The sequence below is a fragment of the Pinus tabuliformis genome, chromosome 5_1 (assembly GCF_031772625.1).
Source record: "Pinus tabuliformis cultivar Carrire ecotype Pingquan chromosome 5_1, CPIR1, whole genome shotgun sequence".
In the NCBI taxonomy this organism is placed as follows: domain Eukaryota; kingdom Viridiplantae; phylum Streptophyta; class Pinopsida; order Pinales; family Pinaceae; genus Pinus; species Pinus tabuliformis.
The window spans coordinates 26,102,126-26,174,214 of NC_142305.1; the positions used below are offsets into that span (position 1 = coordinate 26,102,126).

A 72,089-nucleotide genomic window follows, 5' to 3' on the forward strand; every position below is an offset into this window, starting at 1 on the left:
TAGTGATCCAATTCTTTTACCTTTTTGCCATTACTTAAAGCTGCATATACATATTTAAAGTCTATATCTTGAGCATATTGTTCAATGTAGCTCTCATGAATTACTAAGTTATGCTTAAGTATAGTAGATGCATTTATGATTGGTCAGGACAACATATCTGGAGCTTTATTGTGTATGCCCTTTTTATATCTGGTGACTTAATGAAACTGTTGTAGGAAACCAATCCACCTATAGTTTCTTGACTGCTGCAATTTATTTTGTGAGTGCAACTACTGAAGTAGTTGATGATCAGTATGTATATTTGTTTCTTTTCCCATTAAGTAATGTTTCCACTTCTTCACACTCTGGACTAATGCATACAATTCTTTATCATATGTAGGATAAGTAACTACTGCAGAATTAAAGTCTCAGAATGGTAGCATATGGGTTTACAATGTTGCATCAACACTGCTACCATGGCATAGTCACTAGCATCTGTTTCGATCTCAAATGGTTGTTGAAGATTTGGCAATGCTAGTACTAGTGCTATACTAATTTTTTCTTTCAAGGTGTCGAAGGCTTTTTGTTGTTTGCCTCCCCACTGAAACACCTTATTCAATCTTGTTAAAGCATGTAAGGGAGCTACAATTAAGGAAAAGTTAGAAATAAACTTTCTCCAATATTGTGCTACTCCTAAGAAGCTTCTAACTTCTGTAGCAGACTTGGGTTTAGGCCAGTTTACAATGAATACAACCTTAGAGGGATCTATCTTCAATTCACCACCCCCTACAATATGACCCAAATAATTCAAAGATGTTTTGCCAAATACACATTTTGATAATTTAACATAGAGATATTTTTTTTTCAAAACATCTATACTTTACATGCTTCAAATGTTATTCCCATGTTTTACTGAAAACAAGAATGTGATCTAGATATACAATTACAAAGTCATCAATAAAAGGCCTGAGTACATCATTCATAACTCGCATGAAAGTGGTAGGAGCATTAGTTAAGCCAAAAGGAATAACTAGCCATTCATACAACCCTTGCTTTGTTTTGAAAGCAGTCTTCCATGCATCCCGCTCTGCTACTCTGACCTGATGGTAACCACTACGCAAGTCCAACTTGGAAAAGTAGACAGCTTCTTTCAACTGATCCAATAGATCATGAATGCAAAGAATGGGATAATGATTCTTGATCCATATTTTATTCAGTGCTCAATAATCAATGCACATCCTCCACGAACCATCTTTCTTCCTCACCAACATGATTGGAGATCCACATGGTGATGTGCTTGGTCTTATGAGCCCTTTCTTGAGCAGCTCATGTACCTGCTTCTTGATTTCTGCATTCTCTAAAGCGAATAACCTGTACATTTCGATGTTAGGTAATGGAGCATCTTGCTGCAAATGAATATCATGTACAATTTCCATTTTGGGTGGCAGGCCTTTAGGTTCTTGAAATAGGATATCATATTCTGAAACAACTTTTTCTAAATCAGCTTTTTGTTTAGCATCATAGCCCTCAAATACATTGGTTTTATCAGGTTTCTTTTCCTTTACAACCATTAGTAAAAATTTCTTGCATGAATTTACAATCCTTTTCATCTACCCTGAGTTTATGAGAGTATAATTATTTTTGAGTTTGTGAGCTCTTACAATATATTCTATTCCATCTTTGGTTAGTTGATACTTATTTTCAGCTCTATACAAAATGGCTTTTCTATCATATACGTAAGGACTTCCTAAAACAATTCCACATATATCCAAGGGAATTACATTTAACTCAACCTCATCTGCAAATGTTGAACCAATGGCAAACCTAAGTTTACATTATCTAGTCACTTGTAGCTTTGCTTTATCACATACCTAACCTAATGGATATGGCTTCTTGTGAGGTGTGGTTAGTAATCCCAGCTTCTTTACAATTGCTTCAAAAATTAATTTTACTTGTGAGCCACTATCAAACAAATTATCAATCTTTTGATGCTTGGAAATAACTCTAATATGAAAAAGCTCATGTCTTTTCCTCTCATTTTCTTCACTATCAATAGTTTGGGCAGAATTACTAGTAGATGCTTCAGAATTTTTACCTTGTATACCTATAGTTCTGATTGTTGTTTCATTGCCTGAGTTTGACCCCAAATCCTTCTGTACAGCAGTAGCAACCTTCTTCTTCTTACCATCGAACTTCTTGGTTTTCAGCTCCAGATGCAAAGACCAGCAATGTTCATCATCATGTCCATCCTTCTTGTAGTGAGTGCATGAAGGTTTGGCCTTCTATACAACATTTTCCTTCCTCTCTTTCCATTTATTCTTCCTCTTTTCCTTGTTTTTTCTTGCAGTGGGGTTTGATGATCCCCCAATCTCTGGGTTCACATTCTTGCCTCTAGCATCTAGATGGGTAGCCTAAACAGATACCTCATCTATGCTAGTAGGGTTAAACATGAGAATGGTGAGCCTCATGATAAAATTGAGTACAGTACAAACATGATGTCCTTGTTGGGTTTGTACAATTACGGGCATAGTTCCCTGACCCTCTGCAATTGTAACAAATTAGTTTTCGTGACCCCTTCCTAGTCCCATTCCACCTCGACCTCGTCTGCGCCCCTGAAATCCAACGTGTTCTATTCCTGTATTTGGGTCGAGGGCTCGCATTTTAGTTTGCACCCTATAGGTATGAGTCTGATCCATCATTAGTTCGTAGCTTCTGCAGGTGTGTTCATCATGGCCTATTGACCCAGAGAAATTAAAAAACAATTGTTGGGACGTCTGCATATACTTCTGAAATAGATGACAATTATCCATAGTGTGTTTTCCTCCTATTGGACAGATCATGCACCATAGAGCAGGCGTCGTACTTAGTCCTACTTGTTCCTCAGGTCTTAACGGCATCGACCCGCCTCCCACCAAGTAATTCGCGAAGACTGGACAGTGGTCCTTGTCATGCCCCTGGTATTTGCATTTTATGCACCATACCTCCTTTCGTGCCTCTAGCCGAGGTGTTTTGTCCTATTTCAAACTCTACATCTCCAGAAAAAAATTTTGTAGTTGTACGTGGATTTGTTGGACTCCCAGACCTAGGTCTTGTATAGGGGTCTCATGCAATCTCATTTCCATCTCCAAAGATTCGGCCTGGGTGGAAAGTTTTTGCTGTGACAACGTTGTCCTTAAGTGTGGTGTTAGTGATGCTACAAACCATGCATGGTGTTGTACATCCATTAAATTCATGTTGGCTTCATGAATAATACCCTTTAGTCTTGGTCTAGATCCCAGGGGGTCTCGCCCAAGAGCATTGCGATCTCCTAAAACCTGATAATTGATTGTGTCTCCAACTTTGGTCTGTTAAATTCCCTATTCACCGCGGTATGGATTTCTATGATTCCTGCATTTGGATGGTCATTAGAATGCTTGATGTACCATGTTAACATGCGATCTTGCAATGCGCTTACCAGTGTAGCCTTCTTGATATTGTCATCCACTACTCCTTGTGCTTCCCATATCGCCCTTACCACAAACCAAAATTGGTCCGGCTCTTCATTCCCTACTCCTCTGAATACTAGTAGTTTAATTGCACTTTCCATATTGTATTGTGGTGGTGGTGGAGGTGGGGTGGGTGGAGATGGTAGTGTGGAGGGTGAGACGGGTGGCAGTGTAGGTGGAGGTAATAAGCGCGCAATCCGCTGCCTTATTAGACTGACTGCACTTCTCGAAGAGACTTTCATGAGCTCTTCCTTGATTTCTCGCGAGGATGAAATTAAGGGACTGGTTTCTAATTCTTCACTACTTCTGCTTCTGTAGATCTTCCCACTTTGCGTAGTCCCAAACATTAATTTATTCGCATAACTTATTTTCACACAATATCATCTTAATCTAAGTGTTCAAAGATTTAATATACTTACCTCGCAGTCCGTTGAGGAAGCATCGCTCCGCCTCACTATAGCTGACGGTCATATCTACTGCGAACTCAGTGATAAATCCTCCTATAATTCAGTCGATACAATGGTCCACAACATGCACGATCTTATCTCCTGACGCTTCTAGTCTGCGCACTAATTCCGGAATCCACACGATTGGTTTTTCGAGCCTACACCTTCCGTGACTGTCTGCTAGCTTCACAATCCACTCATATAGCTCAGAAGGAAAGGATGCAAAGAAAATTTGTGGATTTCCATATACAAGTAGTGCTCCAACCACTATTCCTTAGATACTCGCAGATTTCTGTTTTCCTGCGCCATGAACTCGTGAATCTTCTTGTCCAACCACCCTTTAATTTCTTTCTTTGTTGGATTCCAGTGGCACGACATCAGACATCCCTTATGCAGATCCCGGTCCCGACAACAGAACCATTTGTTGGCTTGTATGGGCCTGACCCAGGTTCAGAGATGATTTAGCCAAACAAATCCCAATACTATTGGCCCTTTCGGCAATAGTCCGCAGAGCGCGGATTGAGGTCTCACCCAAAGTAGTATGGGAGGGCGCTAGAACTAGGTTTCCACACCCTAGAGATGTTTGATGGTTTTTGGGTGGTCCACGGTTTGACCCTACACACGTCGCTACGTGCACCTATCAGTACCATGCAACCTACAATGCTGCCTTCATGTAGCTCTGTTCGAGGTGCGATTTGTGTTATTACCCAAGTTCCTTACTATTAACCTGATATTATTTTATTACTAACTTATCTGTATGAGCCCAATTATCCTTAACAGTGTTTTGTATTCATATAAGTGTGCGTGATAATCAAAATAGTATAAATGCATAAAAAATCATACAGAAACAGATACATAGTGTTTAGAATCAAACTTCTCTTTATTATTCTTCTTCTTGGGTTACAAACTCAACTTCGCCTTGCGCACTAAGCTGCAGGGGTTTGTACACTGAGCTATAGACTCTACTAGGCCTCTGCGCACTCAGTTATAGAGCCTCTTCCTACTACTATGACCCAATACACTTGGAATTCTTCTCTATCCGCTACTAGATCATTACATTAATCCATCTCTTATTAATTATTCCCTTTACAGCTTAGAGCCTCGCTCTATTTATACCATCCGATGGTCCGCGGACCATGGATAGGCCGACATGATGTTACATTACATTACAGCACTTAGGGCAGACAACCCTATGACTCAATATACATTTCGCGCTCCACGCCCACAATTGGTAGAGTCTCTACAACATATTTGACCAAAACTTGGGCTTTGAGCCCCAAAACATGCTGTGGGGGGGTTCCATGCCCAACATGTCCTTCGCACTCTTCTCCTCCTGTCTTTTGCTATTCAGCCAATTTCATGGCGTCGCGAGCTGCTTGGGCCTTAGCCTCTGCTTCCTCTTTCTTGCGCTTCTCAGCCAGCTGCGCCATTCAGAGTTTTGTTTCTTCCTTCTTACGTTGCGTGGCAGGCTTGTCCATTTCCACCACGGAGCCTGTTGCAGCGCGCCACTCCGACGGCCAAGACTCGAGGAATGCAAAGATAACGTTATCAGTCACCAGGTATGGTAAGTTATGCCATGTCTTTGTAGGGCCCTTCCACACCCTGATAAAGACATGGTGGAAATCAGCTTTGAACTCTGTAAAGCTCTGCAAACTAGCATATACTATGGACGACAATTGCGGCTTGTGATTGATCCCCATCCGGATATTCATCTCCATCAAGATCCAAATGATCTTGCTTTCTTTTATGCGTTGTGCATCCTTGGTCGCCCACAGCAAAGCATACTGCTCTGCCTCTGGAAGGTCCGATGCGACCGAAGGGAATTGGCTATCTTTTGGCAGCTCCCATGCCACTAGTACGATCGATAGTAGGAGCCATGCATAGTGAAACGTCTTGCCCTACTCCTGTACGTCATGACAGTTCACAAGGAACTCACCACATAGATAATTCACCCATTTGAACTGGACTCCTTTAGCATGTTGGGACGCTAGTACAATCATAGGCGTGGGCACCTCATCCACGTGGCACTTCCGCATCACCTTCCCTGCTAAAATTTGTGTTGCTACCTTGACTGCAAGGTTGTTAATGCTGGAGATGGCATATCCCCACTTCTTCTTCTCCAACTTGAATTTTGTCTTCATAGCTTATGTGAGGACCAACTCACAACCTTTAGTTCTGATTTATTGGCTGGATCCTCTCCTGAGTAAGGCAGCCATGTGATCTGATGGATCAAGTGGTCTATGATGGGAATGGGCTCCTCCAACCACAAACACCCATCATGCACCAAGCAGAGCAGCTGCCTGATAATGAAGATGGTCACTAGGGCATGGTGGTAATGTGGCACCTAGAGCAAGTTGATCAACCCGGTTTTCTCTACCCCCTTAAGCCATGTCTACGGACCTAATTCAATCGTTCCAACAATCACGTCAATCTATCAGCGCATGAGCTACTCAGTTATGTTATAGACATTTTTGTGCCTTGCATCACTGAGCATGAAATGTCAATAATCAAGGGATCCAAAGTCCCTAAACATGTTGTTTCTACCCCTAGAGGAACAAGGCCAAGTAACCACAGCAATTCACAAAAGTTCTCCACCTGAAAACACTAAAAAACAAGGCAATTCTGGATCATGTCAACTGCTCCACTGAGCATCTGCGCTGAATGTCAATTGCTCCACTGTCTACCTGCGTTGAATGTCAACTGCAAAGAAGGCTACCTGCGCTGAGCGAGTTTGGACAAGTGGCAGAGTCATTTCTCAAGGTGTCAATGCCCAGGAAGCTTCCAAAATGACACTTGGATGAGGGAATTCGACTGGTGATGAGTAAGAGGTTCCAAATCTCCAAGTGGAAGCAAGAACCTCCAAGTGGACTCAAGAACTGAAGTGGGAGAGGACACTAGTCAGCTTCATACCAGCCTCAAGCTGACTCATCCTCTCTCCAAAACTCCTATATATAGATCTCTCTCCATGAGGTCAAGGGAGGCTGGAATTTGGTATTTGTAAAGAATTGCTGTTGGTTTTTGGCTAGAAATATTGGGTGTGTTATGCTTTGAAAGGAGCTGAAGAAGGAATTCTATTCTGCTGGGAAGGAGATGTTGGGTTGGAGCCCTATGGGTTGTATCTCTTCCTGAACCCTGTTACTTTCAATAAAGCTATCTTGATTCTTTCCTATATGCTGGTGTACTTTGTATGGTTGCATTAGTATATTTGATTTACTCCTAATCCTGAATCATTTATGAATATGTATATTTGCCTTTGCATTGTGTTCTTCTCTTGTTGCAAGTAGCTGTTCTCTTGTCACAGGTAGTTGTTCTCTTGTGATCTCGTGGGATTCATCTCTTGACCAAGCGAGGAGGCAAGTAGCTGTGGACACACAAAGAGGAGAGGATCTAGTTCGAGGAACAACCGGAAGATAACGGTAAGTCTGCTGATCTCCTCTCTTTCATATTTCATAAAGGAAGAAATCATGATAGCTGTATTCGTTTGTTGCTAAGGCGCTGTCACACCTTAGGTGGATAGGATCGTCCTAAATAGGCATTTTTCCCCACAACAAATTGGCGACTCCACTGGGGAAGAACTTGTTTATTCATTTCATTTCTGTTTCCGTCATTTGTTTACTTCATAGACTTGACAGCAACTCTTGAACTGCATCTTTCCCGGATGCAAAGTAAAAGTTGCTGCTTTGATCCAATATGTTGGACTTGTCTATGATTTAAACTAGATCCACAGATGATTTGATTGATCCTTGTGACAGTCTTTAGTACCCTATCAAAGCATCCCTCTGTTTATACCTTGCTTGTGTTTCTGATTTGGCCTGAAACAGTTGATTTTTGAGCATTTTGTGACCCAGAAACCAAGGGAAACGAGAGTTTCTCTCTTCAGTGTAGGCACTGTGAAGGCAGTCTGCATTTCAACGCAGTTCCTGAAGGGGCTACCTGCGCTGAATGTCAAACTGATAGTGTTGGACCTGCGCTGAACCAGTGTGGCCTTGTGCAGCTGGGGTTCTTTGTCCTTTTTTGCCCTGTTTTAATCTCTGTTTTTGCAGCCTTTAACCAAGTATAGGTGCTGGTCTGATAACCCTTTTCTTTGCTTGAATTCCGCCCCAATTTTTGTACAAAAAGATTGTGAATGTTTTTATGTGTTTGTGGCATCATTTACAGTCTTCCTTTGCATGAGTAAAGTAGTCTTTCTGTAGCCTTTGATTCAGATCTGATTGAAAGTGATCTTAGAAGAGAGTTCTTTGGCTGTCTGTTCAGATTGATTATACTGTTACTTTTGCTTATTGGTTTGAATTTGTTCTTTTCAAAGTATCAAAACGAGTCTTTATTTCGAGAATCACAGAGTGATTGTAATCTCTTCTACCCTTGTTGATTTCGAAGAAAGTGAACTTGTTTATTTTGATCATTGTAAAAGCAGATTCAAAGTTGTGCAAAAAGCTTTCTTTGTAGGCATTTATACTAAGAAAGTGAAAACAAACACCTGCATTGTGCATTTTGCATTTGATAAGTTTGCATGTTGGATTTAGGGAAAGTGCATTAGAGTGTGCTGATTGCTCTTTGAGAAAAGATAGTCGCTCTCTTTTCCCTTAGTAGCTAGGATTTTCAAAGTTGAAAGATTGTAAAGCTTGCTTATCATCTTAGACTGCATTTAGGAATTTGTATCATACATCTCGTGGTGAACCTTGAAAGGCAAACTTTAAAAAGATCAACCTAAAATAAACTGAATGAACCTAACAACGCTTTGTAACATAACGCACAACATAGAGGTCTAGGCTAGAGACCTGTTCTGGCGTCGTTAAACATAGTGACTGTCGATCTCGAAGAAGGTGGGTGATTCCTCCTGAGAGTCGGTGGCGCTAATACGGATTGTGCTCCCATGTACCGTCGCGTATATATTGGGAGACCCCTATAGGCATATATCTTTTATCCTTAGGAAGCCGTGTCAGCTGCCCTACTGATTGCAATGCAGTGAACACAACATTCATGAAGATCGACCACCCGTACCGTAAAAAGTATTCTGTGGTTTTACGAAAGGTTTGGCACACCCTCTGCCTAGATCTCCAGAGCAATTTCTTTTGGCCTTTTTCAGACTCTATAACAGAAAAATTCCATCCGAGCATTTGTCACTTCGGGCTCGTTAAAACATCGAAGGAGACTAGAGCCATCTTTAGCTTTTTCTCGACTCTTTAAAACTGAAAAAGCAAGTTGTGTCTAAAAGCATCGTTAACAATTTATTTTAAACGGAACAATCACCCTTTAATCCTGCGTTGATCTTTAGGTTGAAAAGATGGAGCACACCAACCAAGGAGTTCCCTTGGGTGGAAATCCTAGTCCCTTCTCCTCTTGGGGAGATGTTGGTGCACCCCACATGGCCACATTGTCGCTTCCAGGATTGACAATTGGCCTACCAATTTGGCTCTTTTCGACCAATGTCGTTCAGAATACCACCACTCCTGAACAGTCGAGTCAACAGTTAGATCAGACAAGAGTTGCTTCCCAGCCTTCCACTTCATCTTCCTCCCCTCCTTCCTCTTCGCTTGACGGAACTGGTCGATCAAAAAATCGGGTTCCTAAGGAGAAGAAGGAGAAGAAGAAGAAAGAAAAGAAGAAGAAGGAGCCTAAGGCGACTGGGGGAAAACAAATGTCATCTAACAAAAATCCACACACCGCACTTGTAAGGCCTAAATCGCCATGCATCATATGCAGGGGAGACCACTTCCATAGAGATTGTCCCTGTATCCCACGGACACTAAGAGACTGGTCCCCCCGTTTGCACAATTCGGGAGCATCGACCTCTGATAACCATGTCGACTGCTCAACGTCAACTAGTGGGAGTGAAGCTCCAGGACAGAATGGGAGAGTTAAATTTCCCTGCAGACAGTGTGAAGGCGATCACACCATCCACCGTTGTCCCTTCTTAGATGAGGCAAAAAGAGTTCTGGAAGATCGCCCGATTTTACGAGCGAATCTTCCTCCTGGATATCAAAGACTCCTGCCAAGTCCCTCACTAGTTGAGAATTCGGCCGAGCCACTTGGATGGTCAGCCGAAGCATCTGTCATTGAAGAAGAACTGTCTGGATCCATGCCTGACGAAAGTCAAAAGGTTGATACGGCAGTTGACCCGGTTTTGCCTTCAGAGGCTCCATCTTCGAATGACACCATCACAGAGGAGAATACAGACGACACCGTCCAGGTTCTCTTCATCAGCACTGACTCTGATGATCGAGGGGGCAATGACAACATTCCTTTGTCGCAGGAAGGAAGTTCATCAGAGTGCTATCCGGCCGTATATTCGGTCCCACCACCTGTTAGGATATTCCGACACATAGGATATAGTTAAGTTCAACTTGGTCTAGTATAGAGTTAGGTTAGAGTTAGGTAAAGTGTGTTTCTTTACCGTTGTACATTTTGTAACTTACAATCCGACGGTCACGATATGTAGTGATCCGACGGTTCACTCTCACCTCGGTATTACCGACACTTGATCCGTGGCTTGACACCCGATTGGTCCATGAGTTCTATTTAAAGCGCATGGAGGGTCATTGTTCGGGTAATCCGTGCATGAGAGAAGCTTATGTAAATTTTCATTCTTTGATTAATAAATTGTCTGTACCCACGTTGGGACAGGCCGTGGACTGTTTCCCTCCTTGCACTCTGAGGGTTTTAACCACGTCAAAAATACTGGTGTATTGATTTGAGATCTGGTTGTGAGCGGTGTCCTCTTGGTATTCTTTCTGAGGAACTTACCCTGTAAATTCCTACATGGTATCGGAGCTATTTGAGGGCCGCGTCCGTTGGTGATCCAAATCTGAAGCCGGTAGAACTGCATGCGGCTGTCGTTTCCTAGATCTGCTGTTTCTGACTGCTTTCGGGCCGAGAGGACTGCTCTGTTGCGTTCGGAGCATCTGTTTCAGTGAGGAACCCCTTTCGTTTCACGCGAAAAGGTTTCCGGTAGCCCTAGCTGCGTCATTTTTCAGATCGGGAGGTATACAGTGTTTTTTTGCAGTTTACTGTCATTTTCTCTCTGCTTATTTCGGTTTCGGTTTATTTAGCCTTTTTTTTTCCGGATCTATACCTTTCATTTCTGCGTATGCTCTTTGCCCTGCGACTCTGTGCGATCTGGGCAAATCAGAAACAGAAAGAAAGGATTTTTCTCATGCGTATGCTCTTTTCCCTGCACCTTAGTGTGATCTCGGAAAATCAGAAACATTGAGAAAAATATTTAGTTTTTCGGCTAAAAGCTAACTTTGAGATTTTTTTTAAAATTTCTAGTTTTTTGGCTAAAGCTAACTTCGAGCCGTAAGGTTCGTTTTTCTTTGGATATTCGTGTTGGGTTTTGTGTTTTGTGTTTTGTAGGGGAAAAGAGTCTTCCCAAGGCAAGCACGCAAATCGAGGCCCCCCCCCCCCCTCTCTCTCTCTCTCTCTCTCTCTCTCTCTCTCTCAAATATTTTGTATAGATCAATTGGTTCAAAGACCTTTTAAGAGAGTAGAGGTCTTGGGTTCAAGTCTCCATTTTGTGGGGGCGGATTTTTTCATTCCCGCACATTCGCGCACTTTGCCGGCAACGTCAACAATTTTTTTTCAAAAAGCCATAACTTCTTCATCCGGAAGCCTTTTTCAGAGCCGTTTTTTTTAAAACCGCCTATTTTTTCGAGATCTATCCATTGGACCACTTACTTTCAGCATCTTCAGCTTCAGTTGTTTTTCAAAAAATGGAAAGTCCATGCCAAGTCATTCTTGACAGCACTAACTACTTCCAATGGGTAGCCTACATGGGAGATTTACTTAGAAGTAAAGGTCTCTTCAGAATAGCCACAGACCAAGAGAAGAAACCCAAAGATGAAGACAAGGCCGAAAAATGGGAAAATCGACAAGATCAAGCACGTGGTTTGATAGGAATGTCTGTTTCTCCTGATCTTAGATTCCACATTGCAGAAATTGAAACTCCTCATGAAGCATTAGAAAAACTTGCTAAAGTTTTTGGGATTAAAAATGAAATTAGAGCCCATCAACTTGAGAATGAGTTGCTTACTTTGGATCCTAATAATTTTTCTTGCATTGAAGATTTCTTGTCCAAATTCAAGACCCTTAGATATCTCTTGGAAGGTGTTAAAGTTAAGAAAGAAGATGGTAACCTTATTTATTCCATCCTTACTAAGTTGGGACCAGCCTACTCTGTATTTGTTTCCACTTTCCATTCTACCAGGGAAGCTTTCATTTGTCAAGGCAAAGACTACAAGCCCCCTTCCTTTGACTCCTTTTGTGATTCCTTAATAAGAGAACAAGAAAAACTCTTACACCTTGGTCTTCTTAATCTTGGAAACTCTTCCTCGAAAGCGTTAGCCGCCCAGCAGCAACCAAATTCAAAGAATCCTAAGAAGTCTTATCCTCAAAGGAATGGTCCTAAACCAACTCAGCCTCAAGATGAAAGATCATTTCAGCAATATGACAAGACCAATAAAAACAAATGGAAGAAGACTGACAGACATTGTAACTTTTGTAATCGAGATGGCCACTTAGAATCTAAATGCTTTAAGAAGATGGAAGCCTTGGAAGCCGCAATGAAGAAACATAACATCCATCTGGAGCCTACTTCAACTTCAACTTCCGGAACGGCATTTTCTGCATGTCATCGTCAATCATCTCAGTCTGGTTATGCATTAAATGTATCTTCTTCTTCTTCTCATTCTCATGAGTGGCTCATTGATTCTGGAGCCTCTTGTCACATGGCCAAAAACCAAGCCATGTTTTCTTCTTTAAATGATTGTAACACCAAAAATATATATGTTGGTGATGATAGATCTCTTAATGTTGTAGGGACTGGAACTGTTCATCTAGACAATGGTCAGTTCAATGATGTATTATGTGTTCCAAACTTATCCTGCAACCTTCTATCTGTCTATCAGATAACTCATTCAGGTGAAGGTAAAATTGTTGAATTTTCACCTCATGATGTTGTAATCAAGGATCTAAAAGATCCTAAACAGATTCTAGCTACTGGTCTTGCTGATGATTCCAAAAGGTTGTATAAGTTTCACAACTTTGGGTCATCCCATCTTCCCTCAGTATTTGTTGCTCATAATGATGAAGTGAGCAAACTTTGGCATGAGCGGTATGGTCACTTAAACTATCGCTCCCTTCAGCATCTATGTAAAGAAAACATGGTGACAGGTCTTCCTATGGTATCTTGCAAAGATGGTGTTTGTTCCGGATGTGTACTCGGAAAACATCATCGGGACAGTTTTGACAAACGTGCCTCTTGGCACGCCTCAGCCCCTTTACAGCTTGTGCACAGTGATTTATGTGGTCCTCTTCCTGTTGCTTCATTCTCTGGCTGCAAGTACTTCTTAACTTTCATTGATGATTTCTCCAGACGCACTTGGGTATACTTCTTAAAACTCAAGAGCGAAGTATTTACCACCTTTTTGGCCTTCAAAGCATTCGTTGAAAAACAATCTGGACATCAAATTCTTAAGCTAAGAACTGATAATGGTGGAGAATATGTTAAAAATGCATTCATCAACTTTTGCACCGAAAATGGAATTCAAATGCAACATACTGTTCCATACACTCCACAACAAAATGGTGTAGCTGAAAGGAAAAATCGCACCTTAAAGGAAATGGCTAATTGTATGCTGCAATCTAAAGGACTCAGTCTTAGTTTTTGGGCCGAAGCAATTAATTGTGCAAATTATATAATCAATCGCACTCCTACTAAGGTTCTAGAGAATATCACTCCAGAAGAAGCCTGGAGTTCCATTAAACCAGATGTAAGTCACTTTCGTGTGTTTGGAAGTGAAGCATGGGCCCATATTCCAGATGAAAAGCATAAAGCCTTAGAACCTAAGAGTGAGAAATGTACTTTTGTTGGATATTCTGAAGATGTAAAAGGCTATAGACTTATTCCATTTAAGTCCAAAAATGTTATCATTAGAAGAGATGTAAAATTTGATGAAAATAAATCGGCCTGCGAGCCTAGTCCGGCGGATGTGCCACCTCTTCCTATCTCTTCTATCTTTGAAAACATTTCTTCTTCTGATGATGAAAGCGAGGATGATAATCCTTCCCCACCTTCTCAGGATCCTCAACTTCCAAGATGGGTCCGTGCTACTCGGGATGCAGCAGGTGATCTTGCCGGTGATCCTACAGATCAGCGACGTACACGTTCTCAGTTTGAAAGAGCCTCTTCTTTACTGGCTCAAGCTCCAGTAAATCATGATCCTGACACTTTTGCAGAAGCTTCAGGCCATCCACATTGGGAAACAGCTATGAATGAAGAATATCATTCATTGATGACAAATGATACATGGGATCTTGTTCCTCTACCAAAGGGACGCAAACTTGTTAGATGCAAATGGGTTTACAGAACCAAGTATGGACCAGATGGGAAAGTTGATAAACATAAAGCTCGTCTAGTTGCTAAGGGCTTTTCACAGGTTGAAGGCATTGACTACACTGAAACCTTCTCTCCAGTTGCCAAAATGAACTCTATCCGCCTTGTTCTTTCCCTTGCTGCCTCTTTAAAATGGGAAGTCCATCAAATGGATGTTAAATCTGCCTTCTTGCATGGTGACTTGCAGGAAGAAATCTATATGGAACAACCCATTGGCTTCATACAAACAGACTCCAGCCTCGTTTGTCGACTTAAGAAATCCCTTTATGGCCTCAAGCAAGCTCCTCGAGCTTGGTATGCCAAAATGGATAGCTTTCTTTTAGAATCTGGCTTTTCTAGGTGTCATTCTGACAATACTGTCTACACCAAGAAAGTGGGCAACTCTCTCATCATCCTTGTTCTTTATGTTGATGATCTTATTCTTACTGGTAGTGATCCCAACCTTATAAACCATGTGAAGTCCAGCCTTAAAAAGAAATTTGAAATGACAGACTTAGGACACTTACACTATTTTCTCGGTCTTCAAGTCTTGCAATCCCAAGAGGGTATTTTCCTTTCCCAGTCCAAGTATGCTTGTGATATTCTTCGTCATTTTCACATGGAAGACTGTAAGCCAGCCACTTCTCCCTTTCAGTCTGGAGTCAAACTTTCAGTCTCTTGTACTTCTCCTGAAGTTGATGCTACCTTATACCGTCAACTTGTCGGAAAACTCTTGTATTTAACCCATACTCGTCCTGATCTTTCCTTTGCTGTTGGCCTTGTTGCTCGTTTTATGCAAAACCCCCGTGAAAGTCATTGGAAAGCAGCTAAAAGAATACTTCGTTATGTTCGAGGTACAGTACAGTTTGGGATTCATTACAGTGCCAAAGCAGCTCCTCTGTTAGTTGGTTTCACTGATTCTGATTGGGCTGGTGACCTTGATGATCGGAAGTCTACTGCCGGTTATGTCTTCACTCTTGGTTCAGGACCTATTACATGGGCTTGTAAGAAACAGGCTGCCATTTCTCTTTCATCAGCAGAAGCAGAGTATCGTGGTGCCGTGGAAGCTAGTAAGGAAGCCTTGTGGCTTCGTCAGATCCTATCAGAGTTTGGCTTTGAGCAGCAGCATCCAACCACACTTTGGTGTGATAATCAAAGTGCCATTCAGCTATGCAAAGATCCAGTCCAGCATCAGCGCAGCAAACACATTCAACTACACATGCACTTCATCAGAAAGCTCATTCATGACCATGTTCTTGAAGTGCAATATTGTCCAACAGATGATCAGGTTGCAGACATCTTCACAAAGGCTCTCACAGAGGCGAAGTTCACTAAACTTCGATATATGCTTGGAGTTCAGGAAGTTGTCACTAAGGGGGGATAGGCTCTAGTGCCTCCTTCCTTCTCCTATTGTGTCATATTTGTAAATCCTTCAATCCTATCCCAAGTTGTTCTTAAGGGGGGATGTTAGGATATTCCGACACATAGGATATAGTTAAGTTCAACTTGGTCTAGTATAGAGTTAGGTTAGAGTTAGGTAAAGTGTGTTTCTTTACCGTTGTACATTTTGTAACTTACAATCCGACGGTCACGATATGTAGTGATCCGACGGTTCACTCTCACCTCGGTATTACCGACACTTGATCCGTGGCTTGACACCCGATTGGTCCATGAGTTCTATTTAAAGCGCATGGAGGGTCATTGTTCGGGTAATCCGTGCATGAGAGAAGCTTATGTAAATTTTCATTCTTTGATTAATAAATTGTCTGTACCCACGTTGGGACAGGCCGTGGACTGTTTCCCTCCTTGCACTCTGAGGGTTTTAACCACGTCAAAAATACTGGTGTATTGATTTGAGATCTGGTTGTGAGCGGTGTCCTCTTGGTATTCTTTCTGAGGAACTTACCCTGTAAATTCCTACACCACCAAGCAACCTGGTTATGTCCTTTGATTGGAACCAACTAGGCAGACCCCGGTTGCCAGCCAGTGTGCCATTCAGAATTACTTGTCAAATATACAGAATGGTAATGACTGGCACTATCATTGATGAGGGGGCATCTGTGAGTATCCTTTCCTCTATTGCTTGGAAAGCGCTTGGTTCACCGGCGCTTTTACCTGAGATGAGAAATCTATCAGGTTTTGATAAAGGAACCAGTCGACCTTTAGGGATCCTCCCCAATGTGCCTATAACATTGAAAGGGAAGACCGTTCAAATGAACGTGATGGTCGTTCAAGGACCCTTGGATTATAACCTACTCCTTGGATGAGACTATATATATTGCATGGGAGCTGTAGTCTCCTCACTCTTTAGAGTAATGTGTTTTCCGCATGAAGGAAGAATGGTCAAGCTCGTGGACCAACTTTCGTTTCCCAGATCACACATCGCAAATAGTCATGTGCCATCCCTAAATGGTCTATTCATGCAAGAAGTGTCTCAACCCACAGTCCGTCCTCCTGATGAGCGCGAGTAATCCGGGAGGATATGACTGGAACCCAGGGGGCATGCACCCTGGCCTGCTTCAGCAGGGAAACTTTGGGTATAAGGTAGGTTTCCGCGGGAGAATATGACTAGTCCGTACCCCGTCCGTGGTTGGGAGAGGGGTTGTTCTAGAATAAGATTCTTTTGTCAAAGTTACGTGTTTGGCACCAGTCATTCACCCTTGTCTATTTCGGTAGAGATTGCCGAGGAAGTGTTTTGTTTGAAAGATTAACGAGACAATCTTTAGGTAACCTGAAAGAGGTACCTCTCCCGGTGAAACGAAAGTTTCGATGGAAGAAAAGTAGAGGTAACCTTGAAACTCTGTTTTATACCTGGGGGCATGCAAACCTTTTGGAGTGCAAGCAAAGAGCGATTATTTATCTGTTTTTTGGGTTAGCCGTTTCCTAACTTGTATAAAGAAAGGATGGGGAGCAAAGCTTAGTGAGATGAAGCTCCATAAAAAATAGAATCTTGATGAGACACTCTTATCAAAAGAAGGGGTAATCGAGCAGTTTTAGCATAAAGTTCATGCTCGTTAAAAAATAAACGCAAGATCTGAGCAGTTTTAACGCGGTCTTCATGCTCGTTAAAAAATAAATAAAAGCAGTGAGTAGAGTTTCTTCCAGTGTTTAAGCTCATTTTTATCTAAAAAATGAACCTATTCTGGTAAATAACCACAGTGATCGTAAATTTATCAGCCGTTAAAGCCTTGGTCACCTCCACTTTTCATTTGGCCGATCGTTCACCTTCATATGATTGTTTACCCATTTTGAGGAACAGCTGCGAAGAGTGATTTCACCTAGCCATCCTTGTGACACTGCCGTGATTGGAAAATTCCAACCTGCACCTGGAATCAGTTGCCACCCTGAATCATATGTCACAGATTGTTTTCACCTCCATTAAAATCATTAGCTCCGTTCCGTGTCACTGATGTGGGATTCATTAAGGCCCTCCTTTGACGGATCGCTCCTTGTCGACATCAGCTCATTATCCAAGGAGTTGATCTAGGAACACCCCCTTCAGTACTTTGAAGCTTGCATGCCTCAATGGCAAGTTTCTCACTTCCGGCGACAGGTATACATCAATGACCTTCGACTAGAAGATTTTGCGTGGTGTTCGACGCCAAGTCCTTTATTCACACCACGTGAATTGTACTGCAGTACCTTGAGGGTCATTATCATTATCGGTGATTCCTCTCGCGCTTGTTAACGGTTTACATCATTGACTGGTAATCAAGCGATGTCTTTCCATGTTCGACTTCAGCGCAATTCTCACATGGATCGACTTGTACTTAGAGTGAAGATCGAATGAGTTTGAAGACCCCGGATCTAGTTTCATCCATCCGGGCTGCGATATATATTCAGGAAAAATAAAGACATTTGACATGTACATCATTGCAGCAGATGATCATCCTACTTAAAGGATGATAATTTCACCAAAATTATCAGTCTACCATCAGACGATCGTTTGTTCTTTGTACAAAAATGAATTTATAAAGCTGAGCATGGGAATGCCCGCCTCAGCTAGATCATGAAAGCAGTATGAATCATAATGTATTGTATTGTATTTTATTACAGGTCTCGTCCCAGCAGATGGATGAACTTCGGACCCTCCTGGATAAAGCATTTCACCCGATAAACGGCCTCATACTTTAGGGGGCAACTGTTATAGACATTTTTGTGCCTTGCATCACTGAGCATGAAATGTCAATAATCAATGGATCCAAAGTCCCTAAACATGTTGTTTCTACCCCTAGAGGAACAAGGCCAAGTAACCACAGCAATTCACAAAAGTTCTCCAGCTGAAAACACTCAAAAACAAGGCAATTCTGGATCATGTCAACTGCTCCACTAAGCATCTGCGCTGAATGTCAACTGCTCCACTGTCTACCTACGTTGAATGTCAACTGCAAAGAAGGCTACCTGCACTGAGCGAGTTTGGACAAGTGGCAGAGTCATTTCTCAAGGTGTCAATGCCCAGGAAGCTTCCAAAATGACACTTGGATGAGGGAATTCGACTGGTGATGAGTAAGAGGTTCCAAATCTCCAAGTGGAAGCAAGAACCTCCAAGTGGACTCAAGAACTGAAGTGGGAGAGGACACTAGTCAGCTTCATACCAGCCTCAAGCTGACTCATCCTCTCTCCAAAACTCCTATATATAGATCTCTCTCCATGAGGTCAAGGGAGGCTGGAATTTGGTATTTGTAAAGAATTGCTGTTGGTTTGTGGCTAGAAATATTGGGTGTGTTATGCTTTGAAAGGAGCTGAAGAAGGAATTCTATTCTGCTGGGAAGTAGATGCTGGGTTGGAGCCCTATGGGTTGTATCTCTTCCTGAACCCTGTTACTTTCAATAAAGCTATCTTGATTCTTTCCTATATGCTGGTGTACTTTGTATGATTGCATTAGTATATTTGATTTACTTCTAATCCTGAATCATTTATGAATATGTATATTTGCCTTTGTATTGTGTTCTTCTCTTGTTGCAAGTAGCTGTTCTCTTGTCACAGGTAGCTGTTCTCTTGTGATCTCGTGGGATTCATCTCTTGATCAAGCGAGGAGGCAAGTAGCTGTGGACACACAAAGAGGAGAGGATCTAGTTCGAGGGACAACCGGAAGATAACGGTAAGTCTGCCGATCTCCTCTCTTTCATATTTCATAAAGGAAGAAATCATGATAGTTGTATTCGTTTGTTGCTAAGGCGCTGTCACACCTTAGGTGGATAGGATCGTCCTAAATAGGCATTTTTCCCCACAACAAGTTACTAGATGTGAGAATTTCGCTTGACCTGCGAGGTCCCAATATTCAAACTTTAGTACAGGAACGCGCCCTAAGTGTGGCCCATCAAAAAAAATGTCATCTAGAAGCAACGGAGTTTGAAGGGAGCTCTTGCTCTCGTCTATGTCCTTTGGCACCTTGGGTTTGCCCTTGCATGTAGGAACATATTCGGGTAACCTGTTAATAGGGTCCACACCATGAGTTTCAACTTCCATTTCCAAGTCCTCCTCATCTACCAGGATTTCTTCAGATTCTTCCTCGTTAGCCTCCATATTAATGCCCTTCCCCTTTTCCTGCAAATTGAGCTTGGTCCTTTGTGGGTTTCTTGGTGAGACGTGCACCGAGATCATAGTTTTCTTATCCTTCTTTGGTCTCAGTGTTTTGGGTGATTTAGGGACTTCAACTATCACTCCAACACTCTCTGGGGCAACTTCTACTACCTCAATTTCTTGTGCGGCTTCCTCGGGTGCCAACATCATTATATTCAGGAGGTCTTGCATTTCCTTCGGCAATCTCTCAAATGTTGAACTTGCTCTCAAGACCTCAAAGTTCACATAGTCCATACACACTTTATAGCGCAACAACTAAATTTTCAAAATGCCAAGTGTTTTTCGCTGGATAGCCACTTGTAATTTCTAGGTCTTTTTGAATTCAAATCCGACTGTTCCCCCCACATTCAGCCCATTAATGCTAGATTGGCAGTAGGTTTTCAGGAATATAATCCATTAAGTTCTCCTTAAATGCCTGCCACCCACTCCATTTGGCCATAATATGACCATCAAATCATGAACATTGACTTTAACGGTCACTTTCTGGCCGACCTGCACACTATTTCCACGAGTAGTGTAGCTTCCTGCGCACTGTCGTGGACCCTGTGACACTTTGCTGCTTCGTACAGTCCTAAAATCACGTATCTCCCCAACCCAGGCAGTGTAGTTTATAGTGACATGCTTCCATTCAGCTGCCTGGAGCACTAAGACTGTGCTACTTTCATTTAGTCACATGGTCGGACTGCCGGTGTATGGCTTCAAGTGACTGCCATTCACCCTTCCTAGGAAGGGTTCTCCGTTCACCTTAACCAACTGGACTGCGCTAACATCGTTAATTTCCTTAATAACATAGGGCCCTAACCATTGCATCCTAAACTTTCCTAAGGATCTATCAAACCTACTATCATACAACAAAACCAGATCATTTACCTTGAATGCGCACAGCTTGATGTGTTGATCGTGCCATGCCTTTTCACACTGCTTTCGGACCTGTTGGTGAAATCCTGCCAAAAATCTCTCTTCCTTGAGTTCATCCAGCTGGGCGCCAAGTGGCCTAACCGAGCGATCTATATCGTGGGTCTTAACCACCTTGGCGCAACATTATATTTAACCTTTTTCCTAACCACTAGCGGTTCTGCCGGCGGGAATCTAGCCAAGCGCATGTGACCACGACACTAGAATTAAATTCTACAGTTAACGGTTTTGCCATTTTAGCTGGAGCACACCAAATCTGGCGGATTTAGCCAAGTTTATCTGCAGTTAACTTCAGTCCTCCACTTTTTAGGGCAAATTGGGAGAAAACTTCAGTTAGCCATAACTTTGGCTAGGGAGAACCTTTTTGGACGAATTTTTTTTTGATTTCATATTGTCTCATCATTTTGGAGCCATTGGTATAGGTTTTAGAGCCATTGGAGTTCATCTTCAGCCCCATTTGCTTCAGGGAATCCAAGAGAGCCATTAAGGCCAAGAGGGAGTTGGAGCTGTGTTACTCTATGCTTAACCATTTGAAGTGAACCAATAGTCATTTTTAGCTATTTTCAGCATTCCAGATCTATTTGGATGGGTTTCAGAGGTAGTAGAGGTTTTCTATAGCCATTTTAGCCTCAGTGAAGCTTTTTGAGCCATTAAGGCCATTTGGGAAATGGAGTTGTTTTGAGTTGCACCTCTCTATTTGATGTGAACCAAAGATCATTTCTTGCTATTTTCGACCTTCTAAACCTATTAGAAGAGGTCTCAGATCTGTTTGAAGACTTTCAGAGGCCCAAAATCTTCAGGAGAGTTTTTAGAGCCTGTAGGGCCATTTGGAGAAGGCACTGTATTGGGTAATATTTCACTGTTTAGTGGTTTTGGAAAGGCATTCTTAGCTTTTTCATGTCTTTTGAATCTATTTGTGCATTCATATTTTCCTATTTAGGCACTTTTACACTTGTATTAGCATTTTGAAGCATTTTAATACAAGAGGACAAGCTCATTTTGGGAGGCTTGATCTAGCAGAGATAGCCCAGGAGGGGTGAACTGCTCACCAAATATCTGTGTCATGTTATGTTGAAGTTATCTTGCTGTGTATTTCTAATTTAATATGTTAAAAAAAAAATTAAATTAACTTTCCTTCACACATAAAATCATAAAAATCTACCAAAAACACTTTGTTTAATCAACAAGACATTGAAAACTTTGCACACATTTACTTTAATGGAAATGGATACCTTGCACACACTTTCAAGTACTTCCATTTTCATATCACGCATACCAGGGATAATGGTCCTCACGCATCAATTGGTACAAAGATACAAAATTGGGCCATGGTGTAAGACCATCGACAACCAATCTACACTCAACAAGATACTCTGACCATCTGGCTATAGCGCGCTCTCTCAGCTCCTCTTGGTCTTACCTTGTACCTTCCCAGTCCTTTGGCTCCCGATCTACATCACTGCCTCTATCACCGATCCAAGTCCATATGACCACTAAAACTCTACTATCCAATTTGCTCACTAGTTGTGCCTTAGTCCATCAAGGGCATGACACATCGAGACTCATATCGAATTGTTCACAACTCCATTTGTGAACAACTCACCATTTCCCATTGTTGCTCCTCTGCTACTCACGAACTTCAACGCACTATATTCTTCCTGTGCTACTCCAATGAAGACAACCATAGGGCATGAAGGGCTACCACCTATCACTGCAATATGTCCATCTCCCACAATCAACATGGACTAGGAGGACTTCCCATCATCTGTTGTAGATGTCCTTCTCCAAACACAAGTCTAGGGTTGCTCAACTACTCTTCTCGATGATCAAACCTTGAGCTCAACTACTACCACTCTAGCAACCATATAAGTCCATGAATATGGTTCACACTGGGCTCCAACTTGGGCACTATCACGTTGTTCTCCACCAGACAATAAATGTCCAAACTACGTTCACACTTGGCCCACTCTCACGTTGCCCTCCAGTAGACCACAAGTGGCTAATCATGTTGTATCATTTGCTCCTAGTTAGGGCATCAAATCATCTAGTAAACCCCTCCTCTTGGCTACCGACAGACTCCTCAATTTGTCCTCTCCTAGGACACTCATCCTCTAGCATCCACTCATCATCAAGAGACCATATGCAACCAATATGTTACTGCTCACTTGCCTCAATTTTTGTGCAATCTGGAAGACTGGTTAGGGTACACCACCAACCCTAACCCACTACTCCAAACTTGTGTGAACTTCTCCCTTAGACATCTCCTTTTCGTCGTCCAAGTATAGGTGAAAAACACTACTATAGGGTGAGGTTGCTTCGCAACTTACCCTACAACAATTATGTACCAACCAACAACGTGGATCAATCTCAATCACATATAACAACCTATATCCTAACTGCGCTCAAACCTAGGCATATGTAGCCTAGAGAGAGGGCCTTCTTGAGGACGTCATGTCCACAAAACAAACACCCTAACCTATTGTTGTAGCAGCCTCTTCCCGCAGTCTTTGTGATAGAGATACACCACACAAATCATGCACAGAAAAAACAATAAACACACCTTTGATCTACGACTAGACCTTCAAGGAGATTCACACTTTAATACTTCCCTAAAACATCCTTCTTTCCTCGTACAATGTGGCTAAAAGCTGTGGATCTTCTTCTCTGAAATATGCACCCAAAACAAACCTTCAAACTCGTGCTCCTCTACTTGACTTGTCACAAATCCGATGCTTCAAATCCACACTCTAAATCACAGAGTTATCTCATGATGATAGATGCACATTGTATGTCTAAAATTTCCTCACACTTGACCTATATTCATATGCATCAAGTGGCTCCACCGAATTTTTCTTTGGGAACCATTTTCACCTCAGGCCGACTTGCCTAATTACAGAAATTAACCCATCATGTATTCAAAAACTTCATATCTCAACAACGACAACTCGAAATTAGGCGATTCTCGATGTGTTGGATTTGTGTCACCATCTAATATCATCCTCATCCATCAAATGTCACAATCGCATCATGGTTTTAGCCAAAACATCGATGGGTGCAAAACCCCAAACTTGCGTTTCAACCCCAAAACGCCACTTGTGGAGCTCCTTCCTCCAAACCCTCAATTCTCAAGGCTTGGAGTACCTCCCAAGCTATAAAATCATCATTCCCTCTCAGTGAGGGAGGTACTTCCAAGACTAGGAAGTAACCATCAACAACATCGACGACACAAGCCCATCTGACATCCATCACTGTAGCATACCCTGTAGAATGAACCTGACAATCTCAGTAGTGCCTATGCCTTATCACATCTAAAACTGAAGATCTCAAACCTTCATAGGGTTTCTCCCTCTTAGGCTAGACTCCCTATGAGCCTACACGATCTCCACTGGCTCAGTCTTGCAAGCGCTTATCCTCCTAGATCAAATACCACCCGTGCACATCTGTTGGGTCCCTCTAATACTAGTGATTACCCCATTACTATTGTAGTTATACCCCTTATTTATATTGATGTACCCATGTAGTGCCCATATTGTTACTATTGTGCCACATAGAAGCCCACTATTGTTATTGTTGTGCCCTACAATATTATTGTTATGTAGGCTTTGATTGTATTGGGACCACTTAGACTCCTATATATAGAAAGGAGGTATTCTCATTTGTATCATCCAAGAATTGTTCATTTATGTAATGTAAAGGAGGTTGCCCCCTCGAAGAGGCTGAATTCTAAGGCGTGGATCTCTCTTTTCTATCTTTTTGTGAGCTAGTTTCATAACATTTGGTATCAGAGCTTTGGATTCTAGGGTTTCGCTACTCCAAACAGGTCATCGTGGAATTTTCACTATAACTTTTTTTCTGTGATGTTTCAAAAGTCGCAAAAAAAACCCATTTGAGAAGACATCGCGCTGAACCTTGGGTCCGAATTTCAGAGCTTTTCGCGCGATATTTTCGGATATATGATTTCAGGAAGTTGGTCTTTTTGATGACTCCTGAATTACACTCAAAACAGGTGACCTGGGGAAAATCGTCATAACTTTCTTTCTGAGCATCGGATTGAAGTTTTGTAAGAAGGTACAGAAAGAGGACGGACTGTAGTTTCTTGTGGGTGTTTTTCAGATCCAAAGATCGAAACAGTGACTCGTGGCACGTCGTAAAAATTCGCTCCACTGAACCAGTCTAAAAGCAAGTCACCGTGGGAGATTTCACATAACTCTTCCTTGGAGAATCCAATTTGGCTCAGACTTGTGGCATTGGAAAGAGGATGCAGAAGGCTACTACAGGTAGCAATTTTAGAATTGGATGATCCGAAATTACAGAGATACATCAGATTCAATATCAGGCTTCTATAAAGTGAAAAAAGGTGTGTAGTTTTTATTTTTATTTTTGTGTAAGCTTGGTTTAACGAAATTCAAAGGGCATAGTAAAGCATTATTATCGGTAACTGATGCCCCGAGGAAAGAAAATGCAAACACCTAGTAAGGAACCTGAAAGCTCTAGCATGACTCATGAAGAAGAGGAAGAAATGCTACATGATATATCAAAATTACAAGAACAAGTGCAACAAATGTCACGCTCACAAAAGCTAACAGAAGCTAAGATAAGTGGCGTGGAATCTAAGGTAAATGGTGTGGAATCTAAGATAAAGGGCATGGAAGCTAAGATGGAGGATTCGATGGCAAATTTGAAGATAGATTTGAATACAAACATGGAAGAATTGAAGAAGTTGCTACAAGAAAGGGTCACTAATGGTGAAAAGGTAGTAAAGGAAACTCATGATGAGCACAAAAGAAATGTTAATCATGATTCCATAGACTCTAATGTTGGATCAAAGACTCACCATGTTCCAAAAATCGATATGAGGAAGTTTGATGGCAAGGATCCCGCCACATGGATATTACAGATGGAGCAATTCTTCGATCTCAATAATGTGCAAAACACACAAAAGGTACATATGGCAACTTTATATTTGGAACCAAATCAGTTTGTATGGTATCAATGGCTTTGTTCTCGTAAACCATTTATCACTTGGGCCATTTTTACGGAAGAATTAATAGCACATTATGAGGATACAAAAAGCAACACTTTTTTTAGCCAATTGATAAGTCTCAAACAAAAGGGTTCAATAATGGAGCACATTGAGGAGTTCCAAAAATTGAACATAAGGGTAAAAGATATTCCAGAAGAGCATAGGATTGATGTGTTCATAGGGTCTTTAAAGGATAATATCCAACATGATGTGCGCCTTTGGGAACCTGATTCATTAGAGAAGGCATTCAGGTTAGCAAGAAAAATGGAAAGCAAAATTATGGCAACTAGGAAGCATACCATTCACAACTATAAAGAAGGAAGTGTTGTTGCCCATAGTCTTCCACAACCTACAAGGTTGACACCACAACAATTGGAAGAAAAAAGAGCAAAAGGGCTTTGTTACAATTGTGATAGCAAATACACAAAAGGTCATAAGTGTGCTGAGAAGAAATTATTCTACATAGATTGTGAAGAGGAAGAAGAAAAGGAGCAAGAAAGGTCAAAAGAAGAGGATATATTCCAGGAACAAAGCCTAGATGAAGAACAAATAAATCCGACCATATCTTGTAATGCATTGGCGGGAATTACCACTCCTCAAACCATCAAGATAGAAGGACAAATCAAGAAGAAAAAGGTAATAGTGTTGATTGATTCAGGAAGCACCCACAATTTTATTCATTGTAGGGTAGCAAAAGAATTGAATTGCTTCCTATATCCAGCACCAGAGTGTCAAGTGATGATTGCAAATGGAGGAACAATAAATTGTTCTGGAAAGTGCCATAATATCAAGCTATCCATGGGAGAATATGTATTGACTAGCCCAATGCTTTCCATTCCAATGGGAGGTGCTGATGTTGTACTAGGAGTCCAATGGCTACAATCCTTGGGTACAATAGCTTTTAATTTTCAAGAACTTTTCATGAAATTTTCTGTGGAAGGAAAGGAAGTTGAATTAAGGGGTATTGCAGGGAAACCAGGAAAGATAATCAGCTCTAATGGAATGACAAAGCTTCTAAAAAAGGAGCAAAGAGGTGTAATTGCACAATTATGTTCGCTAGATGTTTCCACATTGGAATCATCTATTTCTCCAGATCTCCAAAAAGTCCTGGACAATCATTCCAAGGTATTTGAGACTCCCAAAGGTCTCCCACCTATGCGTGATCATGATCATGCTATTCATCTGATTCCAGGAAGTGTTCCTCCAAACATCAGGCCGTACAGATATCCATATGTCCAAAAAAGTGAAATTGAACGTATGGTTGCAGAAATGCTAGAGGCTGGTATAATTCAACCGAGTCAAAGTTCTTTCTCAGCTCCAGTAGTATTGGTGCACAAGAAGGATGGATCATGGCGCATGTGTCCAGATTATAGGGAGCTCAACAAGCTCACTATTAAAGATAAGTTCCCCATTCCTGTTATTGATGAATTACTGGATGAATTGCATGGATCAATTTACTTCACCAAGTTGGATCTTCGTTCGGGATATCATCAAATCAGAATGAAGATTGAAGACATTCCGAAAACAGCATTTAGAACTCATGAGGGTCATTATGAATTTTTGGTCATGCCTTTTGGCCTTACCAATGCACCTTCAACATTTCAAGGTTTGATGAATTCAATTTTCAAACCATTCCTTAGAAAATTTGTGTTAGTATTTTTTGATGATATACTAATCTACAGCAAGTCTTGGAAGGATCATGTTGAACATGTTGACAGGGTGCTACAACTATTGGAGGAGAAACAATTATATGCAAAAAGATCCAAATGTTTCTTTGGAGTCCAGGAGGTGGAATATTTGGGTCATATTGTATCTCATGAAGGAGTTAAGGTAGACCCTAGCAAAATTAAAGCCATTAAGGAATGGAAAATCCCCACATCCATAAAGCATCTGCGAGGATTTCTTGGGTTGACAGGGTATTATCGCAAGTTTGTTAAGAATTATGGGAGAATAGCAGCACCTCTAACAACATTATTGAAGAAAGATTCATTTTCATGGACTTCGGAAGCAACAAAGGCCTTTGAACATCTTAAAGAGGCAATGTGCCAAGCACCGGTCTTAGCTACACCGGACTTCACAAAAACCTTTATTGTGGAATGTGATGCTTCAGGAAATGGAATTGGTGCTGTTCTAATGCAAGATGAAAGACCCATTGCTTTTGAAAGTCGTCCAATCAAGGGAAAGTTTTTAAGAAAAGCTATTTATGAGAAGGAAATGTTGGCAATACTCCATGCACTTAAGAAATGGCGACCCTACCTAATGGGAAGACACTTCAAGGTAAAAACGGATCATGATAGCCTTAAATACTTTTTAGAACAAAGATTATCCTCTGAAGAGCAACAAAAGTGGGTCACAAAGATGTTGGGTTATGACTTTGAAATCATCTACAAAAAAGGGAAGCAAAATGTGGTGGCAGATGCACTCTCAAGAAAGGATGAGGATGTGGAAGCATTGTTGTGTGCCATTTCTATTATCCAACCAGATTGGATAAACGAAGCAAGGGAGGAATGGAAGAATGACGAAGAAGTGTGGGCACTTATTCAAAAGCTACAACAAGATTCCAGTACTTCTGATACATTTAGCTGGAAAAATGATTCGTTATGGTACAAAGATCGCTTATACCTCTGTAAGAATTCCCAGCTAAAACAAAAGATTCTTATGGAATTGCACACTTCTCCCTTAGGAGGGCACTCAGGATTTTTAAAAACTTACCACAGGGTTAAGAAGGAATTTTTTTGGGATGGCCTTAAATCAGATATTCAAAAGTTTGTGGCGGAATGTTTGGTTTGCCAGCAAAATAAAGTTGAAACAATTAAGACACCGGGTCTATTACAACCTTTATCCATTCCAAGCCAACGTTGGGAGGAGGTTTCAATGGATTTTATCACAGGTTTACCCAAGTCTGAGGGAAAGAGTGTCATCATGGTGGTAGTTGACAGACTTACCAAGTATGCACACTTTTGTGCATTATCACATCCATTTAAAGCCAGTACAGTTTTTACTGCATTTATGGAAACAGTTCAAAAGCTACATGGAAACCCAAAGATTATTGTAAGTGACAGAGATCCCATTTTCACTGGAAATTTTTGGACAGAATTATTTTCTTGTCTTGGTACTCAGTTAGCTCATAGCTCATCTTATCATCCTCAATCTGATGGGCAAACTGAGATAGTAAACAAATGTTTGGAAGGATATCTTCGTTGCTTTGTATCTGATAAACAGACACAATGGGTCAAATGGTTGCCTCTGGCTGAATGGTGGTATAACACTTCCTTTCATACAGCAACAAAAATGACCCCATTTATGGCACTTTATGGGTATCAACCACCATCCATCACATCATATTTAAGAGAAAATTCTAAGGTTCAGGCAGTGGAACATCACATCGAACATCAACAACAAGTCCTCCAACTCTTAAAGGATAACCTTGTGTTGGCACAGAATAGAATGAAACAACAGGCAGATCAACATCGCAGTGAAAGAAGTTTTGATGTAGGTGATTGGGTATTCCTACGGCTACAACCATATAAGCAAATGTCCCTCAAGCAAGCTAAGAAGGATAATAAATTATCACCAAAGTATTATGGTCCGTACAAGGTGTTGCAAAAGATTGGTACTATGGCATACAAATTGGAGCTTCCTGCAGCTTCTCGATTGCACCCAGTTTTCCATGTTTCATGCTTAAAGAAGGTTATAGGCGACAAGCTCCCAGTTCAAACAATATTGCCAGAACTTGACGAAGAAGGAAAAATTATATTGGAACCGGAAGCAGTTATAGAAACAAGAACTCGACAGCTACGAAATCGATCAATTTCAGAGTACCTTATCAAGTGGAAGAACTTATCCGCTGAAGATTCCACATGGGAGGACGAGAATTTTATGCAGAAGTATCCTGAACTACTCAAGCGTTGAGGACAACACTTTTTTGAAGGAGAGGGGCATGTTGGGTCCCTCTAATACTAGTGATTACCCCATTACTATTGTAGTTATACCCCTTATTTATATTGATGTACCCATGTAGTGCCCATATTGTTACTATTGTGCCACATAGAAGCCCACTATTGTTATTGTTGTGCCCTACAATATTATTGTTATGTAGGCTTTGATTGTATTGGGACCACTTAGACTCCTATATATAGAAAGGAGGTATTCTCATTTGTATCATCCAAGAATTGTTCATTTATGTAATGTAAAGGAGGTTGCCCCCTCGAAGAGGCTGAATTCTAAGGCGTGGATCTCTCTTTTCTATCTTTTTGTGAGCTAGTTTCATAACAACATCCCTCCAATCTCGTATATGCAACATCGTGATCTAATGAAGACGCTAGCCTGCCAACTTGAAGTCCATTACATGAAGCCATATCGATGAACCTAATCTTGTCCAAGCCAAAGAAACCCTCGATTTCTCCCAACCATTCATGGCATGTCCAAGGAATTCAATGATTAGAAGCTTTCCCTACAACAACCTGTTGTTCACCAGGATCACCACCAATCCACCATAACTCCCATCCAATCTCGTTGTCAAGCCAATAAAGGCTACATCTCCATGTATTCAACTGAACCCTCTGCTCCATGATCTAGACACCCACAACTTTGTCTGAGTTGCTTCGATGTGCACACTCTGATTCATTGTACCCCAAAGTAGCTCAGATATGCTCTGATAACATGTTTTTCTTCCACAATCTTGGTGTCTAGGATAGAGTCTTAAATCTTTGACGTTACCAAACCAAGAATCACAACGGAACTAATTTGTACAACGAAATATAAACAACAGTAAATATACTAGTGCACTAAATATAAACGACTTCTTACAAAATATTGTACAAGTATGTAAAATAACCCAACATCTTTATATTAATCGAATTGAATAATACAAGATTCTAGGGATGCCATACAAGGGATAATGGCCCTTATACATCCACTGATACAAATATACAAAATTGGGGCTTGGTGTTAATCCACATTAGGGGAATTTTGAGGTCTAAAATGGGCCTCCTAAGAAAACATTACAACCAAAATAAACTTTATAATAACCAATAGGATTCAAGATGATGATGTCAACCATGGGGGATGATTCACCATTTTTGGAGTAAAAAGGTAAAAAGATTAAAAAATAGTAAAACAATAAAACTACTTTTTCAACTCTTATTTTCAACTTATCCACCTAATGTTTTACTCAAATTTCAAGCGAGAGTAATAGTTGGGATGCAAAATTTAATTCCTCATCCAAAGAGTACCAATGTTTCATACATTTGATGCACCCTACGAGATGAAAATTGGGAAATACATGAAAAAATGTGATTGCAATAACGTTTTTCATGTATTTCTCATTTTTCTTGTAGTACGGTCCATCGAAAGTATGCAAAATGGGTACTCCTTGGATTAGGAATCAAATTATTCATCTAATGAGTGTTCTTGCTCAAAAGTTGAGTAAACCCACAGGGAGATAAATTGAAAATACGAGTTGAAAAAGTAGTTTTTTTCTTTTTACCCTCTAAAATTTGATGATGTAATCTAATCTTATTTATTATTTCCACTATTATTTTATAATTTCCTTAGACGGCCCATTTTATACCACAAAAATCCCCTAATGTCAACAACAAATCTACCCTCAACAAGATACTCTAACCATCTAGCTATAACATTCTCTCTCAGGTCCTCTTAGTCGTAACATGTACCTACCTGGTCCTTTGACTCCTGATCTACAACACTGCCTCTATTAATGATCTGAGTCCATATGACCAATGAATATCTCCTATCCAATCTATTCACTAGTTGTGCCTTAGTCCATCAAGGGCACGACACATTGAGACTCATGACGAGTTGTTCACAACTCCATTTGTGAACAACTCACAACTGCCCATTATTGCTCCTAAGCTACTCACTTCTACCCACTATGGTCTTCTTGTACTACTCCAATGAATACCAACCTAGGGCACTGAGGTCTACCACCTATCACTACAATATGTTCATCTCCCATAATGAACATGGGCTAGGAAGATTGCACATCATCTGTTGTATATGTCCTTCTCCACACACAAATCTAGGGCTGCTCAACTCCTCCACTGGACGATAAAACCTTGAGCTCAACTACTGCCACTCTAGAAACCATCTAAGTCCATGAAGACGGTGCACACTGGGCTCCAACTTGGGCACTATCACATTTTCCTTCACCATACCATAAATGCCCAATCTACGTTCACAGTTGGTCCACTGTCATGCTACCCTCCAATAGACCACGAGTGACTCATCCTGTTGTAGCATCTACTCCTAGTTAGGGCATCCAATCATCTAGGAAACCCCTCCTCTTGGCTTCCATCTCACTCCTCAATTTTTCCTAATCTCCTTGGACACTCATCCTCTAGTACTCACTCATCATCAAGAGACCATCTGCAACCAATCTGTTGGCACCCTCTTGCCTTGATTTCTATACAATATGGAAGATTGGTTAGGGCACACATTCCTTAATAGATAAATCCACTCTTTGTCACGATCTCTCTGTGTTGAAAAATCTATTGTTGTTGATGATGATAATGATTAATTATTATAAATTCTTAAGAATTTTACTTTTATGCCTGAAAATTATTAATAGAAGTGTCTTAAGATTATCATAGTTTTTCTTAAATGGTTAATAAGGTTGGTAGTGTGACATATATTTTCAAAATTATATTGAGTGGCAGTATTATATGGTCAATCTAAGAGAAAGAGAAAGTTTTTTTCATCCTCAGCCCTCTTAGTGTTCCAATGGCGACAAACTCTTTCATCCCATGGTGTTTTGGGAATTGACCAATTATAAGTTTAAATATGAAGCTCATGATAATTTGTTCTAAAAATTACTCAAGCAAAGAAGATATTTTTATTTTGGAAATTGGGGTTGATCACCTTCTTATAATATCTTAGTTTCCTTTTTCCCTTCAAATCTTTATAACCCCACAATTTCTCCTTAAATTTTGAAGTAATAATACATTTAATATGATGCTTATTGTGTAAAATTATCTCTTCTTTTATCCCTCAATGGTCAATCCAATTCTTCTCATCCTTATGCCATCCCCACTTCAACCAAATATCACGGTATTGGTTAGAGTTAGAAAGAATTTCAGGAAACCCTTTGGCTTCCATGTTGCTTAACTTCTTCTTATACATAAGATACCTATTCATAACAATGCTTTCAATGGTGAAAATGATTGCTTCAATTTGGAGGATAGGATAGGGAGAATTTACTTTAATCATGCTATTGTAGGTTATAAACTTCCTTTGGATCTATTTTTTCTTCCTCCATGACTCTTTGTAGATACTGCAGACCCAAACCTCATATCCATTTAAATAAGGTTAATGAGAGTTTGAAAGAGGATCTTATTTTTATCCCATATCCAAACATTTATTGACTTCCAATTATTTTCAAGCCCATAGTAAGCTTTCCATGCTCCATTTATCTTTTTCTTAATGCTATGATCCTCTATGACTCTTTGTAGATACTGCAGACCCAAACCTCACATCCATTTAAAATAATAAGGTTAATGAGAGTCTCAAGGAGGATATTATTTTTATCCCATATCCAAACACTATTGACTTCCAATTATTTTCAAGCCCATAGTAAGCTTTCCATGCTCCATTTTTCTTTTTCTTAATGCTGTGATCCAATTGAGGTTCTGATGGATATCGATTCCAAGATATTTGTAAAAGGAACTTTATGTAGCTAGTTGTTTTCATATATGAAAGTATCATATGTGATCCTTTTGGATTAATTATCATCATTTTGTTTTTTCCAGTGTCAATAGTCATGCCCATCTTCGAGCATAAATCTTGGAGGATTCTTAGTTTCTTTCCAAGATCGTAATAAATCCTAGCCAAGGGAACAATATCATTAGTGTAAAGAAGAAGAGTTAGGAATATACCAGTGAGCATAGGACCAACACAACTTGCATCTTCCAAATATTCTTCTAGGTTATCAATGTATGCCAAAAAGAGTAGCGGATAAAGGACACGATTTCTTGACTTTAATATTGTATTTAAATTCTTTTGACCAACCTCATTGGTCTTAAACTTTTAAATAACATTTGGTCAGGTCCTATGAGTTTTCTTTGTATTGACTAGCTAAAATAAGGTCTTCATCTACACAAAAAGGATTTTAGGAATGGAGTCATTGCCTACAAGAATAGAGTGGTTAGTTGTGATTCTAGAATTAAAGTGTCCCAACAAGATGATATTACCTTTTGTATTTATAATATGAATGTCTTGTTCTAGAGTATTATAAGGGAAATTTTTATCTAGATTATTTTTCATATAAAAGGTAGAGTTGATAGGTGCAAAATAACAAATTATGATATAAAATTCTTAGCATCAATGTTATATATTCGATAAAAAATGTATTGAGAAAGAGGGTCTATCTTATGAAACTGAGTGTGAGAAGAATCTTTCTTTTTTATATAGTAAGTTATTCTTCCAATCCCTTAGTGAGAGGATTTCTTGTTCCATGTTAACCATAAAATGAATATATCTATGAGAGAGACCTTAGACTCATCATGCTTCCAAGTTTCTACTATAAGAATAATATTAATTTCACTAGGGATCCAACTCAACATAGGACCTTTACAGCATGAAAATACATGGCAATTCCAAAAAAAGGATTTAGAGTGTTGTAAATTCGTATTTATTATTCTAATTTTGGTCTCTATTCCTAATAATAGATTTCCTATTTCTATGTATTTTCCATTTTCCTTTCTTTTTGGCTTCCTTTAACTTTTGAACTTCCTTCCTTAATTTGGTTTCGCTTGTCAGTATGAGGTCCTCATTTATAAGGATTAATGCTCCTTTTAAACTTTGGAGATTTACTAAGTATGCCAAATTTGGTCACTACAACTTACCCTAACACAACTAATTTATCTTTATGGTCAAGTATCTTTCCTAACCTTGTCCTTTTATGAGATAATTCATTTCAATTTGTGATTGATTTTAGTTCTTTTACTATTGCTAGATTATCCTCATCTTTACGTTATTTTATACCAACAATTATAATATCGAGGGCTCTTTTATTGAGCTTATGATCCAACTCAATTAGCTTATTCATTTCTTATTTGATAGGCTTGATGCCTAAACTATTTTCTCTAATACTTAAAGCCAAGTTGTTTTAATTAATTTTCATTTTAACTTTTTAATCTTGTCTATCATGATGCAATTTTCTTCAATCATTAATTGATTCTATTTTTCCATTTTTTACAGCCTATTTTCCATTTTTTGCAAATGAGTTTCAAACCCTAATATTTTATTCTAAAACAATTTGAATTTGGTATCAGGCATTGTGGCTAATTATTTCTTATGATCCTCCTCTTTCTTCTCTCTCTCTCTCTCTTTTTCTAATGAATCAATATGATCATAAAAAATTGTTAATCAAGTGTTTTTTTTGCATATTGAAGGAATATTACATAGTCATTGTACATTTTTTACATTAATAGAGTTGTCGAATGCTATGTGAAAATTGGGAATACAAGCAATTAAAAAGTGAACCTAATTTGAAAGAGGTAGATTTCTTTTTATTGGTTCGCATCCAACTTGTTAACAAATTTTGAACTAAGCATTAAGAATTGTAACTAGTTAATATAAATAGGTGAACAATGAATCGGTTTTTAAGAATAATCAATGTTTCACCTATGACAAAGAAAAATAATAATCATCATATAGCCAAAATTAATATGATGCAAAATATAATCTTTGCTTCCAATCTTTCTTGTGAAGAAAATTGAGCATTAAAATTTGTCAAGAAAATTGAGCATTAAAATTTGGCTATGACGATGATTCTTGTCTATGGCACATGAGATATGGAAATCCAAAAATGATAGGCTTAAATTTATTACATAATAAGAAAATGGTCAAAGTATTTCCTCTTATGATATACTAATCAACTCTACAAAATATGTATTTTTAGTAAGTTGCATAGAGACTCATTTCTAGTAGGAAAATCCTGGAGAGAAAAAATCCCATTGGAGCTAGTACATGTAGATATATGTGGTCCCTTGTAAACTTAATCACTCAACAAAAATAGGTATTTTATTATTTTTGTGGATAATTTTTGTAGAAGAAAATGGGTATATTTCATTAAAGAAAAATATGATACATTTTTTATTTACATCTTAAAGTTGTTGTTGGGAAGCACAAGTTATGTCTTAGAGACATTGTGCAGAGGTAGAGATGGAGAATTTTCTTCTAATGAGTTTGATGATTTTTGAAATAGAATGGAATTCATAGGAAATTGACAACCAATTATACACTCAATAGAATGGTGTTGCCGAATGCAAGAATTGAAAAATTGTTGAGATGGTTAGGAGCATGTTGAAAGGTCTTCCAAACATTTTTCGAGTTGATGCTATGACTTCATTTGTTTATTTTCTAAATATATATTTAACAAGAATTGTGAAAAACATGTTTCCATATTAGGAATTGACTGGAAGAAAACCTAGTATTGGTCATTTGTGAGTCTTTTGTTGTATTTCTAATGCTCATGTTCCTATTGAGAAAAGAATAAAACTAAATGAAAATGTGTGAAATGCATTTTTATTGATTATCGAGAGAAGAAAATAGATTATAGATTATATAATCAACAAACTTAAAAGTTGTTAATTAGTTATGATAAAAAAATAAAGGTAGTGGAATCAAGGTATGCAAGAAGAAAATCCAAGAATGGTTATACAAGAATATGAATCTGTTGTTTCTACAAATACAACTAATACTCCATATACTTCTGATACTACATTCACTCCATGATCTTCTTCAAAGAGTCATCCTTCAAAAAAGATAAAATATTTCAATCAAATTTATAGATATAATAATTTTTATTTCATGTATTAGATTGAAGTAGAGCTAAGATATTTTAAAGAGGCATTATGAGAGAAAGCTTGGTGCAAAACAATGAATGAATATAGAGTAGCAATTAAAAGGAATGAAGCACGAAAGCTTATGGATCCTCCTATTGAAAAGGAAGTTATTTGGGTAAAAAATGTGTATGAAACAAAATATGTAGCTAATGGATCTAGACAAAAGCACAAAGCAAAATTAAAGGTAAAGGGGTCTACTCAATAATAAGGTATTGGCTGTAATGAAACATATGCTCATATTACAAGATTATATACACTGAGAATTTTTTTGTTATTAGCATTACAATATAATTGGTTTGTTTACTGGTTTGATAAGAAATTAACCTTTCTAAATGGTTGATTGAAAAGATATGTGTGGAAAGAATATGTATATGTTTAGTATCCCCAGGGATATGAAGTGAACATAAAGTATACAAATTAAGAAAGACTCTTTACAGGCTTAAGAATACTCCGAGAACATGGTATAGATGAATTAGTAATTATTTTATGAAAAATGGATTTAATATGAAAATGAACCCACATTATGTATCAAGTCAAATAGTAATGATGTATTGATTGTTTTCTTATATGAAGATGACTTGATGTATACATATTCAGGTACTTTGTTACTGGAATAGTTCAAAAAAGCTATGATGATTAAATTTGAAATGATTGATTTAGGTTTCATGCATTATTTTCTTGGCATAGAAGTGAAGCAAATAAATTATGGTATTTTTATTTTATAAAAAAAATAATGAACCCATCATCACACTCATCAATGCAAATGAAAAGTTATTTATAGAAAATGGAGTAGAAAAGGTAGATGCTAAATCCTATAAGAGATTTATAGGAAGTCTCATGTATCTCATTATCACTAGACATGATATTATGTAAGCATTAAATTTAATTTCTAGATTCATTGAAAGTCTAGGTAAGATTCATTTTGGAGTGGTAAAATGAATTTTGAGGTATCGATGTGGAACATTCAATTTACACATTTTCTATACTTAAACATATAATTTTGGATTGTTTGGTTATATATGTAATGATTGGGATAGACTTATTGATGATATAAAAAATAATTTAGGTTATGTTTTCAACCTAAGATTAGGTACAATATAATGGTCATCAAATAAGAAAACAAATATTTCAATATCTTCTGTAGAGGTGAAGTATATTGCAACGACATCAACAACATGTGAAACAATTTGGTTGAAGAGGATCTTAACAAATATGAAACAAGAACAATAAGATGCCAAATTATATATTGTCATAACATGTTTATAATTTCCATAAGTGAAAATGCAGTGTCTCATAGTCGTACCAAACATATTGATATCAAATATCATTTCATAAGATATGGTGCCAAAAAAGGAGAAATTGAAATTAAGTTTGCAAAAAATATTATCCAGTTATCAATATCCTCACCAAACACTATGACGAGAGAAGTTTCATTATATAAGAAATATGTATATATTGATATCAAATATCATTTCATAAGGGATGGTGCCGAAAAAGGAGAAATTGAAATTAAGTTTGCAAAAATGATTATCAAGTTATCACTATCCTCACCAAACACTATGACGAGAGAAGTTTCATTATATAAGAAAAATATATGGAATCACTTCATTAAGCATTAATGAGGAGGTTCAATGATATTCCTTAGTTTCTATTATTGTAATTGCCAACAAATTGTTACAACATTGTCTACAAATAGATGATAATAGCAATTTCCATGTGAAAATCTAAAACTATTACTTGTTTAATTTAATATACTATCCTCTAACTCTTAAATTTTCTATTATATATCTATATATATATATATATATATATATATATATATATATATATATATATATAGATATATATATAATTTTAACATGATTAGTCATTTCTATTTTTAAATTGGGCTTCTAGAATTTTAATTTAATTATCAATAATTATTTAGTGGATAGTAGGGAATGTTCTTCATAGTATAAATATTATAGGTTGAAATTTATTTTCAAAGTAGTTATTCCATTTTTTTCCTTTAAATTAAATTTATTAATTAAGAAAGAAAAATCTCATATGAACAAGTGTCATATAAAATGAGTTATGGTTTTTGGGCATGTGGTATTGATAAGCCATGCTATTGACCCATGGTATTGTAACAAAGTCTTCTTACATATTAAGAAGGTTGTGATGTGTGTGAGTGTTTACATGTTTATCGTAGATTGATGTCTATTGGTGTTCACTAGCCATTTAATTTGTACAGTTGTGTTAGTTTTTAATTTTAGCACTGTGAAATATATAATGAAATAAATGTTTTAATGTTTATTATGGATTGATGTCTATATGTGTATAGTTGCACACTAGTTTTATGTAGTTCAACCTTATAAATTCACAAAAAATCTTATCAATTTTAATATTAAATAATATTATCAAAATAATAATTCCAATAAAAAATTTAAGAATCAGAGAAGAAGTATTTTAGATAAAAAAGAAAGAATTTCAAGTGTTGGGTTTTTTTTGCTATTTTGGCTCAATTTCAATATTGCTCGTTATATTTTTCAAAGTATACTTGTCTCCACATAATTCAACGATTTTTACTTATGCTTAGATTATATATAATTATTATCATATATAGAATAATTAAAAAATACAAAACTCCTTATTAAAATCATGGAACCAAAATACTTCGTTTCACTATTATGAATTAATGATAGAATAAACCCTAAAGCAACATGTCCTAGAAATTTTGATAAGAGTCCAGTGTTAAATCAACATGTCCTAGAAATTTTGATAAGAGTGAAGTGTTAAATTTTGATTAGCATTAGTACGCTAGTTATTGAAACTTGTAGGCAATGTTAACGACGCTAGTTGAATATTTAGTTATTTTTTTTAACGTTTTAAGGAGACGAATGAATTAGGCCCTTGCTTGAGTTTACGTTTATGAGGATGCTTTTTCTTTGAGTTTAATAGGAGTTGTCTATAATGCGATTTTTTGGAGATTTTGGTGATGGAATCCGACGGAAGAAATTGAGGTTAAATCTTGATTTGTTGCAGTTAAAATGGTTTTTTAACTGCATATTTCGATTTAGCACCCTGAAAAACCTTTGGGACGCTTTGATTGTGCAGAAACTAGCTATCAAACTTGCGATTCCAATAAATTGATGCCGGATTTTGACCGGAAAAACCCACCGAAAATGCTTCCAAAAAGTCGCATTATAGACAACTACGAGTTTAATATGGGTAGGTTGACTAATTTCCAATACTTTTTCTTAAAAAAAAAAAAAAAAAAAAATTATTCTCCAAATTATATATTATGAAATTATTTTTGAGTAAAATATTAAATATTATAGAGATATAAAATTATTATAAATATAATATTTTTATAAAAAATATTAATAAACATTTTATCATTTATCTATTAATTAGTATAATCATATTAAAAATATTAATGTGGTTAATATAGCCAAAAGCTTCATTTGTATCTACTATTGATAAATATATAACAATAAAAATAATAATACAAAAAATCTTATTATAATAAAATATTATTATTATCATTATAATTAATATTAATAATTATTATTTAATATTATAAGTTATTTATTATTATTTAATTTTAATTAGATAATAGTAGTAATATTAATAAATAATAATAATTTTGATTAACAATTTTTCTCGGTCTCAAGTTGCGAGCGCTCTGCAACCTGCGAGATCCGCATTCCGCACGATCTGAAGCCTGCGAGCATGCCCGCATATCGCGCGTTCTCAGCCTGCGAGGGAGTCCGCCGAGGGATCTGCTGCAGGCTGCGGCCGCCCTGGCTAGATCTGTTGGCTCTTCATGGAGGAGCCGACTCCCTCTCCTCCTTCACCTTCTGTCGCTGAGGCCTTCAAAACCCTGTTGGCCTCTTTGCCCAAGAAGAAATGCATGGAAGCAGCAAAGTTTGTGAAAAAGCTCAAAGATATCCCTGAGATCGCCCTTCCGCCAGAAGGACCGATCCAAGTAGCATTGTCTCTGGCAAATCGGGCTCTGGTTGGTCAGTTTACAGGACTTTGGCCTTCCCCGAAGTCAACCGAGAACTAGGTCGCCAGGAACTGGGCACCTTTGATAAAAAACAAGGTAACCTCTTACTTCCTCGAGAGAGGATATTTTTTGTTTGAATTCTCTGCAAAAGAAGACAAAGATCTCATTTTCAGGAATGGCCCCTACTTCATGGGCCCCCAAGGGCTGTATTTAAATAAATGGATGCCAGACTTCGATCCGGCAGTGGATGTGCCTACAGCGGTCCCAGTGTGGGTGAGACTCCCCAATCTCCCAGTTCACTGCTGGAACTGGGATTCTTTGAAGCACATAGGAAATACCCTTGGAAAATTTATAGACAAGGCCAACAGCAAGGACCAGTATGATTGTGCCAAAATCTGTGTGGAGGTAGATCTGGAGGTCAGACTACCAGAAGCCATCAAAATAGTTGTAGGTCCTTGGATGCATGTACAGAAACTGGATTATGAGCAGCTGCCATTCAAATGCCGGAAGTGCCACGTCTACGGACACTTTGCCAGAGACTGCCCGTCCAAAGGGGTGGAAGAAAAAGGGAAGGAAGAAGGATGGAATCAGGCAAAGCATTCCAAAACCTTTCACAAGAAGAATGCAAATGGAAACGCCAAAGCTCCTCAAGCGGGCCCTGCTCAGAAACCATCCATGGAAAGCCAAGGGAATAAATTCGAGATCCTTGGATCTGAAATCATGAACACCCAGGAGACAGAAATCCCAAAGGAGGCCTCTCCCTCTAAAGCCTCCCCCTCCACCAAAAGCGTTCCAGAGAAATCCAAAGGGAGGATATCAGAAGAGGAGGAGGAAACCCAAGAGTCTGAGGAATCAGAGGAAGAAGGGGAAATAGGTGAATCTCAGTCCTCTCCTAGAAGATCTACAAGAGGACGCAAATCTGCAAAGGAAAAAAGAGAACAAGAAACCTATAAGGACAAGCTCCAGGGCAGCCAACCAACGTTAGAGAAGCTTCTAGCAAAAACCCCGAAGATGACGAGGATCCAATCCCAGGGCTCCAAGGGAGCTCACCAAGGCAAAAATAAATGATGAAGATAGTCTCCTGGAATTGTAGGGGAATGGGCACCACAGCTAAGGAAGAAGCAATGAAGAGTTTAATAAGATTGGAAGCCCCAGATATCCTCCTCATCCAGGAGACCAAATTGGAGGACACAACTTTCCTCCAAGCAAGCAAAAAATTTTGGAACAAAAGTGGAGCGCATGCAATCTCTGCCCGTGGAGCATCGGGAGGACTTGGGTCGCTCTGGAACACAAATAAGTTCTCATTAATCTCTGAGTCCCTGAATACCCATTGGATTTTTTTAAAAATGCAGCATTTAGAATCAAAGGAGATTATTTGTCTATTCAATGTGTATGCTCCTAACAATGCAGGGGAGAAAAAAAACTGCTGGGACTCCATCAAAAGTCTGGCAGATCTAGAAAATCTGGAAAACATAATCATAGCCGGAGATCTAAATCTCACCCTCCTCTCAACAGAAAAAAGAGGAGGGAGCATAGTCAGAGATTCAGCAAGAGAATGGGCGGAAGACCTCATGCAAGACTGGGATCTGCTAGATATAAAGCCGGTCACAGGCACGTTCACATGGTCAAATAAGAGAGTTGGACCGGGTCACATAGCGGCAAGACTTGATAGATTTTTTGTTCAAAGTTCTTTCCTGCTTCTTGGGTTAGAGACTAGAATGCGTATTCTCCATAGTAGTGTTTCAGATCACAAGCCCATCAGTCTAGAGTTGTTGACTTCTAAGGATCTGGGGCCTATCCCCTTCAGATTTAGCTCTCTATGGACTAAAGAGACAGACTTCATGCAAAAGGTCAGAGATTGCTGGAAAGAGCCAGTCAAGGGTTCTCCTTTCTTTGTTTGGGAGGAAAAACTTCGAAGAGTTAAAACGATGCTGAAAGGCTGGGTTAAGACCTTGCCCAATCCCGCTGTGGACAGGAAAAAAATTCAAAGTGAACTGGAAAAACAGCACCTCCACCTAGAAGCTGCCGAAATCACCAAAGAAGAGTTGGACAAGGAATCTCAGCTACAGCAAAAGTTCCATAAGGCTTGTCTGGCAGAAGAAGAATTCTGGAGGCTCAAGTCAAGGAGTCTATGGCTCAAAGCTGGGGACCGAAATTCTTCTTTTTTCCACAAGCAGGCTCAAGCCAGGAAATGTCGCAATTCTATATCTGAAATCAAAAAAGACAACTGCACTTTAAAATATTTTGCCAGCATTAAGAGGGCAGCTTCAGATCACTTTGAGAAGATGTATAGTGAAGGCATGGAGACTAGCCAAAACGAAAAACTGCTAGATGTTGTTCCCAACCTCATCACATCTAAAATGAACCAGGCTCTTGAAGGAAAAATCACCAAAAACGAAGTTAGGGAAGCCCTCTTTGCAATGGAACCCGACAAAGCCCCGGGCCCGGATGGTTTCACGCCCAGATTTCTTCAGACATGTTGGCAGATAGTTGAGAAGGAGCTTTTCAAAATGATCCAGAAGTCCCAAGAGTGTCAAAAAATTGGAGGCTGCACAAATTCAACATTCCTCGCCCTCATACCTAAAGAAAAAGGGGCAAACTCATTTAATAGATTCCGTCCTATATCCTTATGCAACTGTTATGCCCTTAACCTGCAAAAGATACCCAAATACAGAATATGTGAAGAAAGATACCCAAAACATAGAACAGTGAGAGACAATAGAAAATACTTTATTATTCAGAAAGCAATGTTCACTGGCCTCTTCGAGGGGGCAACCTCCAATAGAGCAGAGCTCAATACAAAAATAAGACATGATGCTCCTCGCAGGGAGTCTCTATCCTTTATATATGACTCATACATGCAATACCAAGGATCAATACCATGGGTTTTATTACTACCATCTATCTAATACTACGGCCCATTTGCAACTAACTGTGGTCCCGTCATTAATTGCGGGTTAACCACTTACAATTATTAATGTGGGCTTTATTGACTCTTGACTATGACTCGATCCCATTACATAAAAAAGGGGGTTAGGGTGGGACCCTAACATGCCCTCCCCCTTAAGACTAGCCTTGTCCTCAAGGCTGAAGCTGCGGAAACTGTTGAAGAATAGTGGTTGGTTCCCAAGTTGCATCTTTCAGAGAGGTGTCTTTCCACTTGACGAGGACTTCCCTAATGATGTGGCCCCACAAATGCTTGTCTCGTGTGTCTAGGACTTGTTCAGGTTGGAGCCAGATTGACCCTTCTTCGTCCAATTCAGGTAGACTGGTTTGAATTCTACAATTGTTCCCAATCACTTTCTTGAGGCATGAGACATGGAAAACTGGATGGATTTTTGCAGTGGGTGGCAAAGCCAACTTGTAAGCCACTTCTCCAATGCGCTGAAGTACTTGGTATGGTCCATAGAATTTTGGAGATAGTTTCTGACAACCCTTGTCTTTGAGTGATGTTTGCTTATATGGTTGCAGCCTCAAAAAGACCTGATCCCCTTCTTGAAATTGGCGCTCTGAGCGACGCTGGTCTACCTGTTGCTTCATGCGATTCTGAGCTTGATGAAGATTCTCTCTAAGATGGGCGAGCATGGTTGCGCGGTGTTGTAAGAGTTGATCCACTGCTTGTACTTTTGAGCACCCCTTGAGATAATAAGTAGGGGAAGGAGGGAGTTGACCATATACTGCTTCATAGGGAGTCATTTTGGTGGTGGCATGATAGTTGGTGTTATACCACCATTCAGCCAGAGGTAACCACTGTACCCAAAGATGTTGCTTTTCTGAAGTGAAACACCTAAGGTAGGTTTCCAGACATTTGTTGACGGCTTCAATTCGACCATCCGTTTGCGGATGATAGGAAGTACTGAGTTTTAGTTGAGTGCCTTGTATCTTGAAGAGTTCCTGCCAAAAATTACTAGTGAAGATCGGGTCGCGATCGGACACAATAGAAGTGGGCATGCCATGCAATTTGAAGATCTGATCCATGAAAGATTGAGCGACCAAAGTTGGTTTAAACGGGTGGGGTAGGGTGCAGAAATGAGCATACTTCGAAAGTATGTCCACAACCACCATGATGACTGACTTGTTTCCTGACTTTGGAAGACCTGTAATGAAATCCATAGAAACCTCCGTCCAAATTGATGCTAGGATGGGCAATGGTTGTAATGTGCCTGGTTTGTTGACGGTTTCCCCTTTGTGGCATTGACAGACATCGCATTCTGCTACGAAAGTAAGGATGTCCTTTTTTATGTCTGTCCAATAAAATGATCTTCTGGTGCGAGCATACATCTTCTGAAAGCTTGAATGTCCTGATTTGGGAGATGAGTGCAATTCTGCCAAAATGCGACTTTTGAGGGTGGTTGTTGGTGATATTACGACTCTGTCCCTGTAGCGAAGAATATCATCCTGCCACGAGTAGCCCTTGGTGGAATTTGGATCTACCTGCAATTGAGAAATGAGTTGGGAGAGCCCGTGATGTGAAAACCATTCCCTGCGAGCCTCTTCAATCCATTCTGGAATGGGGAGGGAAATTGCTAGCAGAGTACTTTCCTCCTCAAATTGGCGAGATAATGCATCTGCTACACTATTGTCTTTCCCTTTCTTGTAAATGATCTCATAATCATATCCCAGCATTTTGGCGAGCCATTTATTTTGTTGTGGGGAGGATAGGCGTTGCTCCAAAAAATATTTAAGACTGTGATGATCTGTGTGGATTTAGAAACGTCGCCCCAATAAGTAAGGCCGTGAGGTCTCTACTGCATGTAAGATGGCCATCATTTCCTTCTCATAGGTAGATTGGCCCAGATTCCTCCCACTTAGTTGTTAGCTTGTGAAGGCCAAACGTCGCCCTTCCTGCATTAAGACCGCCCCAATACCTGTACCCGAAGCATCACATTCAATGAAAAAAGATTTGGTGAAGTCAGGTAGTGCTAAGACTGGAGTGGAACACATGGCATTTTTTAGAGCTGTAAATGCCTGTTGTGCTTCCTCATTCCAGAAGAATGAATTTTTCTTTAGGAGTTGAGTGAGGGGCTTCACGATACGACCATAGTTGCGGACAAATTTACGATAATAGCCTGTGAGACCCAAAAATCCTCTCAAGCTCTTCAAGGTCTTAGGTTGAGGCCAATCATGCATTGCCTGGATCTTTTTGGGATCCACCTTGACACCTTCACGCCCCACAATGTGGCCCAAATACTCAACTTCTTCCATGCCAAACGAACACTTGGACATCTTGACAAATAATTTATGCTTGCGAAGTAGTTGCAAGAGTAGATCTACGTGTTGAAGATGTGTGGCCCAAGTGCAACTATAGATGAGGATTTCATCGAAGAAGACAAGGACAAATTTCCTGAGATATGGTTTGAGAATGTGGTTCATAAGGCTCTGAAAAGTAGAGGGGGCATTACAAAGACCAAATGGCATGACCAGGAACTCATAATGGCCTTCATGAGTTCTGAAAGCAGTCTTTGGAATGTCGACTTCCTTCATGCGAATTTGGTGGTAGCCTGAGCGAAGATCTAGCTTAGTGAAGAATTGAACCCCATTGAGTTCATCCAGAAAATCGTCAACCACCAAGATGGGAAATTTATCTTTGACTGTAAACTTATTGAGGGCCCTGAAGTCGGGACACATCCGCCACTCCCCATCTTTCTTGAGCACCATGACCACTGGTGATGAATAAGGACTAATGCTGGGACGAATGACACCTGCTTCCAAAAATTCCTTGACGATTTTTTCTATTTCCTTAATTTGGTTGAACGGATATCTGTATGGGCGCACATTTGGGGGTTGGGCCCCTGGAACCAAGGTGATGCTATGATCATGTTCCCCTCGCGAGGGTGGAAGCTCATGAGGCTTGTCAAAGACCGGCAGATGGTTATTTAAAATCTGTTGCATCTCAGGATGAATTGGCAGAGACTTGGTTTCGACTGCCTGGATGGCATTAAATTGAGCTATAACTCCATGATTGCCCTTTTTTAACAATTTTTCCATCCTATGCGAGCTGATGATAGAGGGGGCTCCCGCCTGGAGTCCACGGAGGGTATGTGTGTAGTTGTTTTGCTTAAAACTCATATATAATTCCTAGAAATCCATAGTGATTGGCCCAAGAGTGAAGAGCCATTCAACGCCGAGGACAATGTCGCAACCTCCCATGTGTATGGAAAACATGTGGGTTTTCAACTGATAATCCCCCATTTGAAGTTTGACATTTTCACAGTGGCCTTCACATTTCATTGTGCCCCCATCAACAATTTGGACTTGGAAGTTAGAAACTGCTCGTACAAAACAATGCACTGCTTCTGCGACTTTTTGATGGATGAAATTATGTGTACTTCCACTATCAATCAAGACTACTACTAGGCGATGTTTAATAAAACCTCTGATTTTGAGAGTTTGAGGTGAAGAAATCCCTACCAAAGCATGCAGCGAAATAACTGGTTCGTCAGAGACATTGTCCTTTTGGTTGTCTTCTTCTAGCACCTCATGTTCCTCAAGTGGTGGATCCTCCTCTGTTGAGCTGTAGTCAGTGGCATCAATTTGAAAAAATTTGGGCTCCTTGCATTTATGACCCGGGGAGTATTTTTCATCACAATAGTAACATAGTCCTTGCTTTCTTCTTTCGGCCATTTCCGCAGGTGACACCTTTTGGACCTTAAGTGTTTGAGTCGTGTTGTGAGCCTGTGGGGGGCGACCTTTAGTGGAGAAATTTGGGTGACTGTACTGGGCTGCTAATGCACGTTCCACGTTACGAGCTACCTTGCAAGCCTTCGTCCATGTGGGAGGGTGGTGTAGTAGGACTTGGGCTTTGATGGCTTCTTTAAGACTATTGATAAAACATTCCGTGTAGAACACATCTGAGAGACCCCAAGTGTGGAAGGCTAAGGCTTCAAAAGCTGTAATATATTCATCCACTGTACCAGTCTGTCGGAGCTTAGTAAGATGACCCCAAAAAGAAGATTCCTGGTCAAAGCGATCTTTAAGAGCTTTTTTGAATTTGGTCCAAGCCAGAAAAGGTCCATTGCAACGTTGATGCCATTCCCACCATTGCCACCTTTCATTGTCCAAGTACATGCTCCCCACCATAAGCTGAGTCGCATCATCTAAGATGTTATTCAGATTGAAATACTGCTCCATTTGTGCTATCCATGCTGACGGGTGAGAACCGTCAAATTTATGCATATCCAACTTGGGAGGTCGCTGACGGGGTTGTTGGTGGGTGTGCCAGACGTGAGGAGAGTGGCTAGACTCACCCTCACTATGTCCATTGCCATTATACGCCTCCTCGTGGGCTTCCTCCTTGCCCTTCGGGATTATGCTCTCGATCAGGCTATTTAGTCGGTTAAGCTGAATGTGGAGGGATTGCACGGATTCTTCAAGTTTGTCCATCCTTTCATTGGCCATCGCTTGAGCTCTAGTTTCTACCATGCACCGACCTGATGTTTTTTTAAAATTGGGACTGCCTAAAAAAAAAATTCACTAAGAATTGAATGGTACCACCGTGCTCAGCTCGTCGTCCTGATTCTGATGGGCTAGAGCACTAATAAGAGCCCCGGGAGATCTCAGACTTTTTTTTTTTTCCTGAAAAATCCTAACGGAGTTTTACTCCTTCCTTATCAATACTGCAGTCGCCAAATCCTCAAAATGTCAATGCGGCCAAAAGTCCTGCGAAAATTATACCCCGATATAGGAACCCTTCACAACGACTCAGATCTAGTGGATCTGAGAGATCTGAATGGCGGATCGGATAGCTCTGGGCGGCAGAACAGACTGCTGCTGCGGATCTAATGAATCTAATAGATCGGAATGGCTGGTCTGCTAACTCAGAACTGTGGGACTAATGTCTACTGCTGCTGTACCTCTTTGCGCGCTGATCTAGCAGATATGATGCGTGATCCCCAGATAGAAAAGGGAACTATGGTCTCGAGGAGTTTCAGGTGCTACAGATCACAATATACATAAGGGTCTGACAGTAGTACTCGACCCAATGTTTCAGGGCTCTAACTAAGGAGGATCAGCCGTACCCTTAGCCGTACAACCCGACTACCCTATCATACAGGCGAGTAATCTCTCCGAGTGCTGCTCTCGGTGTACTGTAGCAGCAAGAGGGCCGAAGGTTTATCTATGACGAGGTTGCAGAGGAGCTAAGGGGCTTCCGATATACTTAGAAGGTACTTTGAAGACAGTCTGTACGCGGTTCTGTCTAATGCGCTACTACTCGAAGGGGTACCCACAGGGGTTACAAGGGAGTCCAACAAGCGTGACCACCTCTTGTATTTCTTGCATGAAGGCCTCCCCAAATCCGTAGGTTTATGCGCTCAACGACAGATCCCATGGTTTAAAGACGTCGGAACACGTCTCTAGCCCAAAAAAAAAAAATCTATGAAATGGAGATCCCACCAGCCCTGGAAAGTGCTTTGATACCACTTGTTATGCTCTTAACCTGCAAAAGATACCCAGAACATAGAATAGCAAGAGACAACAGAAAATACTTTATTATTCAAAAAGAAATGTTCACTGGCCTCTTCGAGGGGGCAACCTCCAATAGAGCAGAGCTCAATACAAAAATAAGACATGATGCTCCTCGCAGGGAGTCTCTATCCTTTATATATGACTCATACATGCAATACCAAGGATCAATACCATGGGTTTTATTACCACCATCTATCTAATACTATGACCCATTTGCAACTAATTTTGGTCCCGTCATTAATTGCGGGTTAACCACTTACAATTATTAATGTGGGCTTTATTGACTCTTGACCATGACTCGATCCCATTACATAAATAAGGGGGTTAGGGTGGGACCCTAATAGCAACATTGGATATAAAGTGATCACCAAGGTAATAGCAAACAGATTGAAGAAAATCCTCCCCAAAATCATCCCGGAGAATCAAGGTGGATTTATACATGGCAGGCAGCTAGTAGATAATTTCATCCTGGTCCAAGAGGCGATACATTCCAGCCTTCGTCGAAAAGAAAAAGGTATGGTCATTAAACTCGACCTAGCTAATGCATTTGATCGTGTAAGACATAGATTTTTGTTTGTTGTTTTGCACAAACTTGGCTTTGGACAAACTTTTATCAAGTGGATCAGAGCTTGTATTTCGGAACCCTGGATTGCACCTTTAGTGAATGGCAGGGCTGCTGACTTCTTCAAAGCTTCTAGAGGGCTGAGGCAGGGGTGCCCCCTCTCACCCCTCCTCTTTGTGCTGCAGGCCTCTGTCCTCAGTTTCTACTTAAACAAGAAGCAACAAGATCAAGATATAGTTGGCCTGTGCATAGCAAGAGGGGTTAAGAGCATCAACCATGCCCTCTTCGCAGATGATACCTTGTTATTAGGGGCTGCAACTCAACTGTCTGCAAGCAAATTCAAAGAAGTGCTGGAAGACTACTGTCATGCATCGGGCAGTGAACTAAACAGGGGTAAGTGTCATGTTTACTGCTGGAATATCTCAGCTGTTGCTGCAAGTTCCATAGCCAGATGCCTAGGCTTTGCAGCTTCAACATCCTGGACCTCCTTTAAATACCTTGAGCTGCCCATATTTCATAAGAGGGCTAAGAGCAAGGACTGGCATCCCCAGATAGAAAAATTCAAAGCAAAAATGTAGGCCTAGGGATCCTCCTGGCTCAACATTTCCGGAAAATCAGTTCTCATCAAATCTGTGCTTAGCAGCCTACCGCTATTTCAATTCTCTGTTCTTTTGGCATCAGTGGGAATCATTAAGAGGATGGAGGAGCTAATCAGGAACTTTCTTTGGAAAGGAGGCAAACAAAATGAGAAGAGAATCTCTCTGGTTAATTGGGAAATAGTCTCCAGACCGCTGCAGGAGGGAGGTTTAAACTATAAAAATCTAAGTATGCAGAATCTAGCAATGGGAGCCAAGCTGATTTGGAAGATCATAGCTCCAAAGCCAGGATGGGTTCAACTGGCGCTGTGGAGGAAATATTTCAAAGGACAGAGACTTCGGTGCCTGGAGCAGCCCAAAGACCATAACAGAACCTCACTCAGCTCTCTAATTATTAAAATTGGCCCGCTAATAAGAGACAACGCCTACTGGATACCAGGAAATGGCAAACACATCAGGTTATGGGATGATAGCATAATGAACAGGCCTCCGCTGGTGAACTCGAATCTTAGGAATGAGTTGAAGGTATGGATGGATGAAGCCAATATAAAAACGCTCTGGGACATATCGAATTGGTGTGGAGACAGCTGGTCTGGTTGGAAACAGATCAACGTTCCATCCACGTTGCAGTCAGAATATGACACGTTGTTGAAGATGCTGCATGGGGTGGCTCCGTTGCACGCAAGAAGAAAAGACACGAGAGGCTGGGGACCGAAGCAGATTGGTTACACGGTGGCTCAGGGCTATGCCAAATTCATGGAGAGACCTCACGTGCCTCCTAATCCGGTGCCCTGGACTGGTATTTGGAATTTCCCTACCATTCCAAAAATTGACCATTTCTGCTGGCTGCTATGCCACCAAAAAATCCTAACAGATGATAGACTTCAGAAAAGGGGCTTTCTAGGGCCATCAAGATGCACACTATGCAAGGAAAGTCTGGAATCTGCTCTTCACCTCTCGCTGGCGTGCAATTACACAGGTCTAATCTGGCACGAGCTCCTTGGATCATCGAAATTTATGCCCGTCTTCCCCCACTCTGTCCCGGATTTGTTTGCTGGGTGGCTGGCCAGGTATCCAGGCCCAAGCCCAAAAAACAAGATTGTCAAAGCAGCATGGAATGCTCTGCCCAAATTCATCAGCTGGCAAATCTGGTTGGAGAGGAACAAAAGGATTTTCAGAGATAAGGAACAGAACTTCAAACTAGTAGCAAATACAGTGAAAAGTCAGTTAAATGAGTGGCTAAGAGACAAAAGCGATGACACAAATCTAAGCCAGCAGGATATTGAGTTTGGAGCAGCCCTTAACCTCAATTTCCAAAAATCGAAAATCCCACCTATATGTCTCAAAGATTGGCAAATAAGGAAAACCGAAGAAGAATTTCAATCTTGGTTGTCCAAGCAAACACTCCCCTCTCTTTTCTTTGACGGGGCAGCCAAGGGAAATCCAGGAATGGCTGGAGCAGGAGGACTCATTATAAATCTAGAAGAAGCATCTATACACAGGTTTGCATGGGGACTGGGCCACTCCTCAAGCATACAAGCTGAAGTCATGGCTCTGTTTCAAGGGATCAAAATGCTTAAAGAACTGGGGCACATAGAAGCAGTTGTTTTCGGGGATTCCCAGGTCATCATCAATGCAATGGTGACCAACACAAATCTAGCAGATCTTCGACTTGCAAGGACAATTACAAGAATAAAAGGCATGACAAAGCTCCTAAAATTGAACTTCTTTCATATCCTGAGAAACAACAACAAAGAAGCAGACATAGAGGCAAATAAGGCAGCCCAGCTAGGTGCTGGAACTATTCTCAGAGATAATGAAATCTCTTGGGAACCAATTCCCTAATTTTCTATGTTTTTCTGTCTTTTGTTAAAACAGTTTGTATGCATTCATAAGCTTGGGAAATCAGCAGCAAGAGTTCATGTGATAAATTGTAAAAAGAGGCGATTCATAAGCATATGCGCCATGTCCCGCTGGTTGGAGAGATGCCAAGAAACCAGTTTCACCTTTTGTAACCGAAAATCTGGCATTTTGCCAAATACTTAATGAAATCCCATAACCGTTTCTGTAAAAATAATAATAATAATTTTAACAACAAAAATTATGAAACAATAATGATAATTATTTTAAAATGATTAAAATAATCTTAAATTATTAATTGTTATTATTAAAAATGTATTATTAAATTTTTAATTATAAATTTTAAAATAATTATTTATTATAAATTATATAATAACAAATAATGATAAAATTAATGCACAATTACATTTGTAAATGTGAAACTCTAGGAATATGAACTCCTAGATTAATAAACCCAAAAGGCAAATGGTCAATCGGCGAGTTTGGTAGTTCTATGGGATCCTGGCTGGATTAGGGCTATGGCATTCAGATGTTTTTCCGCAATCCTGCTCCTTGCAAACTTTTAGGGGTATGCTAGTTCTTTTCATATTTTGAATATTTATGCCCCTTACAAGGATCGGTTTACTTTCTGGAACAGACTCTTGGCATCAGAGTTATTAGACATTGACTCCTTGATGATTGCTGGTGATCTGAATTGCACTTTGAATTCTGACGAAGTATGGGGCAGTGGTAGGAAAAATGATCCTCTAGCAGGCCCCATAAAAAATGTGATGCTTCATCACAATTTTGTTGATATTTGTCCCTCCCAGATGGGACCTACTTGGGACAATGGTAGAATTGAAGCTGCATATATTGCAAAAAGGTTAGATCGATTTATCATCCATGACAGTATATTAGATAGACTAGGCTTACCAGTATCAAACATTGAAAAATGTTTCATCTCAGATCACAGACCAATCTCTCTTCAATGGAGGAATCAGGGTTTCAGGAAAGGCTATCTTTTTAAATTTAACAGAATTTGGTTGGAGGATTCTGAATTTAATGATCTTATTCAAAAATCCTGGATTAATTTCCCTTCACAGGACCAATCTTCTCATTCTATGTCCTTCATAGGTAAGCTTACATCTCTCAGGAAGAGTGTAAAAGATTGGCAATTCAGGAAAAGACTCTCGAATAGGAAGGCCCTACATGACATTCAAAAGGAGTTGGACAGAACGGCTGTTGTTTTGTCAGAAAATTCCATTTCATTAGAATTGCGCTGTCGTATAAAGGAGCTGGAAAAGAAAAAACAAAACTTTTGGACATTGAAGAAGCTTCCTGGAGGCTGAAAAGTCGTGCAATTTGGCTAAAAGAGGGTGATAGAAACACCAATTTTTTTCATATATTTGCAAATTCCAGGCGAGAAAGAAATACTATTTGGGGGATAAATGATGAGGAGGGTAATTATCTTCATTCACAGGAAGACATCACAAAAGAGGCAGTTAAATATTTTGAAAAACAATACAAAAGATCTGGGGACTGTGGGATTGAGGATATTCTTTGGGGAATTGATTTATACCCACAAATGTTTGATGAAGAACAAAATGATTGCCTCTTCAAACCTGTCTCTGAGGAGGAACTCTTGATGGTAATGAAGTCCTTTAAAAAAGACAAGAGTCTGGGCCCTGATGGATGGACGATTGAGTTTTTCATTCATTTCTTTGACCTGATAAAGAATGAATTATTGGGGATGGTAGAGGAATCAAGAATCTCAGGCAAAATTCATCAGCTCATTTCATCTACTTATATAGCTCTCATTCCAAAAAAATCGGAAGCATCCTCTTTCCTGGATTTTAGACCTATCTCCCTCTGTAACATCTCTTATAAAATTATATCAAAAATTATAGCGGGCAGAATTCGGGGTACTTTATCCAGGTTCTTGACTCAGGATCAACACGGGTTTCTTCAGGGAAGGAATATTCTGGACGCAGTAGCAAACACTCAGGAAAGCCTATTCTCTATGCATACAAAAAAAAGTGAAGTGGCCATACTGAAGATTGATCTTAAGAAGGCTTATGACTGCCTTGACTGGGGATTTATAAGATGTCTTCTTGTAAAAATTGGCTTAAATTCTCAGTTTGTAAATTGGATTATGGCCTGTGTTGAAAAAGTTAATTATGCAATCATCATAAATGGTATGCCTTCCACCTTTTTCTCGGCTGCTAGAGGTTTGAGACAGGGGTGTTCGTTATCCCCTCTCTTGTTTATTTTAGCTATGGACTCCTTAAGCCTCCATATCAATAGGGCGGTCATGGAAAAAAGATGTCGGCCTTTGAAGATCAGCAGGGGTAATTTCATCTCTCACAACTTATTTGTGGACGATATCTTGATCTTTGGAATGCTCTGTCGACTTACCTGGAAATGTTTACATGATATTTTGGATAAGTTCCAAAAAGCTACAGGTCTTCTTATAAATGATTCAAAATCCTCCTTTTATCATGGGGAAGTTAATATGGAATTTATAGAGCATCTGATTCAACTGTTTGGGATTGAAGCGAGGTCCATAAAGGATGGTATGAAATACCTGGGGTTTCATTTAAAATCAAAGGGCTATACTAAATCTGATTGGCTATGGATTTCGGATCGATATTTCAAAAGGATATCTGGATGGGAATATAAGTGTCTCTCAATGGTAGGTAGAGCAGTTCTAACTCAATCAGTTCTGGCCCAATTAGTAGTGTATTGGGCTCATCGTTATTATATTCCAATGAGAATCATTCATCTGCTGAATGACATGACTGCAATTTTATTTGGGGAGGTAATAAGGAGAAAAGAAAATATCATCTGTCAAAATTATCTGACCTCACCCTCCCAAAGAAGCAAGGCGGATGGGGAATATTGGATCTTCGGACTTTTGGAAAGGCCTTACTATGTAAGTCTCTATGGAGGGGAGTTTTTGGGGATAGCTCATGGAGAAAAACTATCAAGAAGAAATATATGGCTAGCAGAGATATCTCATATTGGTACAAGAAGGGAAGACAGGGTCTTCTCTGGGCTCAGCCATATGGATGAGCTTCCATAAAATCGAACCTATCTTCCTCAAAAATCTGTTCTAGAGTCTACAAATAGGAAAAAATATTTTTACTGGTCTTGATCCTATTATGGGTGGGGGGGACGAAATCAATATATCTCATCAGCTAATGGATTTCTTTCATAGAAAAGGGTATTTTACCTAGAATCAGGTCATTGCTGACTGGCAGGGCCCTTTCCCCATCTGGAAAAATGCTTCGTCTATGGGTTTGATAGGATCTTTAGCACAACAGTGGACTCAGATTCAGTGGTGTTTAAGGAACAGAGGCTTTTGTCGCACCAAGGACGATGATGTCCTTATCTGGAAGGGGTCTAGTGCTTTGGACACTGTTAATGTTAAAGATATCTACTCAAATCTTATCAGTATGAACATTTCTCAACCTCTTAACATCTTTCCTTTATCATTATGGAAAACTGGATGTCCTCATAAAATCATCATATTTTCATGGTTGGTTTTTCATAACAAAAATCTGACGTGGGAAAACTTGCAGAAGAGGAATTGGTCAGGACCTGGAATATGTTTAATTTGCAAAACAACAGAAGAAAATAACTACCACATGTTTCTTCAATGTTCTATTTCCCAGCAGCTTTGGAGAAACCTTGCTTCTTATTTTGGTTTTAATTTTGTTTTACATCCTTCACTAAAAGAAGCACTTGATTGGTGGAGTAGCCAGAAAGAATCCTGGAGCCTCTCTTCCAGGGCTCCATGATCCATCATACCTGTGAGTGTTGTTATCCGTAGACTAGGCATGATATATTCCATAGGAATTACGGCTTCCACACCATAGACAACCCTAAAAGGGGTTTGTCCCGTCATCTTTTTGCATGTTGTTTGATAAGCCCACAATACTGTAGGTATGTGTAGGTCCCAATCACTTTGTTGAGCATTGCAAACCTTGGTCAGTGCGTTTTCAAGCACTTTGTTGAATGCCTCCATTGTCCTGTTAGCCTATCGGTGATAAGGTGTGCTCTTCTGGTGATATACCTGAAACCCCTCTGTTAGTGCGTTGATCATCTCATTTAGGAAGTGTGTACCATGATCACTCATCAAGATTCTTGGACATCAAAATCATGACAGTACATGTTCAAATAAGAACTTTGCGGCAGTCTTGCCCATGCAATCCTTCACTGGCTGTGCTTCTTCCCAATGAGTCAAATACTCCGTCGCAGTGATAATGTACCTCGCTCCCGTCTTCCCTTGTGGCTGAATGGGTCCTACAAAATATATTGCCCGTTTTGTGAAGGGTTGCAACGTCAATAGTAGATTCAAATGCATTTCATCCCTCCACGATGGTTCTTTGACATATATCACACGCCTTGCAATATGCTTTTGAATCCTGATGAAGCGTTGGCCACCACAACCTGACGCGTAGAATCTTTTGTGCGGTTGCTCTCCCTGCATAATGTCCTCCCGCGGCGCCCCCATGAGTGTTTGTGAGGATGTTGCTTCGTTCGAACTCAAGTACATATCTTCGTAGTATTTCTCAGTCCCCATCTTGTATAGATTCCCAACAATGACAGAGAAATCTACCGCACGCACGAATAATTCCTTACTTCCTAAGCTAGCTTTAAATTCCAGCCAAAACCACCTAAGGCTCAAACGAGGTTGGTATAAAGACACCAGGGCCTAGTTAAACCATTGGGAGATCGATGAGAATGTTGCATTGCAAAACATTAATAACTTTAAAAATATTGTTACTTCTAAGTTCAAAGAAAAAATGTGGTGTGAGAAAGATTTAGCAACTAAAATAAAATTAAGATATTATAAGGAGGTCATCAACCCTAGCATGTAAGATCAAAAGTATCTCTTTGTTTTAACTAGATCAAGGAAGAAAATTAATATATTCAAGATTAGAACGAACTCTCATGAGCTCCATAGTGAAACTGGTCGTTGGGTAGTTCCTAGAACACCATGGATGGAAAGGTTCTGCCATCTCTGTGAGAATACGAACATCGAGGATGAAAATCACTTCCTCTTAGAGTGTCTCACGTACAACCACATTAGATCTCAGTTTCAAAATATTTGTTGCGATACTGACTTTCCTAGCCTTTTACGTTGTCAGAATGATAATGAGCTTGGGAGGCTTCTCTCCAAGCTTTTTGAGCATAGGAATAAAACCTTAAATCAAACTAAAAAAGTCGTTTCTTTAGGTCTGATAGACCAAAGTTTGGTCTTAGTGGACATTAACCATCATCATCATCATATTAATGATTACTAATTAAATCATTCATTTTTAATATAATTAATAAATTAATTAATATAGATTTTAAATTAAATTAAAATAGTTAATTAATTAATTATTTTAAAATAATTTTTGTTATTATTAATTATTATTATTTATTATTTCAATTATTATTATTATTATTAATTAATTTTACTAGTTTTAATAATTAATATTATTATTTTTAATAATAATTATAAATCCAAGGGTTAAATTATAAAACCCCTATGTATTATAAACTCAAAAGAACAATATTAAACTCAAAGGGATTAATATTATAAATTCAAAGTATAAAAACTCAAATATTATAAACCCTAAAATAAACATGGTTGACCATGGTTTACCATGGTTGATTTTCATATTGAGACAATCTTTGTCACAATGTCACATTGTATCATGGTTGACCATAATTATAAACCAAAGGGATTTATATTAAACCCAAGAGATTAATTCTAAAACTGTAAGGTATTATAAACCAAGGGAATAATATCAAACCCAAGGGATTAATATTATAAAACCAAGGTATATAAACCCCAAGATAAATATTATAAACCAATGTTTACCATGGTTGATTTTCATATTCAGACAATCTTTGTCACAATGTGACATTGGACCATGGTTGACCATGGTTTTAATAATGTGACGTTGGACCAAGAGATAATCGTGGTCACAATGTGACCATGATTATTGATCATGGTTGACCATGATTGATTTTCACATTGAGAAAATCTTTGTCCCAATGCAATGTTAGACCAAGACTGACCATGATCGACAATGGTTAACCATGATTCATTTTCATATTAAGACAATCTTTGTCACAATATGACATTTAACCTTGGTTGACCATGATTGAACATGGTTGACTATGGTTGAAAATGGTTGATTTTCATATTGAGACAATATTTATCACAATGTGATGTTGGACCATGGTTGACCATGAATGACCATAGTTGATGATGGTTGATGATGGTTGATGATGGTTGAACATGGTTGATTTTCATATTGAGACAACCTTTGTCACAATGTGATGTTGGACCATGGTTGACCATGATTATAAACCCTATGAATAATATTATAACATAGGAATATGAACCCTTAGATTTATAAAACCCAAGGGAATAATAAATGTAAGGGATTAATAATAAAAACCCAAGGGTTTAATATTATAAACCAAAGGTATATAAAACCTGAGATAAATATTATAAACCCTAAAATAAACATGGTTTACCATTGTTTACCATGGTTGATTTTCATATTGACACAATCTTTGTTACAATGTGACGTTGGATCATGGTTGACCATGCTTGATTTTCATATTGACACAATCTCTGTCACAATGTGACATTCGACCATGGTTGACCATGGTTGATTTTCATATTGAGACAATCTTTGTCAAATTGCGACAATGGCCCATGTTTGCACAATCTTTGTCTCAATGCAATGTTGGACCATGGTTGACCATGATTGATTTTCATATTGAGACAATATTTGCCACAATGTGATGTTGGACCATGGTTTATTTTCATATTGAGACAATATTTATCACAATGTGACATTGGCCCATGGTTGTTGTAATGTGATGTTGGACCAAGAGATAATATTCATCACAATGTGACCATGATTATTAACCGCGGTTGATTTTTACATTGAGACAACCTTTGTCACAATGCAACATTGGAGCATGGTTGACCATGATTGACGATGGTTGAACATGGTTCATTTTCATATTGCGACAATCTTTCTCACAACGTGACGTTAGACCATGGTTGACTTCCATATTGACCTTGTTTCACCATGGTTGACCATGATTTACCATCATTGTTTTCCATATTGAGAAAAACAATAATTGTAAATCAATCTTATATTAGAAAAAATAAATTAAAAGATAATATTTATTTTAATAATAATAATAAATATTATTATTTTTATTGAGAATTAAATTTATGAATAACTATTAATATTAACTAATATTAATATTAATTTAATGCTAATATTTTTCTTTTCAACTATGGTTCACAGTCACTAAGTGACTGCTACATCCATGCATAATAATCTGGGCAGATCCACCCAAAGGGTTCTACCCATCAGCTTATCTGGTTAGGCCTAACCCTAAGGGAATTGAGGAGATTTGACCCCGTGACCTCCCAATTGGGAATGTGCTTAGCAACGAGAACTCGACCAATTGAGCTATCCCTTTGGGCAAATTTAATATTGATATTACTAATAATTAATTTAATATTCTTATTAATTAATGATAATAAATAATAAAAATTATTAATAGCTAATATTAATTATTAATAATTAAATAATTCATTTTTAATATAGTTAATAAATTAATTAATATATATTTTAAATTAAATTAAAATAGTTAATTAGATGAACTTATAATAGTTAATTAATTACTCATTTTTAAATATTTTGTGTTATTACTAATTAATTATTATTATTAATTGATGTTACTAGCACAACTGGGTGAGGATGGGCCTAGTTAGCAAGGCTACCTAGGATCAAACCTCACAAAGGCTGTTGTGGTCCAGGGCTGGTAGTGGGTGATGGTTTCTCAAGCCTGAAAGAACAAATAAAATGTTACTAGTGTCAATAATTATTATTATTATTTTTAATAATAATTATAAACCCAAGGGTTAAATTCTAAAACCCCTATGTATTATAAACTCAAGGGAACAATATTAAATCCAAAGAGATTAATATTATAAACTCAAGGTATAAAAATCCAAATGTTATAAACCCTAAAATAAACATGGTTGACCATGGTTGATTTTTGTATTGAGACAATCTTTTTCACAATGCCGCATTGTATCATGATTGACCATAATTATAAACAAAAGGGATTTATATTAAACCCAAGAGATTAATTATAAAATCGTAAGGTATTATAAACCAATGGAATAATATCAAAACCAATGGATTAATATTATAAAACCAAGGTATATAAACCCCAAAATAAATATTTAAAACCCTAAAATAAACAGGGTCCACCATGGCTTACCATGGTTGATTTCATATTGAGACAACTTTGTCACAATGTGATGTTGGACCATGGTTGTTATAATGTGGCATTGGACCAAAAGATAATCGTGGTCATAATGTCCATGAGTATTGACCATGGTTGATTTTCACATTTAGACCAACTTTGTCATAATGCGGCATTGGACCTGTTGTTTTTCCATGATATTTGTGTCTTGGATAGAGTCTTAAATCTCTGACGCTACCAAACCAAGAATCACAATGAAACTACTTTGCACAGTAGAATGTAAACAACATTAAATATACTAGTGCACAAATATAGACAACCTTTACAAAATATTGTACAAGTATGTACAATAACCCAACATCGTTATATTAATCGAACTGAATAATACAACAGTTTAGGGCTCTCGTACTAGGGATAATGGCTCTCATACATCCATTGATACAAAGATACAAGATTGGGGCTTGGTTTTAGTCCATCGACACTCAATCTACCATCAAAAAGTTACTCTAACCATCTAGATGTAGCGCGCTCTCTCAGCTGCTCTCGATCGTACCCTATACCTTCCTGGTCCTTCAACTCCCGATCTATGTCACTCCCTCTATCAACGATCCAAGTCCATATGACTACTAAATCTTGACTATCCAATCTGCTCACAAGTTGTGCCTTAGTCCATCAAGGGCATGACACATTGAGAATCTCGACAAGTTGTTCACAACTCTATTTGTGAACAACTCACAACTCTCCATTGTTGCTCCTCAGCTACTCAGGGAATTCAACGCACTATTGTCTTCTTGTGCTACTCCAATGAATACGAACATAGGGCATGGAGGGCTGCCACCTAACACTACAAGATGTCTATTGCCCACAATGAACATGTTCTAGGAGGGTTGCTCATCATCTGTTGTATATTTCCTTCTCCACACACAAGTCTAGGGCTGCTCAACTACTCCTATAGCTGATCAAAACTTGAGCTCAACTACTACCACTCTAGAAACCATCTAAGTCCATGAAGATGTTGCACATCAGGATCCAACTTGGGCTCTATCATGATGTCCTCCATTAGACCATAAATGGCCAATCTACGTTCACACTTGGTCCACTCTCACACTACCCTCCAAAAAACCATGAGTGACCAATCTCGCTGTAGCATTTGCTCCTAGTGAGGGCATCCAATCATCTAGGAAACCCCTCCTCTTAACTTCCAATAGACTCGTCAATTTTTCATCTCCTAGGACACTCATCCCCTAGCATCGACTTATCATCAAGAGACCATCTTCAACCAATCTACTGCTTCCCTCTTGCCTTGAGTTCTATGCAATCTGGAAGACTGGTTAGGGCACACCACTAGACCTAACCCATTGTTCCAAGCTTGTGTGAACTTCTACCTTATGCTTCTCCTTTTCGTTGTCCAATTATAGGTGAAAAACATTTCTCTAGGGTGAGGCTGCTTCTCAACTTACCCTACAACAATTATGTACCAACCAACAATGTAGAATAGTCCCAATCACATGGAAGAACCTTCTTCCTAACTACACTCAGTCCTGGGTCTTTATGACAAGGATACACCACACAAATTATGCACATAAAGCACTCTAAACATACCTCTGATCCACGACTATACCTTCAAGGACATTCACACTTCAGGACTACCCTAAACCATCCTTCTTTCCTCCTACAACGTGGCTAAGAGTTGTGGCTCTTCTTCTGTTTAGTCAATTTAATGTTCTTAAATTGTCAGCATAAATTATTGATCAGGGCAGGTATGTTGATGATGCACAAGTGCACTGTATGCACTAGAAGTTATTTTATGTCGTTAAGATATTTATGTTATTGTTAAGGTCTAAATTTAGAATTAATATGGAGATGGTGTTACTGTCTATATTAGAGTATTGTCCCTAAAATATGTTAGCTAGTTATTCTAAAATTAACCTCAATTGAATCAAGTTTTTTGGATGGTTGGTTGGTTAGAATGTTTTTGATTTCATCTTGAATTTTATGCTACAACCAAACTAGACTAACTATGAAAGGAAGTGCAAAAAGAGATCTATTCTATCAAATTGGAAACGAATGATGCTTGAATTCAGTTGCCAAGAAAAATATTGTCACTCTTTAACTATTACAACTTCACTCAAACAAGAACTAAATTGATTATTGGGTGTGGAGCCTGATTATCTTCTTTATTTAGAGGTATCGCCACATTGGACCCCAGTTCATAATGTGGCAGCAACGCCACCCATAATATTTGCGCTGCAAGGGGGGTCCAGGGGGGGCACCTACAATATTTGGGAGCCCCCCCTTGGTGGGGGATCGAGGGCAATGTTGCAGATCCATTTGGGCACATTAAATCCCAACCTTCAGATCAATGTTTTACGGCTCATCAAACCCTAAATTCAATTGTTTCATGCCCTAAACTAGTCAACCCTTTGAATGCTTATTTGTGTTATTTCATAATTCTTATATGTATGAATTGCTTCTGATTCCTTTCATTTATATTCAATGGATCATATGCTTTGATCGGTTTTCATCTTCTGTTGTGTTGACAAGGTACTTTTCAAGCAGATTAAGTATGGGAAGGAGCGACAGAATCGATACAAGGGAGATGAGAGGAAAGTGGAACTACAGGTAGGCCTTCTATCCTCTCTTCTTATCTATTGCTTATAGGGAAAGTCTAAAACACTTTAAACTGTTGTTCTAGGCACAACTACTTGTCTAGTGAATTAGTATTTATCCATAGATGCTAAATTCTCCAAAACAAATTGGCGACTCTGCTGGGGAAGAATCCTCTTTCCTAGTAGCTTATCCACCTCCTAAGACATCCTTATAGACTCTATTTTTGTTCATATATTTTAATTCAACTATTTACATTGAAAAATTGGTCAAAATTGTGTCAAATTGCCTCTTGAAATGGCTTACTGTCACCAGCGCAGGCTTGTGAGGGACACAGTGCGCTGCAGAGCATTCCTGGCTTAGGGACAGTGCTCTGAAGCACACAGTCTCCCACTCTGTGCTGCGTTGATCCTCCTAGGAGCAGTTTCCCACCTTTGGAAAGAGTTTTTAGCAAATTTTCCCTTGTTGTTTGTTTGTTGATTGATCAATGAATGTTATGTCTCTGAAAATGAGTGTTTATCTCCTGGTCTAGCCCGACTTTGATTCGATTGATTAATGTTTCTTTAATGTTTTCTTTGTCATTATCAGTCTATAGTCAAATTTAGGATATAATTGATTAATCTTCATTCGAAAGAAAGTGTCGTAAAGTCTTCTCTTCCTTCGAATCTGAACTGTTGTAAAAGTCTTCGTTTGTATGAAAGATTGATTGATTGTATGTGCATATTTCATTTTTGTTAATATTCACATTAAGGGAATCGAAAAGAAATACATGCATGTTGCATTGAAAAAGTTTGTGTGTGCTAATAGGAATAGTGTAGGGAAATTGCATTTAGATAGTGCTCTTTTCTCTTTGATCAAAAGAAATTTGACTGCTCTATCCCTGAGTAGCTAGGATTTTCATCATTAAATTGAATGGAAAGAATTCTTATCATGAGAGTTTCATTCCTGGGACTTTCAGAATACATCACGTGGTGAACTTGAAAGGAAAATTCCTAAGCAAGATCAACTTAAAATAAACATCAATTTACCTAATGGAGCATTGTCATTAAGGAGAACATTTAGTGGTTCTAGGCTAGAGATGTGTTCCAGCATCGTAAAACAAAGCAGTTGTCGCTAAATTTTCTGCAATACCATAGCTCATCCATGTACCTTCGGGTATATAGGGCGGTGTTACAATATGTAAAGTATATGGGAATGCTCTCACTATGCGGTTTTGCATTAGACAACGCTTATACAGACTGGGCCTCCACGTATCTTCGGGTATATATGGGAGGACAACTCTAGGTTGCTATGCATCCTTAAGTAACCAAGTTGGCTGCCTTGTAAACTGTGATACACCAAACACAGCATTCGGGTAGATTGCCTGCTCGTACTTCTTGGTTTGCAAGGAGGTATTCTACAGTTCACAGTTGCTTGGTAAACCTTTTTCTTAGTATACCCATTTTTGTTTATTTATTTTTTGATAATAAAATTAATTAACAATCGTGGACGAATATCAACCCATACCCCATCGTTCGTGGAGAACAACGAGCAAACCACCTTTGCCTCCTGAAGTGACACCAATTCGGGCAAAGCGGTCTCGCTTAACTGAGTCTAGTACATCAAGAACTCCTACTTCTTCATTTGAGTTACCTGAATCATGTATTTCGGTAAATACAGAGACTCCAGTTACTCCAACTATTTCTGGCCCATCTGTTTCTGAAGAAGAAGTTTCACAATTACCTAAGGACATTAGCACTGGTCCCAGTGAAACAGTAACTGAGGTTGTTCAACAACAAGTTTATCCTCAACTTGAAATTGCTCAACAAGAAAGTACTTCTGAACTTGAATCAGTTCAACTAGAAGTTAATCCAGAATCTATCTCAGTTCAAATAGAAGTTACATCTGAACCTCAAGTTGTTCAGGAACCTCTTTCTGAAACTGTTGTTCATTTACCCAAACATCTGGAATTCGAATTTGAACATTTAGAAGTTGTTACTTTACCGGAAGACGATCAACTGGTTACCCCTCATACATCAGTAACTATTGAAACTTCAACTTCATCAACACCAGGAATCTTTTACGAACTTGACGGTGAAGTTCTTCCACCAAGTTTAATTGCTATAGAGGAGGAATTGGAAGAAGATTCCACACCTGGAACCTCGTTTCACTTTGTAACTGGGCTTTATCTTTACCTTAATACTCCTAATTTTTTCGCTTCATTTGATCATGCTTCTTTTCAAGTACTCATCGATTCTTTAGGACAACTTTGGTTCAGTTAACTATGGTGGAACAACCGTCAACATCTCAGAGTGTATCATCTGATGCAACTGTAGCAAAATATTCTATTGTAACCTCTTCGATGTTTTCAACCACACCTAAGTCACACCTGTATGGTGAATTGTCCATCCCGGTTGGTTACCAATCATTGTCTAGAACCCACTCAGGGGTTGCTTCTACACGATGGTCATCACCCATGTCCTCAACCGAAATTTTAGTTGGTTCTTCTCTAATGGGAACTCAACAGTTTGACCCTGCATATCAGTATGAAGTTGGGCAATCTGGTCAACAAAGACCTATGTATCCATTAAATACTAGATTGCCACCATATGGAGAGAAATATGCTTATTCATCGTATCTTCCTTATTCCGAAGGACTACCATATGGTAATATCCCACAGTATTCAGGTCAATCTAGAATTAGAGTTTGTCAATGGCAACCAACAATGCCAGTTCATTGGGGCTTGTGTATCCAACACAACCAATGCAAACTGTGTCAGCTATTCCTACTACGCTTGTTGTTACTATTGTACCACAATCACAAGTTCAAATTGTTGTATCTCAACTGGTACAAACCAATCATTCTACCTTGCAACCACAAGTTTCAAGTTAAGAAGTTCAAGTTCCTCAAGTTGTTGTACAACAACCACTTGTTTCTGGAGTTCAGCAACAACCTCAGGTTAGTATACCCTTTTGGACTGACTCGGGCTTACACTGGTATAGTTCATTCACAACTTGGCCAACTTTCATTTCTAGACAAAAAAAACCGTTAAATCAACAACAGTTGTACCAACAACAACAGCAGTTGATTCAACAATCGTGGCAGCCTCAATTTCAACAACCCCAATTCCAGCAATTCCAACCCCAGTTTGGACTTGTTTCGTAGGCTCAACCTAGTTTTCGTCAATATCAATCTTACCAAGGTCCTGGTCAACAAGGCTTTGCAGGTTATGGAAAACCACACATTCAACCTGGTTATCAATAACCACCTTATACTGGTTTTGTTCAACAACTATACCAAGGTTACCAAATGCAGATGCCCTATGTTGGTATGCAAAGACCTATTGCTCAGGCAATTCCATCATATCCTGAGTATGCTAAACCTGACTTGAATCGACAGTTGCCTTTTGTAGCAACTTTAGAATTACCAGATTTAAATCATCTCACTAATGATCCAATCTTATATGCACCTTGGTGGCCGATAATTCCACATAAGTTACCATCTAACATTTCAAAATTTAACAGAAATCCTGGAGAAGACCCATCAAATCATGTCATGACCTTTCATTTGTGGTGTTTATCAAACTCCGTAAGTGATGATTCGGTCAAACTTCATCTTTTCCAAAGAACACGTCCTGGTCCAGCTACTAAATGGTACATTGAATTACCAAGAGCTTCTTTCGATAATTTCACCACTTTAGCCACTACATTTTTGACCCACTTCCAGTTACCTATCAGATATGATATTGGAACAAATTTCCTAACCAACTTTAAATAGACTACTGCTATCCATATATCAGATCATATTCATGAGTGGTGGTGTCATCGTCGAATGGTTAAGACATATGTTCCCGATCAGCTTTTAGCTGAGTGGTTCATAAAATCCTTGTTGCCATCAATCACCGAGGATGTGGCAAAAGGTGGAGTTGTCACAGAAGAGAAAGTTATTGCTCATGCCCAATACTTGGATTTGATTTACACATAATCCCACACACTTTACGATAAAATTCGCAACGCACCTTGACCAACTTTCACTGTTCCCCCTCCGTCACAGTCGAGTAAGGACTCTCATGCCGACAATTGTGTGATCAGTTCTTCAAGCACACAAATAGCAGGAAGACCATCTTGTCAAACTCTTGCTATTTCCAATCAAACTACCAATGCATTAGAAAATACTCTTGCCTTCGACATTAATGCTGTGTCATCTGACAAAGGCAAAAATCCAAAGCAACCAGGGAGCAAGAAAAAGGGGAAAAACAAAAAGAAACGCGAGAATTCCCCTCCAGAGAAATCATTTGATTCCTCTACCTCAGCAAGGAAACCTCGTTATCCATGTCTGATATGTAATGACGAGCATTTTACAAGAGATTGTCCACACCGCTCTGAGGTCTCTAAACTTTTAAAGATTTCAAACACATCAGTAGTGTTGACTGATCTGTTTCCAACCCGAGAGACACATTTATCTGCAACAGACCATGCTTCCATATCCCAAGTACTCATGTTATCCATCACAAAGCCACAAAACTAAGTTTTGGTGTCAACGAGAAATAAATATTATGGAATTATGTCGTCATCGTTGAATAAGCAGGCCACTGATCAACCTAATCCTTCGACTTCGACTTCATCTGAAGTTGTTCCACCCATTGTACCTGAGTTGACAATAAAACCACCAAAGAGAGTTGTGCACAAATCGACATTCAACCCTCCGCTCGAGTAGCTCAAAATTATAACATAGTGGAAGATCTAGCTCAATCGACTTCTGCTATGTCGACACTCGAGGTGTTGCAAGATTGTCCCTCCCAGAAGCAGTCTTTACTGTCAGCAATAGGCAAAATAGATCCTATGGATTCAAATATTGTGGTTTTTAACCATGCAGGATATACACCACAGTTATTAGCACAATTAGCTTTCCTAATCCAGGTAAAAGCTCTCAATAAGAATGTTCACCAAACTATTATTGATGAGGGGGCATCTACTTGTATTATGTCCATGAGCTACTGGAAAACAATTGGTTCACTGCTGGTGTCACGATCACCAACCACGTTGAAGGATTTTGATGGAAGAACATATACTCCATGTGGGATTTTGAGTAACCTGCAAACCAAACTTGGGGACAAAACAGTTACTGTTGAAGTTGAGGTAGTTGACGGACCCCTCGATTACAACATTTTACTAGGAAGGCCTTGGGTATATGCTATGGCTGCTATGGTTTCCATGTACTTTTTTACTATTGCATTCCCATTTAAGGGTGGAATCATAGTCATTGATCAGCTAGCCTTCTTTGCAAATAGTTCACAGGCTATGGGAAGCATTCCATTGGTACACAAACCCCCGTTTTCACTTCAAAGTGTTGGAGTAGGTCTCTTTAAAGATCCTTCCCTAATGGGTACTTTTACCCTACCATCACCATCTGATTTGGCGAAAGTGGCAAGAATAGAGACTTGCAACATGATTTCCTCCACCTCATCTGATTTAAGGAGGATTACCAACAAAGTTGAAGTTTATAGTACAATTGAGGTGATGTCGTTAAGCCCCATTGAATCATCATAGCAATCAATCTTTCGGAATTGTGTGGCAAACCCAAATCTGCACTCAACAATTGTATGGGTAGATAGGTCGTTAGAATATGGTACCTCTTTGGATCCTTTTTCATGTATACATTCTACGGATGAAGGAATCATCCAATCAATGATGATAGGAGAGGAACCATGGGAAGATTATTGTTGGGTCGTTAATATACCATTATTATTGTCACTTTTGAACGCTTATTCCACCCATTTCTACCATTCTTCATCACGTCATTTATCATAATTTATCATATAATTCTATTTTACAATGATTTATGCTCTTATGTAAAAATATTATTTATTCACCTTTATTTCTAATAAATTGATGATTATGCATGATTTTATGAATGAAAGTTTAATAAATTGGTTATAACATTATTCACCATTTTTAGCCTCCAAGATAATTTCCAGATTGAAGATTTGATCATTAAAAGTGCCAACTCAGAAATGCGCTAGAATAAGAAGTGAAAGTTTTGCGGTTGAGATTCTGAGCAAATGAAGATGAATCTGGAAAATCTAGAACATGGGTTTTGTCCAGAACGGACCAAATTAACTTTAACAAGGAACAGTTGGCCCAAATTCAGCTTGTATTGAGAGAAACGCGGGGTTCTTTGAGCACGATTTTCTCAGATTTGATGTGTGCCCGTTTTCCAAATCTCAGCTACAAAGCCAAATTCGCCTTGCTCTTGTTGAAAGATGGATGGAAATATATCTTCTTGTTGATCAATTGGTTGGAAACAATCTAATTTTGTAATAGAAATCATGTTGTAATTATCTCTGTTGTAACTTCTCTCTGATCTCTCTATTTAAATCAAAACAAAGATCAGAGAGGGGGAGGGATTCAAATGATGGAATTGAGGATGAATTAGAGATTCAGAATTGAGGATGGCAGAGAGAATGGATAATGGCTGAGAGATGGAGAGATTTCTTGTTGTAATCCACTGTAACTCTGCTTTGATATTTTAATATAAATCTGGTTGCCATTCCATCTTTGATCCTGAAGTAACCCAGCAGCATCCATTGGCGACTAAGGGCCCAACCTCTGGTGGATTGTGCTGCTGGTGTATATTATCTCTTTGGTTTATGCGTGGTTTTCATTATCAACTTTATTTGGTAATCTGGTATGTTCTATTATTTTACATCATGGTTCTGTTATATCTGATTTATGTTCAATTGAGTAATATCGTTCTCTATGACAGGAATGTCGTATTGATTCATCTTGACTTGGTAACGCATTGCTGTTCTTTTAATCATTGATATAAAATTGCTGGTCCTTACAGAATGTATTGTTGTTCAATTACAGCATATCCGTGTTGTAACACTCTTTAATTGGTATTACTGAATTCATCTTAGAGACTATATTTCCTTGCGATTTCTAAATCTATGAACGTTGTTGTTCCATTCCAAAATACAGTCGTATTCTTTATAACTAAGACTGATAATTGGATTACCAAGATCAGATTACTATTAAGGTGTGTCGTGTGTTAAGTTATTGTGTATTTATATTTGACTTTCCAGCGTTGTTTCATATTCCATCATTAATCAATGTTGTTCTATTTCCGTGTGCTGTCTGATTTATTCTTAAAGTAAAGATTGCTATTAATTTGGCTTTGCTGTTGTTCATTTCCATTAATTAGAGTTTGTTGTTCAGATTCCTTTAATTACAGTTTGCTGCCCATTTACTTTGTTGTTCATTTCTGTTGATTAATTGCAATAGTTTGCTTTTAAAGAGTTTTCCTAGTTTACTTTCAATGGCAGCTTTAGTTCAATTTCTATTTCCTTTTAATTGCTTTAAAGCAGGACTGTCACCTGTAGAGAACATTGGTTATTGCTTCCACATTCCCAGATTGATTATCTTGTTCTAGTTTGATTTCAATTGCATCATTCTCTAGAGGAATGAGTTATTGCTACTATATCCTCAATTGATGTTTGCTGAGTGAATAGTTGGATTTCAGAGCATTTGAGTTTATGTTGTTGTAGTTAGATTTCTTTTCCAGCTTTTATTTACTTTTGGATTTTAAGCACTATACTGCAAAACATTACTCTTGAGTAAATAGCCACCTCAGACTGAGTACACTCTTGAAATAAAAAGTTGTCCCTGGGTTGATAATTAATGTGAAGGTAATTAGGAGTTAAAAAGACACCTTTTTATCACTCGACATTTTGGCGCCATTGCCGAGGAGAGTATAGCCATTTTTAAAAGAGTAGTGTGCATCCGATGAGTGTCTGTTAGGAAAGAATTGGGTATTAAAAACGGAAGGTAAGAACCTACGTACGGAGCATGTAAAAGCCCTGCTCCCCCGCCCGCTTTTCAACAAAACTGTTAAAGAACTTAGAGTAGAAATAGATGTTTGAATTTTTGTGTGAATGACTAGGGAAAAAATAGAAATTTTGAAAAACGAATCACATGATTTCACTCAAGTGGTGATGTAAGCACCACCCATTTCACTAACTAATTGACAGGAACATTTGAAGAAGGAGCTTCAAAGGAACACATGAAGAACATCTTCTGTTATGGTAAGAAACTGCCCAACATTTTTACTTTTGAATTTCCTGCTCAACTAATTCCACACCCTCACCATAATAGACCAGTACAACATGTTTACAGTGTTGAAATGCCAAATTTACCCAACCTTCCCACCCATTCTATCTCACATGTGCCATTAGAGAAAACTTACAATGAGATTCAGAATGTTTCAAATTCAAAAATTGTAGAAGCTATGGAAGCAAATGAGGTTTCTTTTAGGTTGCACCAACAAAGCATTTTAAAAGCTCAAGAACCTCATGGTATGATGGGAAATCAAGAAAGTAATGGATATATTGAAGATTGGTTTCACTCCATCACGTGTTTGCATCATCACTCCATACTTCAACAATTTTTGACACCATCTTTTCAAGGGAAGTTGGCTTCTCATACCCTAATTTTTATCAACATGCAATTTTCAAATTTGGGTATGTGCATACGTAAAGCCTTATTTCTAAAATGGTTCCACTGGAAATACCCTTATACATAAACTTATTAGATTCTCAAAGAAGAGTAGGATAGTGGAGAAAATAAAATAAATAAACAAATAAAACAAACACATCTTTTTTATTTTTATTTTTGTAAAGCTAGTTGTTTTTTGTTGCAACATGCTATGGAAATCAACATCGGTGATAATTTTTTAATTCATTTGTGTATGTAGATGAATTATAATGGAAATAATAGTTCTACAAACACTCATATTCACTTTTATCACCAATTTGAAAAAATGCTTGAATATCACATTTTTTTTGGCTTGCGGGCTTGATGAAATTTCTGAAAAAACAGTCGGGACAGTCATGTTTTGAGGGACCAAAATGCAATATTTTTAAAACTTGTTTCTATCCTAAGTAGCCCTTGATGTCTACTTTCCAACCCAATTTGAATCACTCAATTTGGATTTGAAACGAAAAAGTTCGAACCAAAACATTGACAGGGTGTCTAGCGGGCAGCTTAGGAATAGAGTTGGGACAGTCAGTTTTTGGAGGCCTA

General features: G+C 39.0%; 1 protein-coding gene across 1 annotated transcript; it reads left to right on the top strand.

Annotated features, from left to right (window-relative positions):
- Nucleotides 1-40,473: 40,473 nt before the first annotated feature.
- On the top strand, nt 40,474-52,125 carry LOC149163346 (uncharacterized). The gene is made up of 4 exons (XM_089429096.1): nt 40,474-40,665; nt 42,009-43,250; nt 49,870-50,077; nt 50,366-52,125. Exons 1-4 carry the CDS (start codon nt 40,474-40,476, stop codon nt 52,123-52,125), a joined length of 3,402 nt encoding a protein of 1,133 aa, XP_089285222.1.
- The last annotated feature ends 19,964 nt before the right edge of the window (nt 52,126-72,089 follow it).

Coding starts and splice junctions, on each gene's coding strand:
- LOC149163346 (XM_089429096.1), top strand. CDS start 40,474: ATGGAGGAGCCGACTCCCTCTCCTCCTTCACCTTCTGTCGCTGAGGCC. Junction 40,666..42,008: donor CTCTGGCAAATCGGGCTCTG/GTTGGTCAGTTT, acceptor TTAAAAATGCAG/CATTTAGAATCAAAGGAGAT. Junction 43,251..49,869: donor TCATACCTAAAGAAAAAGGG/GCAAACTCATTT, acceptor TTTGTGCTGCAG/GCCTCTGTCCTCAGTTTCTA.